The sequence below is a fragment of the Bufo bufo genome, chromosome 3 (genome assembly GCF_905171765.1).
Source record: "Bufo bufo chromosome 3, aBufBuf1.1, whole genome shotgun sequence".
NCBI classification, from domain to species: domain Eukaryota; kingdom Metazoa; phylum Chordata; class Amphibia; order Anura; family Bufonidae; genus Bufo; species Bufo bufo.
Genome location: NC_053391.1, coordinates 62584510 through 62656598, shown reverse-complemented (window position 1 = coordinate 62656598; position 72089 = coordinate 62584510).

Genomic DNA, 72089 nt, shown 5'->3' with positions numbered 1-72089 from the left:
TGTACTCTGCCTGACCTCAGCTTGGTTCTGTCTGTGTGCTTTGCCTGTTCCTTTGGTGCTCTGCCTCCATGTCTACACTGGTACTATTCCAAGAGAATGTAATAGAAAAGTGGGATTGCCTTAAAGGATAACTTTTAATAGTCAATGGTTAAAATAGTAGGCCCAATAGTTTGTTAGGAGGCTACATACATACGTAGTCATACACCACCAAATGAAAGAAGGTGAAGAAAAATGGCAGGTGTGAAATGTAAACATCTGCTTTGAGGGTGAGTTTACGAAACATAGGGATACCAATAAAGAGGGAGACAGATGCTGGGTCTCTTCCCCTAATGTATCCCTAGGTTCTAACTCCAAGTAATCCCCTCTCTGTATGTCCCTTCGTGTCCCTTGCAGGCAATAACAGTGACTGCCCAGCTTCGTCAGAAGTGCAAAGGTATCATTCATCCCAGGACATACACATCATAGGTACTAGACATACACATAGTCCCAACGCGTTTCACTGGCAGTCAGCCAGGTCATCAGGGGACCTATATACAAAACAAGACAAAGTATACGCCTGTACACAACAGAGAAGAATTCAATGCACGGTGCTTCCAAGTTTGTTGGAGCCAGCCCAGAAAGCAACAGTATTGTGAGACAAGAACTGATACTTAGCTTCTCTTTGTGCAGCGATTAAAGGTCCACTCCTCCTGCGTATGGCAGAGATGGCAGAGTGTGCCCGTACTGGCGTTCTTTTAAACCAGTGCGGGCCTTAGATAGATCCACCCCCAAGATCACCTGCTCCGATCACGCGGGCAGTGACGTCAGTGGTCACAAGTGCATCGCACTTGTGACATGATCGGGACATAGACTGAAGGTATATCAGTATAGCCCAATGTCCGTCCCCTGCATGTTAGGGGCGGTGACTCAGAGAACATTAGGGGGTGGGAATATTGGAGATAAAGGGGTGAAGGGGATGGGCTAACTCCGTCACCCCCAATCATCAAATTATAGTGGCATAAATAGCCAAGTACGGTGCGTCACTCCTATAGAGTCATAGAGAGGCACTACCTAGGTATTTAAACAGCAGGTTCACTGGACAGGCTAGATTAGAAAAGGATAGAAAAATACATTGTCAAATGGTATCTGATCGGCAGAACAGGCGTACTGGCAATCAGTTACACTGTACCCACATTGCAGGGAGCTAGACAAGCAAATATGTACCATACGTATGTCGGGCACTCAGCCCCAACAAATGTAAAGTGGGGGTCGACTGCCAGACTTCATATAGGAGCATTCAATGAGGGTCACTCTTGGTACACAAAGGGGGTGCCACAGTTAAAAATAAATAAATCATCCATTGAACTCAAGTTTTTCGATCCTCATAGAGGAGGCAATTGGACTGCTATCATATGTCAACGGGGTGACCTGGTCCCCTCAATGTAGCACGCAAAGGAGAGATGCTCATTGAGGCATGATGGTTGTGAGGTCTTCAATTCAAAGATCCACCAGGTCTCCCTTTGCAGTATTTTCCTGTCCCAGTTGCCTCCTCTTTTCAAGGGAGGAACGAGTTCAATGGCCATAAATGTCATGCCCTCTGTTTTACTATTGTGGCTGGTTTCTACATGTTTAGCTAATGGGGTTTCCCTACCGTTTCTAATGTCACCTAAGTGTTCTCCCACCCATCTTTGAAATTCCCGGGTGGTTTTGCCTATATATTCTAGGCCGCAGTGGCATGTAACCTTGTAGATGACTCCCCTTGATCTACAATTGAGGAAACCCTTGAATGAGTACACTTTGCCTGTTACATTACTGCAAAAATTCCTACCCCTCATGATGAAGGGGCAGGCAACGCAACCACTGCAACAAAAACAGCCAGATAGAGGTTTAAGCCATGTGGCCGCATTGGCGCCAGTTTCGCTAAAGTGACTATGCACAAATCGATCCCGAAGGCTGAGCCCCTTACGATATGTAATTTGCGCATTTGGAGCAACAATTTGTCTAATGTCAGGATCCAAGAGAAGGATGCCCCAATGTTTTGAGATGACATTTCTCACTTCCCCTTCGGCCCCATAATAGGTACCAATCAATCGTATGGTGTTATCCGCAGTTTTAACTTTTTTTGGGTAAAGAAGTTTATTTCGACTTTTCAGTCGAGCTTTTTGATAGGCTTGCTTTAAAACCGAGTCAAGATAACCCTTTTCCTTAAACCTGACTAGTAGGTCTCCTGCTTGTTGTTTGAAATCTTTCACAGTGGAGCAGTTTCTCCTCATCCTTAGATACTGTCCGGTGGGGATACCCCTTTTCTGGGGGAGGGGATGGTGACTACCCCAGTTAAGCAGGGAATTCGTGGATGTGGGTTTCCTAAAAGTTTTAGTCACCAATTCTCCCCGACTCCCTCTCATAATGACAATATCCAAGAATGGGGGAGAGCATCTTTTTGAGTCTCAGAAGTAAATCGCAGGCCAACCTCATTGATATTGAGGATATCCACGAATTGTTGCAGATCCTCAACCTCCCCTTTCCACAGTAGGAAAATATCATCGATGAATCTGACCCATGTGACCACGTTGTCTGTCACATGGGCCAGAGGATCACAAAAGACCATGGTCCTCTCCCACCAGCCCAGGAACAGATTAGCATATGATGGGGCACAAGGGCTCCCCATCGCTGTGCCCCTGAGCTGGTGGTAGAAGACCCCTCCAAAGAGGAAGTAGTTGCAGGTGAGAGTAAACTCAAGAAGTCTCAAAATCAAACAATTGTGAGTGCAAAACTGGCACCCCCTGGTCATCAGGAATGTCTCCACTGCCTTCATCCCAAATTAATGTGGGATGGAGGAGTAGAGAGCCTCCACATCAATGGAGGCCAGCCACGTATCACTTTCAATAAAGATACGCTCTAGGCGACCTAAGAGGTCCCCTGTGTCCCTGATGTAGGAGGGTAATGTTTTAACAAAAGGGGCCAAAATGTGGTCGATATATACCCCCACATTTTGCCCCAAGCTGTAAACCCCAGAGATTATGGGTCTTCCCTTGAGGGGTTTGACCCCCTTATGAATTTTTGGGGGGCCATAGAAGGTCGGTATAGTCGGATGTTTTTTGTAAAGGAAATCCAATTCATCATCTGAGATGAGACCCTCCGATTTCCCTTCACAAAGGATGACTTTAAGCATCTTCTGATATTTTACAGTGGGATCCGTCTGGATTTTTTCATAGGTGTCTTTGTCTCCCAGGAGATCTAAGCAAAATTGTTTATAGTTGGAGGTCTCTAGGATGACTACATTGCCTCCTTTGTCTGAAGGCTTACTCGTGATCTTATTGTCACGTTCCAAGTTCTCCAATGCCTTATATTCATCTCTGTTACAGTTGAATTTTGGTTTATCAAGGGTTACATGTTCCAGTTCCTGGGAGACCTGATTTAAGAAAACATCAATGCAGGAAGGATCACCTTCTGGTGGTCTCCTAGTACTCCTATTTTTGAGTGTAGTGAAGGGCCCTTTCCCTTGCTGCACAGTGCTCTCACTTAAGCTGAATAAGAGTTTAACATCTTGTAAAATATCTGACGGAATCCCCATATCTCTACTCTCCCGCTTATTGGCCAAGGCAAAATGTTTATACCATTTGAGTTTCCTACCAAAGAGGCTGAGATCCTTGATCCAATTAAACAAATTAAAAGATGAAGTGGGTACAAAGGATAAGCCTTTATTAAGTATTGCCATTTCGGCCTGTTCAAGTTTCCTGGATGATAAATTTTATATCTGTCCGTACTGTTTAGTGGCGGGGTCACAGGTGGTGGGGGATCTTGGTTGATTGCGGTTTCTTAGGTGGTAGGGAACTCCCTGTTGTAAAAAACATTGTCCAGTATTTTCATAAGGTCCACGTGACCCCCTCCTCCTTCTCCGCCCCCGACCTCTTCCACGATGGGTTTGGCCACCTTCCTTATCACTATCGGAGATGTCAGTCTCACTAGAGGAAATATCAGAGTCTTGTTTCCTTATTTTTTGTGTTCCCCGGTCAATGGTTGTATATATCCGGTTTTCTCTAAAATCTTGTAAATCTCTGTTGAACTGGCGGTGCTTCCGCTCCTTCAGGTGAAACTGAAATCTCTCGAGTGTGTTTTTTAATTGTATTTCTTTATTTGCAAATTCTGGTTCCTGTTTTAATTTATTAGTTACCTCTATTTGCTCTTTCAGTTTAATATCTAATAAGGCCAGATTTGTTCTCTCTTCCTCCAATAGCAGGCCCATGAAGCGTAAGGAGCTTTTAGTTGCCTCCTCCTCCCATTTAGTCATTAATGTTGAGCTCCGGCAGCTGCTAGCTGGAGTTAGAGTAATCCTTAAGCCCCTGGTGTTTCAAATAGTTCTCAAGGGATTGTATTTCCCACCAGGAGCTAATCTGTTCCTTAAAGGTTTTAGTTAGTTCCTTGAAAGCGGCTTTAAAGGAGGGGGTGTACCTCAGTCGACCCCCACTTTACATTTGTGGGGGCTGAGTGCCCGACATACGTATGGTACATATTTGCTTGTCCAGCTTCCTGCAATGTGGGTACAGTGTAACTGATTGCCAGTACGCCTGTTCTGCCGATCAGATACCATTTGACAATGTATTTTTCTATCCTTTTCTAATCTAGCCTGTCCAGTGAACCTGCTGTTTAAATACCTAGGTAGCGCCTCTCTATGACTCTATAGGAGTGACACACCGTACTTGGCTATTTATGCCACTATAATTTGTTGATTGGGGGTGATGGAGTTAGCCCATCCCCTTCACCCCTTTATCTCCAATATTCCCACCCCCTAATGTTTTCTGAGTCACCGCCCCCTAACATGCAGGGGACGGACATTGGGCTATACCAGTGCTTCTCAAATAGTGGGGCGCGTCCCCCAGGGGGGGCGCCAGGCTCCGTAAAGGGGGGCTCGTTCAGGGCCTGCCTTTGGGTTGTGCGAATTTCTTCTGTATAATGCCGGCAGGCAGGCCGGGCGGCCGGCGTGTCCCTCAGTGATGTCACGTGCCTGCGCCGCCTGCTTTATGAATAAAGCAGGCGGCTCAGACAAGTGACGTCACTGAGGGACGCGCCGGCCGCCCGGCCTGCCTGCCGGCATTATACAGAAGAAATTCGGATATACGGTACTATTAGGAGTGAGGGGGGCATGTTTAATAACTTTAAACGGCGGCGGCGGGCACACGGAATCTGTGGATAGCACAGTTAAGGGGTGGGGGTCTGTGGATGGCACTGTTATGGGCTGGGGGGGGCACTGTGGATGGCACTGTTATGGGGTGGGGGGTCTGTGGATGGCACATATCTAACAGTGCCAGCCACAGATCCCCCTGTAACAGTGCCAGCCACATATCCCCCCATAAGTGTCCGTCATCCACAGATCCCCCCATAAGTGTCTGTCATCCACAGATCCCCCCATAAGTGTCCGTCATCCACAGATCCCCCCATAAGTGTCCGTCATCCACAGATCCCCCCATAAGTGTCCGTCATCCACAGATCCCCCCATAAGTGTCCGCCATCCACAGATCCCCCCATAAGTGTGTGTCCGATCCACAGATCCCCCCATAAGTGTCCGTCATCCACAGATCCCCCCATAAGTGTCCGTCATCCACAGATCCCCCCATAAGTGTCCGTCATCCACAGATCCCCCCATAAGTGTCCGTCATCCACAGATCCCCCATAAGTGTCCGCCATCCACAGATCCCCCCATAAGTGTGTGTCCGATCCACAGATCCCCCCATAAGTGTCCGTCATCCACAGATCCCCCCATAAGTGTCCGTCATCCACAGATCCCCCCATAAGTGTCCGTCATCCACAGATCCCCCCATAAGTGTCCGCCATCCACAGATCCCCCCATAAGTGTGTGTCCGATCCACAGATCCCCCCATAAGTGTCCGTCATCCACAGATCCCCCCATAAGTGTCCGTCATCCACAGATCCCCCCATAAGTGTCCGTCATCCACAGATCCCCCCATAAGTGTCCGTCATCCAAAGATCCCCCATAAGTGTCCGCCATCCACAGATCCCCCCATAAGTGTGTGTCCGATCCACAGATCCCCCCATAAGTGTCCGTCATCCACAGATCCCCCCATAAGTGTCCGTCATCCACAGATCCCCCCATAAGTGTCCGTCATCCACAGATCCCCCCATAAGTGTCCGCCATCCACAGATCCCCCCATAAGTGTGTGTCCGATCCACAGATCCCCCCATAAGTGTCCGTCATCCACAGATCCCCCCATAAGTGTCCGTCATCCACAGATCCCCCCATAAGTGTCCGTCATCCACAGATCCCCCCATAAGTGTCCGTCATCCAAAGATCCCCCATAAGTGTCCGCCATCCACAGATCCCCCCATAAGTGTGTGTCCGATCCACAGATCCCCCCATAAGTGTCCGTCATCCACAGATCCCCCCATAAGTGTCCGTCATCCACAGATCCCCCCATAAGTGTCCGTCATCCACAGATCCCCCCATAAGTGTCCGCCATCCACAGATCCCCCCATAAGTGTGTGTCCGATCCACATTTCTTTCTTTTTTTATTCTCTTATACGTTAATAAGGATACAGTGTTATGCAGAGGTGTACTTATAACAATTTTATAGACAAATGATACTATTTACAGTCGCGCGGGGGGCGCGAAATGTTTTCTTCTTCCTAGGGGGGGCATGACAGAAAATAATTGAGAAGCACTGGGCTATACTGATATACCTTCAGTCTATGTCCCGATCATGTGACTCCTTTCCGTGACGCAATGCACTTGTGACCACTGACGTCACTGTCCGCGTGATCGGAGCAGGTGATCTTGGGGGCGGATCTATCTAAGGCCCGCTCTGGTTTAAAAGAACGCCAGTACGGGCGCACTCTGCCATCTCTGCCATACGCAGGAGGAGTGGACCTTGAATCGCTGCACAAAGAGAAGCTAAGTATCAGTTCTTGTCTCACAATACTGTTGCTTTCTGGGCTGGCTCCAACAAACTTGGAAGCACCGTGGATTGGATTCTTCTCGGTTGTGTACAGGCGTATACTTTGTCTTGTTTTGTATATAGGTCCCCTGATGACCTGGCTGACTGCCAGTGAAACGCGTCGGGACTATGTGTATGTCTAGTACCTATGATGTGTATGTCCTGGGATGAATGATACCTTTGCACTTCTGACGAAGCTGGGCAGTCACTGTTATTGCCTGCAAGGGACACGAAGGGACATACAGAGAGGGGATTACTTGGAGTTAGAACCTAGGGATACATTAGGGGAAGAGACCCAGCATCTGTCTCCCTCTTTATTGGTATCCCTATGTTTCGTAAACTCACCCTCAAAGCAGATGTTTACATTTCACACCTGCCATTTTTCTTCACCTTCTTTCATTTGGTGGTGTATGACTACGTATGTATGTAGCCTCCTAACAAACTATTGGGCCTACTATTTTACCCATTGACTATTAAAAGTTATCTTTTAAGGCAATTCCACTTTTCAATTACACTTTCAATAATTACGGGTGCCATATAGAATATTATTTGTTTGACTGGTCATTATTCCAGTTAAGTGATCATTCCGTTTTAGTATTCCAAGAGGTAGCGGATTGGTAGCTCCCCTTCAGGCGAAGACCGATACCTGTATAGGGGAGAAAGGATGAAAACCATCGACTGACAGGACGACGTCCTCAGGAATAGCCCAAGTAGTTAGCACAATGGTTCCATAACCATTGTCTTTAACAGAGCATTTTAGGAGTCCAGCTAGAGGCTGAAAGAGTCTGGTGCAATTATGAACTAAACTAAATTTCCTTCTACCTATCACTGACAAGCTTCTTTCAGTGTACCTGCAGCCTATCAGGTTTATGATGGGTGAAGATTGAGTTTGGCTCCTGAGTACAGTGGTTCCATCAGTTTAGACAGCTTGTAGCTGGACTTATAAAATGCTAATTTTAATATGAAGCAGGAAAAGTTTCAAACAAGGTTATTCTGCCATTCTAGATTTCCAAAGTAAGAGATCTGAAATGTAATATGTATACAGTTTGTATGGCAAAATCTGGTGACAGATCCTCTTTAAAGAAGGGCTATCCTGGAATGTCTGTGCAGGTGAATCCTTGTATTCCCCATTAAATAAAAACTCTGTAAGTTATTTTTTTACAATGTTGTGCCTCCTGGAAATATGTGGATAAGGGTCCATTCACACATCCGCAATTTAGTTTCCGCATTTTGCGGAACGGAATTGCGGACCTATTCATTTCTATGGGGCAGCACGATGTGCTTCCCGGACACGGAATTGTGGACCTGCACTTCCGGATCCGCCATACCTTTCCCGAAAAAAACAGAACATGTCCTATTCTTGTCCGCAATTGCGGACAAGAATAGGCATATTCTATAAGTGCCGGGAATGTGCGGTCCGCAAAATGCAGAACGCACATTGCCGCTGTCCGTGATTTGTGGATCCGTGGATCCGCAAAACACGTCGCGGACATGTGAATGGACCCTAAATCGGGTATCACCATTCCTCTTCTCCATGAAAAATGTCCCTACACGCTTGGACACTATCCAACTATTGCTGACATTGTGGGCTGTATAGGGACATACCTTATTGACAAAGAGAACACTCAATTATCAATTTACGTGTTCATTTCTAGGAGGAATAATAGAGAAATCACATAATTCAAAGTTTCACAAAATTTGCTTGGGCTCCAATGTTTTGCTACTCAGTGAGTATCTTGGCATAAGTGCAGCGGTAGAGGAGATTTTCCTTTTGAGCAGTGGTTCGCTCCAGTCACACTTCTGGTGGGTTCTGCCTTCAGTTCTGAGTTCTATGAGAGGGAGAAGCCTTATAGGTTCCAATACGGTTATAACCTACTAGGTCCCACCTACTAATCAACCATTTGAATCTGGCCTGTGGCAACATCTGCATGGAGTTTTTATAGTTTACCCATGTCTGCATAGGCTTTGTTCAGGTACTATACAGACAAGAAAATGTGAAATCTCACCCCGCTGTGGGTCGTCCAACAATTAAATTTTTTTTTCAGGGGAGCAGGCAGGCTTATAAAGGAAAGAAATAAAAAAACTGAACTCACCTGCTGAAGTTCCCTCATCTCCAGCGATGTGGGTCCAGTCTTCCAGTCGTCTTTGGACCAGAAGTGTCGATGTCTTGTCCATCTCTCACTTGATAGCTCAGCCAATCACTGACCTCAGCAGTCACTTGCTATGTATGTACACATGATCTTTAAAGCCAGTGATTGGCTGAGTGGTCGCGCTCAATAGTCATGTGTACATGTACAGTACAGACCAAAAGTTTGGACACACCTTCTCATTCAAAGAGTTTTCTTTATTTTCATGACTATGAAGGCATCAAAACTATGAATTAACACATGTGGAATTATATACATAGCAATGAAGTGTGAAACAACTGAAAATATGTCATATTCTAGGTTCTTCAAAGTAGCCACCTTTTGCTTTGATTACTGCTTTGCACACTCTTGGCATTCTCTTGATGAGCTTCAAGAGGTAGTCCCCTGAAATGGTCTTCCAACAATCTTGAAGGAGTTCCCAGAGATGCTTAGCACTTGTTGGCCCTTTTGCCTTCACTCTGCGGTCCAGCTCACCCCAAACCATCTCGATTGGGTTCAGGTCCGGTGACTGTGGAGGCCAGGTCATCTGGCGCAGCACCCCATCACTCTCCTTCATGGTCAAATAGCCCTTACTTTCAAAGTTTTCTCAATTTTTCTGCTGACTGACTGACCTTCATTTCTTAAAGTAATGATGGCCACTCATTTTTCTTTACTTAGCTGCTTTTTTTCTTGCCATAATACAAATTCTAACAGTCTATTCAGTAGGACTATCAGCTGTGTATCCACCTGACTTCTCCTCAACGCAACTGATGGTCCCAACCCCATTTATAAGGCAAGAAATCCCACTTATTAAACCTGACAGGGCACACCTGTGAAGTGAAAACCATTTCAGGGGACTACCTCATGAAGCTCTTCAAGAGAATGCCAAGAGTGTGCAAAGCAGTAATCAAAGCAAAAGGTGGCTACTTTGAAGAACCTAGAATATGACATATTTTCAGTTGTTTCACACTTGTTTGTTATGTATATAATTCCACATGTGTTAATTCATAGTTTTGATGCCTTCATAGTCATGAAAATAAAGAATGAGAAGGTGTGTCCAAACTTTTGGTCTGTACTGTATATGGCAGGTGACACCTGAAGTCCGTGACTGGCTGAGTGGTCACAGGAATGATGGACGTGACATTATCACTTCTGGTCCGATGGGGGCCAGGAAGACGTGGGGATTGGATTGACAACGTTGGAATGGAGAGACCTTCAGCAGGAGAGTTAAGTTTTTCTTTCTTTTATAAGCCTGTCTAGTTCCCCAAAATTTTATATATTTTTTTTTTATAATTCTTTATTTAAAGGGGTTGTCTAACTTCAGCAAATAGCATTTATCATGTAGAGAAAGTTACTATAAGGCAGTTACTAATGTATTGTGATTGTCTATATTGCCTCCTTTGCTGGCTGGAGTCATTTTTCCATCACAGCATATATTGCTCATATCCAAGGGTTACGACCACCCTGTAAATTCAGCAGTGGTGGTCGTGCTTGCACACTATAGGAAAAGTCTTTGGTCTCTCTGGTGGCCGGGACTGCGGGAGTGCGCTGGCACTTTTTCCTATAGTGTGCAAGCCCGTCCACCGCTGCTGGATTACAGGGTGGTCACTGAAAAATTAATCCAGCCAGCAAAGGAGGCAATATAGACAATCACAATACATTAGTAAGTGCCTTGCATTAACTTTCTCTACATGATAAATGTCATTTGCTGAAGTGAGACAACCCATTTGACCAAAGATTTCACAATACATATGAGTAGAACCATATTATGATACAGATTTGCAGAGCTACAATCGTAAAGCACAGGAAATAAAACTGTCAAACAAAAGCAACACAAAAGTATAGTGAGGATGCACACAACTGTAAATGGAATAAGTGACATACAATAATGAAGGTGGAAGTGAAGATAGCCTAGGAGAGCAATATCACATAGATCTAAACCCCTAGGAGATGCTGATGCCATAAATTGGAAAAAGAATAGATATGAAGGTTGGGGGGCGATTAAGAAGGTCTGGAAGTATTTGAGTTAATCCACACTTGTCAGGGTGACCACGTTTTCAGAAATTAGTAGGAGAGTGAGTTTCCCAGCTGAACAGCTCTTTCTTACTGCACATCTGTCTAACCCTGTTGATCCACTCCTGAATGTTGGGCGCGATGTGAAGCCAGTGAAGAGGAATTAAATGCTCCACTTCAGCCAGTTATATGGTGGTCAAGCTAGATAATGGTTAATGGTTAGAAGTAGTGGTGAGAAAATTGAAGTTGACGAAGTGGACTTCAATCCAAATTTTAGGAAAAATTTAATTTTTGCAAAGCCAAATTTTCTTGTGCTTCTTGGTAAAAAAATATATTTTCCCTGAAATGGCGGTAAGAAAAAAAAAACAAAAAACACTTACCTCATCCATTTGAATGTGAAGAGGCGACGGCGGTCATTTTGCTTAAAGATCCTGTGCGAAATCCTGTGCACGGTGACATATGACGTCAGCACACCGGCCGACATAATGACGTCATCACAAGTCATGCCATATTTCTGTGGCCTCTTCGCGCTTGAAAGGATGAGGTAAGTACAATTTAATTATTATATTTTTTTTTTATCAACTCCTAAAAGGCCTTAATATTGATCTCAGATGCCGCGATTTGCGATGCACTCGGCATCTGAGGGTTTCAGTGATGGGGGGTGGCGCAATCACCGTTCCCTGTCATTGTACCTGCTACTTACAAAGAAATGCGCTTCGTTACAAGTAAGCAAGTAAATCGTCACAATGTAAATTTTTATGTAAGATTCAGCAAAGCAGTCAAATTGCATTTTTGAGAACTTTGCTCATCTCTAGATTTAGAGTAAGAACACCCATTCTCAAGGAAGACTCTATGCCTTGCCAGAAGTGTTTAAAGGGGTTATCCAATACTATAAATTGCCCCCCCCCCCCATATGCCGGGCCCCTCACAGGGAATATACTTACCCCGCTCCCTGAGCCGCTCCTGGTCCCCGCACTGCCACTGCGGGTGATGCTAGGGAGGATTGTCCCCATCCCCGCCTGCTATTGGCTGCTCCCCCCGACACCGGATGTTTTCATTGGCGCAAGGGGAGAAGTAGCAGTAGTGGTGCGGGGATCAGGAGCGGCGCAGGGAGCGGGGTAAGTATATTCCCTGTGAGGGGCCCGTCATATGGGGGGGCAGTTTATAGTATTGGATAACCCCTTTAAGGGCAGTAAAGTGCCACCATGTGTGGGACAAAGAGCCTGTTCGAGGACCGCAGCGCCAACAAAGAGTGGAGTCAATAATGCCAAAGTGGTGCAACAGTTCTGGACAACAATTTATAAGCATATTCTTGTAACAAAACACATTAGGAAAAACCATGTGAAAAAGCTAACATAGATTTAGTCTCTGAGTCGTATTCAGCTCCTTCTCCCAGTAAAGGTGGTATGAAGGTTTGCTTCTCAGAGGAGGGGAGACAAGCATTTTATGAAAGGAGGCATCTAGACTCCACCATGGATTATGTTAACGCTATAAGTAACAGACATGAATAATTACTGGAATGTACAATGAGGGTGTTTTTCCAAAATTAGAAAAAAATGTCTGCTTTGTTTCCGTAAGCCTCGCCTATCTTCTCCATAGGCTGTGACTGCTACAGCAGAACTCACTCATGTTGATATAGAGATGTAATGCCTGGTACGGCCTTTGGACAAGAGGGCACTGATTCGATAAAAAAAAAAAATCTATATAGACCCTTTAATTCATTATGTATATTTTGGTGCAAACTGCAGATTGAAGCTGCATTCCTAAGAGAAAAAAAAGAGGGTAGTTTGCCTTTAACACTCCGGCTTTTATCTCACTCGCACAGAAATACAACCCAAGTATGAGGAAACATAATGCGGAGATATTAAAAGATCTCATACATTGTTTAATATCACTGAAGTAAAGCTATCTGCTCGGAGGGTATGGAGGCTTGTAATGAACATTAAGTGGCCATGCAGCAGCGCTCCTTCTGCAATCCATTTAACTGTTGCATTAGGTTCAGACTACGCTTCATTTCATACACAGTTAATCCTTTTATGATTAGACCGGACTGATTGAAATAGAGTCAATAGAGCACGGTTCTTGTCTTTATGAAATGGAATCCTTGTGTGGGCGTTTAAGTAGTAGAGAAAACGTGCGAGGATTAGAGATGAGCGAATTTCTTAAAAGTTCGATTCAGCTGATTCACCAAATTTGACACAAAAAAATGCCCTTTGTGACGAAGTGCCGCCCCCGTCATTGTACCCCTCAGATGCCGCGTTCATACATGATCGCAGAATCTGAGTGTAAAATTAACAATATATATTTTTTTTTATCAAACTTACCGCCTCCATTTGCTCACGACGGGCCGCCCGCCGCCATCTTGCTCGAAGATCTTGGCCGAAATCCTGCGCGGCGCGAGATTACGTCATCACGCCGGCTGGCGTGGTGACGTATGACGTTTGAATTTTTTTGTTTTTTATACTATTTTAGGTTAAATCATTTCGCTGACACGAAGCACGAGGAAATTCAGCTTCTAAGCGAATCTAATTTATCCTGAAATTCGGATCGATTTCCACTTCGTGGGATTCGATGCGCTCATCTCTAGCGAGGATGCTTTTAATAAACATGGATTAGCGATACAGCTCTGCGGAAGACCTTTTCACACAATGTTGCTCTAAGGAAGCTGACATGTTAGTATTGTACTGTAGAGATTCAGCATTTTCTAAAGATCTGTGCAATGAATGTACAGAAAGTCCGACAGCATCCAGGTGTGAGAGCATCCCTCAGGGACCAGACCTGCAGCAAGTGAAGCTGATCGTGTTCAAGACCCTGATCCTGTCCAGAGGAACGAGGATTGCTTCCAGGAACGCTGATGAGAGCTGAGGAGCTAAGCTACATACACTGCGGGACCGCATGCTTGTTGGAGAGGCATTTGTTCTGTTCAGAGTCACCAGCGGATGCAGAGCAGACCCGGGTCGGTAAGATCGTGCATGCACCTCATTACAGTGTTGGCGCCTAGAGACTGAGACCAGACCTGTAGTTAGTTAGATAGGGTCTCTGTTTGTGTCAGGCCACAAGTGTTACTACTGTTCATTGCAAGGACTCCATAACTTAAAGTGACATTTCACATTGGAGAGCTGATAAAATTCTCACAAACTCAAGCCAGGTTGGCGTTTTGCTCAGAAGGAATACTCAGGCACGTGCTACAAGACCAGTTATGGGGGAATACTGTAGATCTGTGCAAGATTGTAAGCTGCTGTGCTGCACCGCAGGATAGCCTGTACCACACACCCATACAGTAGTTCTTGTTCTTTTAGGGTAATGACAGGTAAGGTGTGGCAGTTTAGTTGTGCCTGCCAGTAGGTAAATTACTGCTCTTTCCTCCTACATCCATCGGAGGGCGCCGTGCTGTGCAGCACAAGGGTCTCAGCCTTCGGGCTAGGTGTACGTAAATTTATTGTATATTCCCAGCATTTGTGGTTGTGTGTATTGCCACATTTAAGTAAAATTCCTTGTTTGTGACTTCACTGTATCCTGGGGAGCCCACCCCGGTACACGGTTTACATCTATATGTAAAGTGCTGCCCCCCAAGCCTAAAAGTAAACTGGCAGTTAAACTTGAATACTCTGCTCTCTCTTTCTGCTGTGCTAATCTCTATCTTCAGTCTGGTTACTGGACTTTCTAGCAGTTTGGGTACCATTGAGTGGGGTGCCTTTGGCCATTGAGCCCCTCGTAATACTCAGTCTATAAACTGCCTAGAGCAGTGGTGCTCTGCAAGTTGCTTCCCCTGGGCTTCTGCAGCAGGAGGGGGGAACGCTCCTCTCCCTGTGCCATGTCTGATCCCTTTGGACTCTAAACTCAACTGCTCACAGCTTCCTGCAACCCCTCCCTTGGTAGGAAGCAGGACTAGTCCACTTCTGCCCAAAAGGAGGAAGCATGAAATGGTAAATCCATTCTAACTTATGATCTCTGCCAGGTACACTGCCACCTGCTGGGCAACTGGGCACATTATATGTAATAACAGTTGTTTAACAATATTATTAAGGCACAGCTTCAGAGGACCTGGAAATAAATCCACTGATGACATTATCTGCTAGCTATTAGAGACAGTAGCTAGGTGTAAGAATGGCTTCCTCTCCATTCACCACTATGGGACTTCCGGAAATAGCCGAGTTGAGATTTTCGGAATTCACATAGCCATGCATGGTGGGTGGCCAGACTTGCGCTGTGCACTCTCCTACATTTCTGTTCTGAAGATAGGAGCAGGTCCCAGAGGTAGAATTGGCATCTATTTAACATTGGTGGCATATCCTAGTGATATGCCATCAGTGTCTAAGATGGGAATACTCATTTAATCCTTTAAATAGGTTGGCCAGTATTAGGATTGACCTATCCTAAGGATTGACCATCAATATCTGATTGGACAGGGTCTGAAATCCCCCCCCCCCCCCCCACTGATCAGACATTCCATACCCCCGCTGATCAGTTCTTCTGGAGTAGCCAGAAGCAGTAGCCGAAACTCCACAGTTCCATCCATGGTGTAGTGTCTCAAAAAGAATGTAAGCGATGAAAATCCAGCGCCTCAAAATAAGTCTTAAAGAGGTTGTTAATATTAATGACCTATTCTCAGGATAGGTCATCAATATCTGATCTGTAGGGGTCTGACACCCACGACCCCTGTTGATCAGCTGTTTGAAGAAGAGATGGCGCTCCATGCGAGGGCTGACCTATTCTGAGAATAATCATCAAAATAAATGTCTGGAAAACCTCTTTAACTTTTACTTATGCATATTAAAATCACCTTGGCTTCTCCTAACTTACGCATTTTACGCCCCTGGTATTTTAAATACACTTTGGTTTCACTTTGTTCTCGGAGCTATGATTAAGCACACCAGGTGCACGAAACGCGTAAGTTAGGAGAAGCCAACGTGATTTTAACATGCATAAGTAAAAGTTACGTTTTATTTTGAGGCTCTGGATTCACAGCGCGTGCATAACTAGCTACTGCAGTTGCTGCCATGAAATTGAATGGGAGTAACGCTGCAGTAACCAGCTCCTTTCATGGACTTTTAAAGCATATGCATAAGCTCAGAGATTGTAATTGTCTACGGGTGTAGTTATAGGGCAGGGATGGCCAAACTGTGGCTCTTATAAAACTACAATTCCCACCATGCCCTGCTGTACGCTGATAGCTGTAGGCAGTCTTTGCATGCTGGGAGTTGTAGTTTTGCAACAGAGAGCCGCAGGTTGGCCCTCCCTGCTATAGGGGGTGCAGAGGTAGCAGTCACATGGACTCTGGTTTCTAAGGGGACAAAAGGCTGCCATAGAAAAAGATACCAGTATTAGTAGTTAAATATGGTAGGTAGGTGCCCTATTACAGATCACAGCTGGATCCAAGATGACTCATTGCAGTTGAACCTTTAATAAAAATTTCAGCATAAAAAGGCAGAAAAGGTAGGAGTCTGGTACATGTTGACAACAGAGAAAGAAACTGCTCCAAATTCTGTATCCAGCCGACTGTTATCTCGACAAGCAGCAATGCCCTAAAGTAAGTTCCTAGCTGGAAACACAACCCAAGATTCGGCCCATGAACACAAAGTGTACATGATACAAGGTGCCGAGTGCAACCAAGTGTTGCAGAAAGTAGAGAACGCGGCTCAGTCACACTGCAGTCATCATCAATAAGGAAATTGCTGCATTCCGGAGAGAAGTCACTTTCTAAGCCAGGTCACGCCATTAAAAAAATTGAAGTCATGCTTCTGAGTTACATTATAAAGCCACATGAGAAAATGGATATTTCACCTGAAAACGGAACGTTAAATGTAAAATGTGTGTACTTGACCAAAATTGTCTTCATCTCCTGGATTTTTCCAAAGGTTTATTTAAAGGGGTTATCTATGAATAAAAAAAGATAAAATATCCCGAGTAATGCACAACACCATTATTCTAAAAATATCAATGCAGAAACGCTGCTCTTCAGTGTCATTTCCATTTTCAGTGTCATCATTTTTTGGCTGTTACTCAACTGTAAGGCCCCTTTCAAACGGGCGAGATTTCCGCGCGGGTGCAATGTGTGATGAACGCACTGCACCCGCACTGAATCCGGACCCATTCACTTCTATGGGGCTGTGCTCATGAGCGGTGATTTTCACGCATCACTTGTGCGTTGCGTGAAAATCGCTGCATGCTCTATATTGTGCGTTTTTCACGTAACGCAGGCCCCATAGAAGTGAATGGGGTTGCAAGCAAGTGCGGATGCGATGATGATCCATCATCATGTGATGAGCGCAGTGACGTCACCACAGGTCCTTTTCCTCCTAGGCATCAAAGAAGAAGACAGAAGAGAAGCCGACTGCGCGAACAAGTGGATGAGGTGAGTTAAATAATTTTTTATTTTTTTTTAACCCCTCCAGCCCTATTGTACTATGCATTCTGTATTAAGAATGCTATTATTTTCCCTTATAACCATGTTATAAGGGAAAATAATAAAATCTACACAACACCTAACCCAAACCTAAACTTCTGTGAAGAAGTCTGGGTTCGGGCTTGGGTACCAAACATGCCAATTTTTCTCACGCGCGTGCAAAACGCATTAAAACGTTTTGCACTCACGCGGAAAAATCGGGCAATTTCCCGCGACACCCCCGCTTCCCATCCGGCCATCTCACGCGACGCCCGTGTGAAAGAGGCCTAACTCTTTAGTTTCTTCCCTTTCCGTGGGTGGGCAGCAGCCCCTCAAGCACCTCCATCTCCAAGGAAGGTATTACAGTCATCTCTTTTTAACCCCTTCCTCCCCTGCATAGAAAATAGTCCCTCACGCACAAGCTTATCACAAAATTAAAGTGGAAACCCTAAATCTGTTACTTAAAGGAACGCTGCGGCTACAACGTATACATTGTGATATTTCTAATGATGGCATCAGGGAGTGGAGACCTCTGTATTTGGTGGTCTTGTCATGCTCAGACCCTCAGCCCTTGCACTGCAGATAATAGCAGCATATCAGTTTTGTGCAAAGTGTTCATGAATGGCTGAAATGAGAGAACCCCTTTAGGTATTCTTAAAGGGATTGTATGGCTTAGAAAATCCATTTTTAAATACCCTATTTATGAATTTGAGGTTGAAAGTGGCTACAAAGCGCATCTCTCACTCTGGCAGACCTGGCATGTCCATGCATTACATAAACTGCCCATCAATTTCTGTGGGCACCATGTAATACTTGATTTCCCCTGTGGTGGCGCTGCAGAAGAACTGAATATTTGCTGCAGGGTTCCCTCGCAGATTTTAACTCATCACTGGGGGTTCCAGCTGAGTAGACTCCATCATCATCTTGCTGTTAGGGGACCTTTCTTAGGTACATGACTATACTAAAAGGGGTTGTGCACCTTTGGGATGGTTTGGCCACAGCCTACCCCCTTCCTGAGCAGACCAGCAAAAGGGTAGCATACTTACAGTACTTGCATCCTGCTGCAGGGTCCCAGCTCCTTCACTTCCTGGCCTCGGCTGCTTCTCTTGGCTCTCTCGAAGTAAACATCCTGACACAGCGGGAGCCAACTGGTGGCCGCAGCAGTGACTTGCTCCAATTGTGCAGCGTCCCACTCAGGACATGTGGGAACTGCAAAATAACTTTAAACTGTATTAACTGCATGTCATTCTGCATTACATCACCTGTTGTATCCCTGTTCATAGGCTGGTTAGGTGTGTTTTATACATCCCACCACTAGAGGGGGATAGCACTAAGTCTATATATAAATACTTTAGTCAGGCCTAGTATGAGGAGGAGTAGGGTTAGTTGTTAGGCTAAGACTACACATCACAGAGTAGTGGGTGAAGTCAGAGGTAACAATGTGGTAGTGCCAAGGTATGAGGAGCAGGAGAGCGTTTTCCTCCTGTGGTCCTCTTAGTTCCTTTCATCCTACAACCAGAGGATAGAGTTTCGTCCCTGGAAGAAAACCAAGCAGAGAGACATCGGTGATAACAGCCACTACCTAAGGCTTAATGGGCACCTTTGCACATGGTGGAGGACAATCTAGCTACAGGCAGCCTCACCATAAAGTATAGAAGAATACAGATTAGCTACCTGTTCAAGGGCTTGGAAGATACAGAAATTATAGGACTAAGTATACCCGAAAAGAGTACTACAGAACCACAGCCTGAGTCAGAACCTAGCCAAACCTATTAACAGTGGATCAACAGAATTCCTCTAAATATCAAAAGACTGTATTCTGTCTGGATGTTTATGCCATAACTAAAACCATCTACAGTAAAAGTTGTGAGTTGTATCCTACCACTGTCTACTTCATTCTTCAATACCACCACTACAACTGGTTGTACCACCATAAACGGTACTGGCGTCACGACAAATACCACCAAGGGACCCAGCCGCCACAACCACCCTAAACACCACTGCCATCAAGGGCACCTCAACCTCCATCTAGGCTGGTGCTTCCCTACCACAGAGCGTGCCCCGGAGGATTTCGTGCTGTCTTCCTCATCACTGTGCTGCCGGCCCAGGGAGGCTTTCTGCTAACCGTGAGTAAACCGATGAACTGTATTACTACTCCCCCTCATCGGCCCACCGTGCACCTCACATGTCGCCCCTGCGGTTCTGGCACGCCACAATTGCATCACGTGACCATTTGACAGGACGCAAGGGAAGCAGATCACTGCTGTGACCACCGATCGGCTGCAGTGGTCACATGACCCATGTAAACAAGATGTTGATGCAGGCACACCCAGGAGCTGTAGCTGCGAGTCTGACCACTCTGGGAGGTCTGCAAAATGGTGAACAAATCATTTAAGTATTAGGATATCATTACCTGATTTCATAAGCTTCATCAGTCCATGCCATAGGATTACAGTGATGGGGTCTCAGGGATCTGGGACCCCTACTATTGCCTCAGCAGACCACAGGGTTCATTGAAAGACAGAACCACTGTTATTGGTTCCTATCATATAAAAAAAAACATTGATGAGATAATAGTCATGCCTACTGGAGTACCCCTTTAAATCTAATTATTAAGCAGATCAACTTTTTTAAAGAAGACATGTCTTCTCTTGTGACACCTTTTTTAAGCAAATACTTGTATTGCACATAAAGCAACAATTTCACAGCATAGTTTATTGGCATTGTGAGGCCCCTCTGTTATTCTACCTGGAAATGCATTAAATAAATTGATATCTGGATGTTACCACGGAATTTTCCATTGGATGAGTCAGTACACACTCCAATACCGTCCAATCAGTGCTAATGGCATCAGATCACGTAGTGACTAGCTAATGAAAAGTAAAAGGATCATGTCTGGTCAATTTAATAATATATTTCCTGGTGGAATAACAGAGGAACCGCGCAAGACAGAATTCTAAGAAATGTAGCCACTATAAAGACATTTCAGAAGAGATTTTGGTTTTAGTATTGCTTGTTTTGGTGAATATGTGCTTTGGAAGACTGGGAAGTTGATTTTATTACTAAACTTTCCCAAACTCTTTACTGGCAATGTTGCATTTATATGGTGAAGTTGGGGAGGTAATTTGGCAATGTATGCTGGTATCAGATGCTGCTCTCATTTATTTTAAGCTATGGTATGTGAGTCTTTTGGGGAGGGTAATGTATGCCCCTGACCATGTGATTCAGCATTTTTGTGTTCCACTTTTATTTCCTTTCTTGCATTGACGGTTTACATACCGGAAGAATATTCACCTCCGCAGTGTGCACCATTCGTTTTCTGCAATATCATATGTGGCTGGTGGGGTTTGTTTCAGGGCTGTTTTGTAAACCCAGTCCTGCCCTAATGGCAGACTACACAGTTGCAAGGGAAGGGGCCAGGAATGGGTAGTGGTAGGGACTATAGATGGGGCATGGGGGTCTAATTTAGATTATTGCTATGGGGCCCAATCTCTGTCCTCATAGCCATCTCACTGGATCAGATCATCTGTGCCAAGGTCTCCCTGGAAGCTTGTGGATGGTTGGAGGAGATGCTGTCTCGGTGCCCTGGAGGTTCCACTAATGCGGTTGTTACTCCGCCCGTTCCATCGGATTGCGGAAGTAGGCCTCTCAGGTGCAGCCGCCCACCAACACGTCTCAGCCCCAAGTCCCCCCCACCTGAACTGAAGCCCTCACCGCTAATGGCCATTCACGTCCCCCTGCTGGATCTGATGTGCGGCCTCCCGGCAAGGACAGGGGCCATACTCATGCCCCTGCTGTTATCATGGCCAGCCTTCACAGCACTGAGAATTAAGTTCCCCTGTTCCTGCTGAGGTGTCAGTCGCACCGGTGGATAAGGCCACTTGCAGCTCCAATAGCATGGGGGCTGGAGATGAAGCGAACCACGTTGTGTCTCCCAGGAATACGGCTGGTTCTGGGACTGTATGTTAGGGCTTAAGGGAGGGAAGTTTTTTTTACATGGGACTGAAAGTTGAGGGGGTGATGTTAATTACATAGGAATGCATGTTGGAGGTGGCTGGGGCAGGGTGACGTTATTGACATGGGACTATATGTTGAAGGCGGCAGTGGGAGGGAGTGATATTATTTACATGGGACTGAATGTTGAGGGGTAATGTTATTTACACGGGACTGCATGTTGGAAGTGGCTGGGGAGGGGGTGATTTTATTTACATGGGACTGTATATTGAAGGTGTTCCGGGGGAGGGAGTGATGTTCTTTACATGGGACTGTATGTAGAAGGCGGCTTCAGGAGGAATTGATGTTATTTACATGGGACTGTATATTGGAGGGGGCAGGAGAGATGGTGTGATGTTTTTTACATGGGACTGTATTTTGTAGGGGGGTGTAGATAGAGAGGGATTTTATTTACACGGGACTGTATATTGGAGGGGGCTGGAGAGATGGTGTGATAGTATTTATATGGGACTCTATGGCTGAGGGAGGGAAATAATGTTATTTACATGGGACCGTATGGTGGAGGGGCTGAGGAATTATGATTTCTGAGGACACTAAACTGAGGAATATAACTACAGGGGGCACTGCAGGGGGCATTATAAATACTGTGGGGGCTCTAGGGTGAGCATTATAACAGTAGTAGCGGGTAATATAAATACTGGGGCCGCTTCAGGGTGAGCATTATAACAGTATAGGGCATTATAAATACTGGGGGCACTGTGGGGGGATTTTAAATCCAGGGGACATTAGGCATTCTGATTACTACTGGGGGCTCTATAGGACGGATTTTAGATCAGCATTATTTCTACTAAGAGCACTTTGGGGGCCTTATTACTACTGAGGGGTCTTTAGATAGCTTTATTGCCACTGGGGGAAGAATAGGGGGGTCTTATTTCTACTGGGGGCTCTGTAAGAGCATTATTAATACTGGAGGGCTCTTCTACTAAAGGAGGCACTCTTGGGGACACTGTAGGGGGCAGTATTACCAGGCCCGTCGCTAACAGACAGGCAAAACAAGCAATTTCTTGGGGCCCCGAGCTGGCCCGGGGCCCCAAGCAGAGCCGGTGCTTGTTTTTCTTCCTTTAAGGCTGCAGCCGTCTGAGCGCTCTATAGAGAGCCTCAGGCGGCTGCAGCACTCCTGGTTACCTCCCGAGTTCCTCCTCTGCTGACTGCTGCTCTGTAGCGTGGCCGAGCTCTCCTCCTCTACCTCCTGGCTGTCACTCAGTCTGGCCGGGTACCGCGCGGTACAGGAACAGGGGATTCAGTTTCCTGTTCCCGGCCGGACTGACAGGAAGTGTACACTGAGTGCTCACTTCCTTTTAGTCCGGCCGCGGCCGGGAACAGGAAACTGAATCTCCTGACCTGTACCACGCGGTTCCCGGCCGCACTGAGTGACAGCCAGGACTGGAGGTAGAGAGCGAGGAGCTTGGCCACGCTACAGGGTCCAGGGAAGGAGCTGGAGGACTGAATTAACTTAGGAACTTATCTAAGGTAGGGTAGGGAGTAAAAAAAAAAAAGGGAGGGGGAGAGTAAGTAGGACACAGGGAGGGGGAGGGGAAAGTAAGAACTGGCACTTACATCAATTGAGCGTGATGTTCGCCAATCTTTGGACATGGAGGACATTGTGATTGCCTTTGCAGAAAACAAGGTTCGCAAACAGCAGTTTTAGATCATTTGCACATGTTTGTAAGAACTGAAAAATGTTAATGTGTGTGTTTTAAGTATGTTGGATTTAGGTATTGTGCACTTTTTTAATGTATATTGGATTGTATGGTACAGTGGTGTTTTTTGCAAATGTTCATTTGTTGAAAATGTTCAAATTTCATGCACATTAAATGCAACAGCAGTATTTGCACTGTAAACCTCCTTTTTTATTTATATAAAGTGTGGTTGAACTTAAACTGTATGGCTATACTGTGGTTCCTGTAGGCTTTTGCGTGCGTAAGGTGTGGAGGGGGGGCCTCCATGTCTATTTTGCTTGGGGCCCCCAAATTCCTTCAAACGGCCCTGAGTATTACTAATGAGTGCATTCTAGAAGGGAATTACTATTTGTGGGATTATGTGGAGTACTGTTACTATGGGGGGCAGTCATTGTTCTTTAGGATAGTATTTGGGGGTACAGAAAAATGAGGAAGCTAAGATGTCTGTGTTTAACACTCTACAGAGACGAGGCGCGGCTGAAAGTGTCTGGACCGAATGGAGAAGATGATGACAGAGAAGATCTACATCAGAGGAGACGTCACCTGGGAGGCCCTGAGTGTTGGAGGTATGTGCTGCTGTATAGCAAGTACAGTAAAATGTCTTCAGTGCTATTGTTTGGGGGGAGAGGGGGGGCAGTTGGTCGACTTAGAGAATTGGGCCATATACATTGGGGCTTGAGCCCCGGATCTCTTGAGACCCTAGCAACGCCCCTGGGCATCACATCGTGGCAGGGGTGGCCATATGCAGGTTTGTGAGATGGGCAGCTTTAGCTCTAGAATGCTTCCTCCTACTGAGCTGCAGGTGTATTTGGCTTCCTCCTCTTTTCCAGGAGCCCCAGGGCCTCATGGTGTATTGGTCCGGGGTTCATGGATTAGAAAGAGTCTGTCGGGGCCGGGGCTGTTAGAGGCTAGCTGGCTAAGGCCAGAATGCTGCCGCCCAGATCGGTGAGTCTGGAGTCAGGTGCCCCTTCTCCGTCTTCTTTTTCAGAGCTTTCATCCCGGCAGCAGAGATAGTCGTCATCACTCCAGAAGATCTAGAGATCAGTCCAGAAAATCTAGAGATCACTTCATAAGATCTAGAGATCACTCTAGAAGAGCTAGAGATGGTGGAGAATGGTGGTCATCACGTTCCCGAGGCGCTTCCTCATCATTCTCTTCTCCATCCTCAACGTCGTCGTCAGCATTACCAGCATTGTGTCCTATCGCACAGATCAAGCCGAGCTGTGGTGACAGAAGATCCTTGTGCCTGAAGAGGCTGGATGTGGCTGGCGCTGAACAGCTTTTGGTCACCGCTGCACCTATGTTCCCGCTCCCTGCGTCAATTCAGACGGGATCTGGTCGGCTTTCTCTGCACTTCTATCATCAGGTAGCAAGGACCTAGTTTCAGTGCTACAGATGGTTTTAAGTCTTATTGAGAATCAAGTGGGGTAACAAGGGTCCTTGATTCCACAAGAGACCCTCGCTGCGGTTTCACAGGGTTTGGACATACAGAGTTCAAGCACGATTTTTAGGGATTCGTTTTTTTGCAGTGTGGCCCCACTGGGTACTTATTTAGCTAAGGAGGATCAGATCGTTCAAGGTGTTCATGTTGATATCTGGTCGCTTCTCTCGACGGACAAAGTGACAGCCGATAAGGAGCACTCGTTCGAAAAGGTTTCAGATAAATAAAGAAAGCTAAAAGGTTCAGTAATTGGAACATGCTGGTTGTTCAACGACGGCCATTGTGGATTATATTCTACCTGTAAATTCCGGCAAGAACGCTCCATCTGTGGTGGTGGACACCCTGCCATGTGTTGTTTCCTGCATTCGATGCAGCCTGCCAAACTGGGTGTGACCAGTACAGCAGAGAATGCCAGTGAAAAACAAGGTCCTTCTAGAGTGGTTAGAGGTGTATCCCGATTGCATGACGGATTTGCTATTCCAGATTAATTTTCCTCATTGTTATTGTCATGCGACAATTTAAAATCAGTGTGGGAACATGAGCCTTTGGTAAAATAAAAGCTATTAAAGGAGGTGTCATTGGGACGAATGGCCAGGCCTTTTTGTGAACCCCCTTATCCTAACATGAGGGTGTTACCTTTGGGGTTGCTTCCAAAAAAAAGAGGCGGATAAGTTTTGGGGAATTTATTACCTCTCCTTTCTGTCTGGGGGCGATCAGTAAATGATGGCATCACTAAGGTGGATGCAGTTGTTTTGTATACATTGTTTGATATGGCAGTTCTGTTGGTTCATTTGGCGGGACTCTGAGCCTTGTTAGTTAAATCTAATATTGAGTCGGTGTTTCGACTGTTGCCGGTCAATCCAGAGTGTTTCCATTTGCTTGGTTGCCGTTGGGCTGTTCAATTTCTTGTTATTTCTTTGAAGTTTTTAGTTCTTTTTTGGTATGGATGGTTAGGTCCAAAACTAGACTTGCTTCAATGTTCCATTACTTAGGTGATTTATTGTTTGTTAGGCTGGCATCATCCTCACATTGTCAGTATTTTTTACAGACCTTCCGCAGTTTGATGTCTGCCCTTGGAGTCCCTTTCGCAGCCGAAAAGACTGAGGGTCCGTGTGCGTGCTTGTCATTTCTGGGGATTGAAACTGACACGGTTGTATCGCGGTTGAGGAATCTCGTGAGTCAATTTATCAACGCCAATAAGGTCACATTGCATCAGATACAAGTTTTATTGGTTATTAAATTTTGCATGCAGAGTTTTACCCATGGGTAGAGCCTTATCCTGTCATCTTTCATTTGCGAAAGGCGCGAAGCTGCCACATCACTTTATATGTGTGACCAGAGCTATGAAAGAAGATCTGGTAGTATGGCAATCAATTTCGCATGATTTCCATAGTCAGATTATAATGTGGCGTTGTGTTTACTTACTAATGTTGCAGGCGGGGACAGCTTTGGGGTGATTTTTTTGTCATTCATTGGTGCAGGAGCATTTGGTCAGAGCAATGGGGAGCCTTGGGTTTAACTAAAAATTTGACACTATTAGTGCTTTTCCAGATCATAGTGACAGTGGTACTATGGGGGAAGGATATGGTTAATAGACGGATTTATTTTTGGGTGGATAGCATGTTGGTCGTTCAGGTCATTAATTGGCAGTCATCCTCTTCCATGCCGGTGCTGGCGTTGAAGGATCTTTTAAGGTGTGCATGCATAGATCTAAAACCGTTTAGTTTGGCAGGGGCAAATGGCTTACAATGGGGCTATACAATATTGGCAACAATGAATGTTGTTCATGATAAGCGATATACTCTCAGTATACAGCAGCCATTGTCATTTGACATTATTGTAGCGGTTGCCTGTGCAAGCTAACACAACCACCGTTGTTATTAGGGATCGACCAATTATCGGTTTTACCGATATTATCGACTGTTATTCGGGATTTTCAAAGTTATCGGTATCGGCATCTATTTTGCCGATATGCTGATAACGAATCATGAACAAGGATTGTGCTGCTCTCAGCGCTCTCCGTGTTCCCTCAGCAGCACAGGGGAGAAGGAAGCAGTGTCTCCCTTCCCCCTGTGCCGCTGCCACCAATGAAGGGAGAGAGGAGAAGAGGAGGGGAGGAGCTGTGGCCACTGCGCCACCAATGATGTTAACTCACTCACTCAATTTCAACAGGAGGCAGGAGCTGGCTGCAGAATCATATAGCCGCACCCGACCTGTATGACAAGTAGCTGCGATCTGCGGTAGGTACCGCTCATATAGGTCGGTGCGGCTATATGATTCTGCAGCCAGCACCCGCCTCCTGTATAAGAATTAATGGGCGAGTTATCTTCATTGGTGGTGCAGTGCGCCCCCCCACCCAACCCCAGTATTAAAAACATTGGTGGTGCAGTGCATCCCCCCACTCAAGCCCCTGAGTATTAATCATTGGTGGCAGTGGCCACAGGGTCCCCTCCTCCCCATTGGTGGCAGTGGCAGCTTCTGATCGGAGCCCCAGCAGTGTAAGCCTGGGGCTCCGATCGGTTACCATGGCAGCCAGGACGCTACTAAAGCCCTGGCTGCCATAGTCAGCTCCCTGCTGCTGTGTGCACAAAGCACAGGGCAGCAGGGAGAGTGTGAAGTCCTATTCACCCTAATAGAGCTCTATCAGGGTGAATAGGACAAGGGTTCTAGCCCCTAAGGGGGCTAACACAAAAAAAAAAAAAAACGCAAATACCAAAATATTAAGTATAAATGAAAAAGAAAGATTTACCAAAAAAAAAGCTACACGTTAACAATAAACATGTTAATTTTCAGCAGATTTGTGTAGGAATTTTTTGTTTTTTCAAAAATTAAAATGCACAGAATATCGGTATAGATTATCGGCTATCGGCCTGAAAGTTCACAGATTATCGGTATCGGCTCAAAAAAATCTATATCGGTCGATCCCTAGTTGTTATACATTATATCCATATCCAACTATCAGTACCACTATCATATAGAAAAGATTTGAAAATAAGTGAAAATAACAACACACTAATAGCTTTTTGGTTTTTTAATATCACCAAAGGCTTTTGAAAATACATAACACAGAGGAATATAAGATATGTTATTTAAGAGACACCAATCCTCTCTGTTTATTTTAAATGAATATAATAAAGGTAAATTTTTATAAAAGAAAGAAAACAAATTATGTAGACCTAAAACAGAATTGGTATAGCTACTGGCTATTGATTTATGTTCCTGATCAGAGATAGTCCCTTGTCAGGCTTGGAGCAGGGCATGGAGTTTAGCAGCCATTGAAAAGTGTTGCTGAGTTTTAAATTCAAAAGCTTCTAAGGTTATTTGTGGCCGTTGGAGTGTGGCTGTCCGTCACAGAGAGCTGTAAGGTAATAACAGGGATCTCCTATTACAGGATGGAGTACACTTAAACCCCATTAGTTTAGATATATTTTTGGCTGGTTTGCAGGATGGAGCGGAGAGGGCTTTAGCTTTGTTGAGTGGAGTTGGTTGGAAGCCAGATTAGATGCTTCCTCCATGGTGGTAGTCTGTACCTGAAGACGGAGAAATTGGATGTCCACATGCTCGCTGCTTAGCATTTTGCATTCGGAGGAGCTAAAAGAGTTGCATATTTGTAGTTGATGATGCTTAATGGTCTTAATGTTAAGAGTTATGTTAATAAAGCTGTGGCCAGGGCCACTTGACCCAAAGAAGGTCTGGTTGTGCTTCTTCTATTAGTGGACAGTTTTCAGGAGATGGAGAAGGGAAGGTTACACAGGTCACAAAGAAGTATCCCTGCAGTCTTTATGTTCTGTTTTGGTGCCGTGGATTCACTCAAGTGATTGTATAACTTGGATGGAAAATAAAGCCTTATTTGAACTTTTAAATCTTTCATCGCCGACCCCCGTTCGCACATGTGTCAAAAAGGGCCTATAATTTATTAGGAAATACCATTTAACTCAGATTAACAGAGTATATGGCGTTTTTTGCTTTATCCACCATAACTTAACGTGAGGACCTGATGACTTAATGTTGCATTTGCATCTGCAGCGTAGTCTCAGTATTGTACGTCTACCCGTGGAGAAGGGAGCGATGATGTCAGGACATTTTATAAATCATGAATCTTGGTTTTGTCTAGATCTAAATGTGCAGAGTATCTGACAAGAATTGTGTGCATTTACCGGAACTCTATTGTGTTTTTTAGTCTCTTACTACAATAAATCACATTATAGGCAGGGAAATGAAAGCTGAGCCACACTGAGTGGACCATGGGAAACAGTGTAACAGCTGGCGGCTCTGTACTGTCACTGATTAATAAACCTTTCAGAGTGTCACCGGATTCTGATGATGGACATCTTCACCCATTGTCAGACTGGTAGATCTTTAATTGTAATATGGACATTTATCCTTAAAGGGTTTCTGTCACCCCATTAAACCGTTTTTTTTTTTTTTTCTTTTCTAATATTCCCTATAGTGCGATCTCATGATACATAAGCAAATTAATCATTTTGGTTCAGTAGAATTTGCTAAAAATCGATTTTTAAAATATGCTAATTACCTTGCTACCAGCAAGTAGGGCGGCTACTTGCTGGTAGCAGCCGCATCCTCCGATGGTAATGACGCCCCCTCGGCATGCTGATTGACAGGGCCAGGGAAGGGAATCGTTCTCTGCTGGCGCTGTTAGAATTTGAAATCTCGCGCCTGCGCCGTACCTGTCTTCAATCGGCGCAGGCGCACTGAGAGGCGGCCGCTCGCTCGACCGCTCCATCCTCCATGCGCCTGCGTCGATGACGTCATCAAGTACACCCGGAAGAGAATTATTATTAATAATCGTTGGTGGTATAGTGTTAATAACTGTCATTTTTATAAAATTATTTATTCCCATTTCGTTGGTGGTTTTTGTGGCAGCATGCTTATTATGTACATACTTACCTGATTCGAGCATCCAGCGACGTCACCAGACTCTCCGCCTCCTTCCAGCGATGCCGGCGTCTTCTCTTCCGGGTGTACTTGATGAAGTCATCGACGCAGGCGCACTGAGGATGGAGCGGTCGAGCGAGCGGCCGCCTCTCAGTGCGCCTGTGCCGATTGAAGACAGGTACAGCGCAGGCGCGAGATTTCAAATTCTAACAGCGCCAGCAGAGAACGATTCCCTTCCCTGGCCCTGTCAATCAGCATGCCGAGGGGGCGTCATTACCATCGGAGGATGCGGCTGCTACCAGCAAGTAGCCGCCCTACTTGCTGGTAGCAAGGTAATTAGCATATTTTAAAAATCGATTTTTAGCAAATTCTACTGAACCAAAATGATTAATTTGCTTATGTATCATGAGATCGCACTATAGGGATTATTAGTAAAGAAAAAAAAAAAAAACGGTTTAATGGGGTGACAGAAACCCTTTAAAGGGGTTGTCATCTCCTGCTCCTCTTAAAATTTTTTTTTAAAAACACTCATCAGTTCACGGTCCCTCTGGGTCTGCACCCTTGCCCCTTTTCTGGGCGCATGCAGACCCTCTGACCTATTTACTGACAACCTCAATAGTCCTAACTAGAGTCCTAACTTTGTTTTTAATTTTCCGTACAGCATTAAAATGCACTGACTCCGTGGGGAGTCAGGTTAGGGGGAGTTCACATCACTGTTATTCTGATCCGTCAGAAGAACAAAAAAATAACAAAAAAAACGGAACCTGTGCATCAGTGTGCATCTGTTTGAGACATTTCCATCTGAGATCCATTTTTTTTTAGACGGAAAGAAAGTCCTGCATGCATGACTTTTTTTCCATCTGAGATGGAAATGGCTAAAACGGATGACAACTAATGCAACAGGATCCGTTTTTTTTAACAGTTTGTTTTTCTATTTTTTTTCTCTCTCTTCTTCTGATGGATCAGTCCGATGAGTCCGCATCTGATCCGCAAAAAACGAAGACTGGAAGGCAGAACAAAACTGTGGCAGTGTGCATGAGCCCTTACACGGACATACTGGACTCTCCAGTGACAGCAGCTTTCTATGCACGCTACTCTCCGCTCTAGCTAATTGATAAAGGATCCCTCTATTAAAGGGGAGGATGTTTTTCCTTCACTTTATGATCTGTGAGCTTTGGGACCAACACTGATCCTGGGAATGAGGGGGGTATAGCACTGTATACTACACACAGTTTTTCCCTGTAGCTCTGCACCCCAGCCACCTGCTCAATCTGACAGTATACAATCATTGCTACAAGGTAACACCCATCTGGATCTTCATTTCAAACTGCTAGAAATTCATTCATTACTTCTTGCAGGAATAACAAAGGACTAGCATGGTATAAAGTCATAAGAATAGGCGCTCTAGAATTGTTATTACACGGGGAATGCAAGTAGCTACTGAACCAGACATGTCAGGAGAGGGGATGGGTCATCTTTAAAGGGGTTGTTCCATGAAAAATATTCTACAGTTTTCAAACCAGCACCTGGATCCGAATACTTTTGCAGATAATTAAAAATGTTGTATAGCCACTGAGTTTTTCAATAAAATGTATCTGTATAGCTCCACCTGGTGGTTGTTTTTTCTTATGTCTTTGTCCTGCTTACTGAGACGGTCGCACATGCTCAGTTTCATCCTTTAACTGTCTCCTGAGCTGTGATAGGTAGAGCATGGACACGCCCCCCTGAGCTGCAGCAGAAAAGACCCTCCCCTTGAGCTCCAAGCTTAACATAAATCTAGCAGAGCAATGAATGGGGAGATCTCTGGATCTATGTGAGGTACAGGGCTGGTTGTAGCTTTGTTAGAAAGATATTGTAATGTATTACAGTATATGCTGCCTGATTTTCATTTTTTACATTAATCAGTAGGAATATTCTACTAAGGTACTGTACTTTGTGCAGTGTACTCAAGTTGTGTGTAGTAGGTGTTTCTGGTTGATGTAGTGCAATGTACACTAACCTGGTACGGCTGACTCTCTGCAAGGGCAGGTATAGGTAGAAATAGTTCGTGACGCCAGTGCCAAGTAAACGGTGGCACGCTGTTTGCGGAAAGCAGAAATAAATTGAGGAAACGTGGAATTAAAACAGAACTTCAACTTTAGTAGTTTGCAGGCAGAGACAATATTGGAAACGCAGTTCCTCAGCATACAGTCGATTTTGCAATTCGGTCGATGCAGGCAATTCAGTACAGCAGGGTAATTACAGAGTGTTGAACACAGGACTTGCAGCAAAGGAGCTTGCACTCTAACTCTGTCTGATCCTGGAATGTAGCAATTCTTCACCAAGGCCCATTAACCTAAGTCTGGCTTTATATCCTTGATTATGGCTTAAATAAGTACCTCCTCTGTTTCTCTTAGTACCTCTGGCTCCTCTGATCTTTGCCTCAGTCTCTCCTAGCTTCTGAATGGTTCCACAGGCCCTTAGGCTAAGATGTTCCTGCTTCTGCATATGGGTATTCAGGAGGGAATCTTCTCCTGAACAGCAGGCTTCAGGCCTGGACTTGTCTCAGACATTGTCTAATCTCCAACTGTAGCTTACTGAAACTAGACTCCGTCTCCCTTGCACTTCTCTGACCGGGCTTTATATAACCTAGGGCTCCCTAGCTCCCTCTATGGACTAGAAGTAGGAATGACGCCCCAGCAGGCCTGTAAGTGCAAGTTTCAGTGACAGGAAAATACACACATTTACATTACATTTTATAAAACTGACATATAACAACTTCCCATAATTAGGAGGGACGACAGCACACCAAGTGACCTTTGGTAGTAACGGGTATTACTCCATCATGGGTCTCCCAACTGGAATCTCTACCTGAAATAGAAAATAGAGACATGCAGGCATACATACATGTAATTCATCTGCATTTACATTAGGTCCAATTGGCAAAGGTGCAGGGTAGTGACAAGGGGCGTCGTTCTCTTCTCTCAGGATAGTGAATGGAACGGGGGCGCTGACCTGGCACAGCGTAACATTAGAACCAGGATAGTCCATGACAATGAATAAGTCCATGATAAAACAGTAGAAAACGGTATAAAAGTTCTTGGAGGCTCAAATAACAAAAATGAGTCCGTACCCAGGTTATTTCCTATTAAATCACAGAGGCTCTCATGCGGTGGAGTCCATCTCTGGGCACATTTCCTTAGTATGAAGTTGCACAATAAAATGACAGCATAATAACGGAACTACCCAGGGGTTTCCTGTGGGTGTAGCACAGGCAAGGGCTCACGTGGGGGAGTCCATTCTTGCGCACAAATGTCCAACAAGGTATTGCCCGTGGCAACTGTTTGGGAGGAGACACCACCAGAATAATCAAAGTCTCCTAAACGGACTGGCGGACGTCCCCTGGTCATCCGGGTAGACCTTCTCAACACAGGGGTCTCCTCTTCCCTTAGCAACGAGGTAGAAGGGAGAGGAGCAACAGGAGGGTCTCCATCCGTGAGACCTCGGTCAGGAACAACTGGAACAACAGGAACAACTGGAACAACAGGAACAACAATATCCACTACAGGGGGAACTGGATCCAGGGCATCTTGAACCGGCTCTTCTGGAGGTAAAACTACAGTAGGTGCCGGAGCAGGCACCAGCAAGTTCAACCACGGTGTCAGAAGCCAATGCATGGGATCAGCGTCATACCTGAGATTACTGACAGCCTGCATAGGATCCTCGGGCGGTATTGCTGACTCTGACACAGGATATTCAGATCCGGAACTCTCGGCACTAGGTTCTGGTGTCAGGCAGAGCTTCAACCGGTTTCGGTGTACAATTTGGGATCCCTTGTCTTCCCGGGTGATCTCATAAGTGTGAGTTCCAACATTTGGGATTGCAGTGACAACATAGGGACTTCGCTCCCACTTACTGTCCAATTTGCTGGTACGACGGTTATTCTTTAACCATACCACGGCCCCTATGGTCAAGGGTTCTGCATGGGCTGCCTGATCATAGTCTCTCTGCTGTCGGTCTCTAGCAAGGTCCATACGCTCCTGAACAATGGCTTTGGCTGCATCTAATCGCCTTTGGTGCTCAGCAACCCAGTCGGTGTTAGGTAATGGGTTAATGCAATCAGGCACATGTATGTCCAATGAATGATCAGCAGGCAATGTCCCTTGGCGCCCAAACATCAAGTAAAAAGGGGTATACCCGGTGGAACAATGAATGGTATGATTGTACGTGAACATGAGCTGTGGCAACAGATTAGGCCAATCTCCTCTGTTCTCAGGAGGCACGGCCCTCAGCATCGCTATCAAGGTCTGATTCATTTTTTCACATAATCCGTTACCTTGAGGATGGTAGGCCGTCGTCCGGATCTTCTTACAGTTGTGTAAGCGGCACAGTTCATGGAACAGATGGGACTCAAAAGCAGGTCCTTGATCGGTGAGGATCTTTTCCGGACATCCATAGGGCAGGAGGAAGTGCTTCCAGAACATTTCGGCTGTAGTCTTGGCTGTCTGGTCTCTCACAGGCACTGCTACAACAAACTTTGTGAAATGGTCAATAATAGTCATGGCATAAGCATACCCTGAGCGACTAGGCTCCAGTTTTACATGGTCGATGGCGACAAGTTCAAGAGGACGGGTACTTACAATGGGTCTTAGTGGTGCCCTCTGATCATGGTGCTCACTTCGTTTCAAGGCACAGGCTACACACTCCCGACACCACTTCTCCATGTCTTCTCTCATGCCCACCCAGTAAAACCGCTGGCGGATAGTAGCCTCAGTCTTTTGGACCCCAAAGTGACCGGATTGATTGTGGTACATCTCCAACACCATACCTGCATCTCGTCGGGGTATGAGAATCTGGTGTACTCTTTCGTTGGACACTGGGTCTAGGCTTCTCCGTAGCAATAGGCCCTTTTGTATGAAGAGTTGATGGCGCTGTCTCCACAGTTTGATGAGCTCAGGATCTGCACTCTTACGCCGGATCCTCTCAGGGGCTCTGCCACTAGTAATGAAGTCCAACAACTCACCCAGCACTCTACTTTCAGACTGTAGTTTCACCCACCTTTCTTCTTTAGGTTCAGGCCTACTGGAGGGTGAAGGAACTGCAGCTCTGTTATTGGTAGCTCGAGCCTGATCCTGTTGAGCAAATTTGTTATAGAAAGCCGGCATCTCTACATCTTCCCAAGCATCTCGCACATCATCAGGAGCTGTCTCTGTGGGAAGCCTGGATAAAGCATCAGCGTTATCATTAGTACGTCCAGCACGATACTTTACAGAGAAATTATAGTTGGCAAGGCGAGAGGCCCATCTCTGCTCCAAGGCCCCCAATCTAGCTGTATTGAGATGTGCCAGAGGGTTATTGTCAGTGAATGCAATGAACGGGGTGGCGGCTAGATAATCCTTGAATTTTTCTGTCACCGCCCACACTAATGCCAGGAACTCTAGTTTGAAGGAACTATAATTCTGGTCATTTTTCTCAGCTCCTTTCAGGGAGCGGCTTGCATATGCTATCACTCTCTCTTTTCCCTCTTGGATTTGGGCTAACACAGCTCCCAGGCCTCGCTTGCTAGCATCAGTATAGAGATGGAAGGGCTTGCTATAATCTGGATAACCTAACACTGGAGGCTCGGTCAGTTTCTTTTTTAGCAATTGGAACGCTATCTCTCTTTTCTCATTCCACTCAATGGGCACAGGAGTTCTAGGGCTTTTCTTGGGTTGCCCCCTCAAGAGTTCCTGGATAGGATCAGCTATTTGAGCAAAATGGGGGATAAAACGTCTATAGTAGCCGGCAAACCCAAGAAAACTCCTCACCTCTTTGACGGTAGTAGGAACCGGCCAATTACGGACAGCTGCTAATTTATCAGGGTCAGGTTGCACTCCCTCTCCGCTTACTACATGCCCCAGGTATCTTACTGCAGGCTTGAGCAGGTGACACTTGGATGGCTTTACCTTCAAGCCATATTTGATAAGGATTTCAAATACTTCTGCCAAATGTTTCAGATGGTCTTCATATGTTTTTGAATACACAATGACGTCATCTAGATACAGCAGCACTGTTTCGAAGTTTTTGTGACCCAAACACCGTTCCATTAGTCTCTGGAAAGTTCCTGGGGCATTACATAGCCCGAACGGCATACAATTGAATTCGAACAGACCCATGGGAGTAGTGAAGGCAGTCTTTTCCCTATCTGCAGGGGCCATGGGTACTTGCCAGTAGCCACTGGTCAAGTCCAATGTGGAGAAATAGGCAGAGGAGCCCAGAGCAGTTAGTGACTCCTCAATGCGGGGCAGTGGGTATGCATCTTTGTGGGTTATTTGATTAATTTTCCTATAATCCACACAGAAACGGATACTACCGTCCTTCTTCTTTACAAGAACCAGGGGTGCAGCCCACGGACTACGGCTGTCCCGGATCACATTAGAGTCTTTCATTTCTTGGATCATTTCCTTTACAGTCTGATATGAAGTAGGTGGTAAGGGTCTGTATCTCTCCTTGATAGGAGGATGAGAGCCAGTAGGTATGGTGTGTTGTATGACACTAACCTCTCCATAGTCAGTAGCATGCTTACTGAAGGCCTGGTGGTGCTCCTTGACAAGCTGTAGAATCCCTTCTTGTTGATGTTGGGGGGTAGTCTCGTCCCCTACATGGAGCTCTTCCCACCAGGGCACTTGTGGCTGGGTCACCAGCGAACATCTGCTGTCTGCAGCTGGCGGCTTTTCTGTCACTGGAAGACGAATGATGTCTTGGAAGGACACCTGGGACAGCTGGGCAACAGGGCAATGCTTAGTAAGCGCAACAGGATGATTACTCAGATTAATCAGACGGACAGGTACTTTACCTTGGGAGACGTTCACCAGGCACTTGGCAGCTCTCACATAAGGATAATCCTCCATCTGGAGTGGTTCCACCAGGGCTGGATAATCTCGGCCTTCGACTCCCAGGACAGCACGACACCACAAAAGAGTTTGAGAATTAGGAGGCAAAGTCACAGGCTTAATATCACGGATCCTGGCAGTACAAATTTCTCCTTTCCCATTAGCAAACCTCTGCTGGGCACTTAACACAGTAATAGTCTTTTGAATCACCCTCCTGGATGCAGAGGAAGCAGTGGGCAAAGTCTGATGTAATACAGCAAGTATTTCTGAATAACAGTTTTTGAAAACATTGGTGCCTAGAATGACAGGATGTCCTCCTCTGTCACCGGCCTGCACTACGATCACTCCCTGTTGAGGCAGGGTTACTTCTCCCACCTGCAGGGTGGGTTCCCAGTATCCATGAACCTTTACTGGTTTGCCATTGCTGGCGATAATTTCCACCCAGGATTCAGGCGGTTGGGTCAACTGGTTGGTGTCCCAGAACTTTTCAAATGCATGCAGCTGAATAGTAGTGACCTGAGACCCAGTATCTAATAGGGCTTCAAAGGGGATCCCGTTGATCTCTATATTGATTTTAGGATGGGATCCTACATACCGTGGCATCCAATTTGGATCCTCTGGACCTAGTGTTCTACCTCCCGAGGGGTGGTCCTCAGCCTCAGGGGTTGCCCGTTTAACTGCCAGCACATGGATTCTGTGTGTCCCAGCTTTTTGCAGTATGTACACACGGGCTTCTTGCGACCTCTATTACGCCTCCCAGGATCCCTGGGGTGAGTCTCTTGGTATGGAGGTGAGAACGGCCTAGGAGATGACAGGAACTCTTCTTCTGTCATTATGGGTTTTTCCCATTCCTCTATTTTTCTGCACACTTTCTCTAGACTTTTAGTGAGGTGATTTACTTGCTCTGTCAGCATGGCAATAGTATCAGTAGCTGACACTTGAACAGCTTGGCCGGCCTCAGCTCGGTTAGTGACAAGCGGTTTTGGCTTGCAGGCTGATGACTCAGATAGGGCGCTCAACTCAGGAGATACTGTGGACCCCAGAATTTTTATAGCCAGTTCTTTAAAGTCCAGAAAGGCACTGTTAGGGTGCTGGGCGGACAGCATCTTTAACTGGGTCCTTATTTGTTCACTAGACACCCGTTGATAAATTGTTCCCTCAGGGTCTGGTCCCGGTTATCAGCCTCTTTGGGATCTATCTGGATTACAGCCCCTAAAGCCTCCTGAAGTGATAGGGCATAGTCACGGAGGGACTCACCGGGCTTCTGTCTCTTGCTAAAGAAGTGCATCTTTATCTCTGAGGCAGTCCTAGTTTCAAAAGTGGCTCTGAGGCGGGTGAAGATCTGTTCTAGAGTACTCCGCTCAGTAGCAGGCCATGATAACACTTCCCTGCGGGCAGCCCCCTCCAGTTGCGCTAGCATGATTTCCATTTGCTGGTCGGCATTTATAGGGTATAATCGGAATAGTGCCAGCAACTTTTCTTCAAAGTCCCGTAGGGTATGGGTCTCTCCCCTGTAGCGGGGGAACCATGGGGCCCCGAAATAGTAAGGCATGGTAAAGGGCATCATGCTGGGGGCTGTAGGATGATTAGGAGCCGCAAGCTCTCCCGGGGCCGGCTGCTCAGGCACTCCTGGCTCTGACATGGTAGTCTATTGAGAGGTGACCGCTGGCGACTAAAGGGGCCGGAACAATCCCCTTCCCTCCGGTTACAAGTGCTTACCGGTATCGCTGGTCTTGCGCAGGCCAAGTCTCGCGAGGTTCCGGACGTCCTGAGACCGCGGTGACGCAGGAGAAGCAGGGCCGCGGCGGTGCGATGATGAAGAGGGGCGGGACTCTGTGTCTTTGCAGGGATCCGCCCACGAATGTCCTCAGCAGCGCGGGAAACTTTACTCCAGGCAGCCGGTGGCCATCTTTAGCAAAACGCTGTCCATTCACTGACAGCAAGCAGGATTGTAAAAAGTCCACAAAACCACACTCCAATGCGGCGATTTTCTTCCTCTGGGTAGCGCAACACTGCACAGCGCTTTTTAGAGGTTTTTGGTACACTTTGGGTACGATTTTCAGTCCACAAAGTCCACTTGAATAAAACAGGAAAATTGTCACTTTGGTCACAGGGCAACGGTATAAGGCACAAAGTTCACGCTTCTTGCACTAGAAAGCGTGCGTATCCTGTTCGTGGAACGCCAAAAGAGAAGTGCAGTGTACTCAAGTTGTGTGTAGTAGGTGTTTCTGGTTGATATAGTGCAATGTACACTAACCTGGTACGGCTGACTCTCTGCAAGGGCAGGTATAGGTAGAAATAGTTCGTGACGCCAGTGCCAAGTAAACGGTGGCACGCCGTTTGCGGAAAGCAGAAATAAATTGAGGAAACGTGGAATTAAAACAGAACTTCAACTTTAGTAGTTTGCAGGCAGAGACAATATTGGAAACGCAGTTCCTCAGCATACAGTCGATTTTGCAATTCGGTCGATGCAGGCAATTCAGTACAGCAGGGTAATTACAGAGTGTTGAACACAGGACTTGCAGCAAAGGAGCTTGCACTCTAACTCTGTCTGATCCTGGAATGTAGCAATTCTTCACCAAGGCCCATTAACCTAAGTCTGGCTTTATATCCTTGATTATGGCTTAAATAAGTACCTCCTCTGTTTCTCTTAGTACCTCTGGCTCCTCTGATCTTTGCCTCAGTCTCTCCTAGCTTCTGAATGGTTCCACAGGCCCTTAGGCTAAGATGTTCCTGCTTCTGCATATGGGTATTCAGGAGGGAATCTTCTCCTGAACAGCAGGCTTCAGGCCTGGACTTGTCTCAGACATTGTCTAATCTCCAACTGTAGCTTACTGAAACTAGACTCCGTCTCCCTTGCACTTCTCTGACCGGGCTTTATATAACCTAGGGCTCCCTAGCTCCCTCTATGGACTAGAAGTAGGAATGACGCCCCAGCAGGCCTGTAAGTGCAAGTTTCAGTGACAGGAAAATACACACATTTACATTACATTTTATAAAACTGACATATAACAACTTCCCATAATTAGGAGGGACGACAGCACACCAAGTGACCTTTGGTAGTAACGGGTATTACAACTCCCGTATACTACATACCCCACTGCTTTAAGCTGAGTACGACCTCGTACTCCATCATGGGTCTCCCAACTGGAATCTCTACCTGAAATAGAAAATAGAGACATGCAGGCATACATACATGTAATTCATCTGCATTTACATTAGGTCCAATTGGCAAAGGTGCAGGGTAGTGACAAGGGGCGTCGTTCTCTTCTCTCAGGATAGTGAATGGAACGGGGGCGCTGACCTGGCACAGCGTAACATTAGAACCAGGATAGTCCATGACAATGAATAAGTCCATGATAAAACAGTAGAAAACGGTATAAAAGTTCTTGGAGGCTCAAATAACAAAAATGAGTCCGTACCCAGGTTATTTCCTATTAAATCACAGAGGCTCTCATGCGGTGGAGTCCATCTCTGGGCACATTTCCTTAGTATGAAGTTGCACAATAAAATGACAGCATAATAACGGAACTACCCAGGGGTTTCCTGTGGGTGTAGCACAGGCAAGGGCTCACGTGGGGGAGTCCATTCTTGCGCACAAATGTCCAACAAGGTATTGCCCGTGGCAACTGTTTGGGAGGAGACACCACCAGAATAATCAAAGTCTCCTAAACGGACTGGCGGACGTCCCCTGGTCATCCGGGTAGACCTTCTCAACACAGGGGTCTCCTCTTCCCTTAGCAACGAGGTAGAAGGGAGAGGAGCAACAGGAGGGTCTCCATCCGTGAGACCTCGGTCAGGAACAACTGGAACAACAGGAACAACTGGAACAACAGGAACAACAATATCCACTACAGGGGGAACTGGATCCAGGGCATCTTGAACCGGCTCTTCTGGAGGTAAAACTACAGTAGGTGCCGGAGCAGGCACCAGCAAGTTCAACCACGGTGTCAGAAGCCAATGCATGGGATCAGCGTCATACCTGAGATTACTGACAGCCTGCATAGGATCCTCGGGCGGTATTGCTGACTCTGACACAGGATATTCAGATCCGGAACTCTCGGCACTAGGTTCTGGTGTCAGGCAGAGCTTCAACCGGTTTCGGTGTACAATTTGGGATCCCTTGTCTTCCCGGGTGATCTCATAAGTGTGAGTTCCAACATTTGGGATTGCAGTGACAACATAGGGACTTCGCTCCCACTTACTGTCCAATTTGCTGGTACGACGGTTATTCTTTAACCATACCACGGCCCCTATGGTCAAGGGTTCTGCATGGGCTGCCTGATCATAGTCTCTCTGCTGTCGGTCTCTAGCAAGGTCCATACGCTCCTGAACAATGGCTTTGGCTGCATCTAATCGCCTTTGGTGCTCAGCAACCCAGTCGGTGTTAGGTAATGGGTTAATGCAATCAGGCACATGTATGTCCAATGAATGATCAGCAGGCAATGTCCCTTGGCGCCCAAACATCAAGTAAAAAGGGGTATACCCGGTGGAACAATGTATGGTATGATTGTATGTGAACATGAGCTGTGGCAACAGACTGGGCCAATCTCCTCTGTTCTCAGGAGGCACGGCCCTCAGCATCGCTATCAAGGTCTGATTCATTTTTTCACATAATCCGTTACCTTGAGGATGGTAGGCCGTCGTCCGGATCTTCTTACAGTTGTGTAAGCGGCACAGTTCATGGAACAGATGGGACTCAAAAGCAGGTCCTTGATCGGTGAGGATCTTTTCCGGACATCCATAGGGCAGGAGGAAGTGCTTCCAGAACATTTCGGCTGTAGTCTTGGCTGTCTGGTCTCTCACAGGCACTGCTACAACAAACTTTGTGAAATGGTCAATAATAGTCATGGCATAAGCATACCCTGAGCGACTAGGCTCCAGTTTTACATGGTCGATGGCGACAAGTTCAAGAGGACGGGTACTTACAATGGGTCTTAGTGGTGCCCTCTGATCATGGTGCTCACTTCGTTTCAAGGCACAGGCTACACACTCCCGACACCACTTCTCCATGTCTTCTCTCATGCCCACCCAGTAAAACCGCTGGCGGATAGTAGCCTCAGTCTTTTGGACCCCAAAGTGACCGGATTGATTGTGGTACATCTCCAACACCATACCTGCATCTCGTCGGGGTATGAGAATCTGGTGTACTCTTTCGTTGGACACTGGGTCTAGGCTTCTCCGTAGCAATAGGCCCTTTTGTATGAAGAGTTGATGGCGCTGTCTCCACAGTTTGATGAGCTCAGGATCTGCACTCTTACGCCGGATCCTCTCAGGGGCTCTGCCACTAGTAATGAAGTCCAACAACTCACCCAGCACTCTACTTTCAGACTGTAGTTTCACCCACCTTTCTTCTTTAGGTTCAGGCCTACTGGAGGGTGAAGGAACTGCAGCTCTGTTATTGGTAGCTCGAGCCTGATCCTGTTGAGCAAATTTGTTATAGAAAGCCGGCATCTCTACATCTTCCCAAGCATCTCGCACATCATCAGGAGCTGTCTCTGTGGGAAGCCTGGATAAAGCATCAGCGTTATCATTAGTACGTCCAGCACGATACTTTACAGAGAAATTATAGTTGGCAAGGCGAGAGGCCCATCTCTGCTCCAAGGCCCCCAATCTAGCTGTATTGAGATGTGCCAGAGGGTTATTGTCAGTGAATGCAATGAACGGGGTGGCGGCTAGATAATCCTTGAATTTTTCTGTCACCGCCCACACTAATGCCAGGAACTCTAGTTTGAAGGAACTATAATTCTGGTCATTTTTCTCAGCTCCTTTCAGGGAGCGGCTTGCATATGCTATCACTCTCTCTTTTCCCTCTTGGATTTGGGCTAACACAGCTCCCAGGCCTCGCTTGCTAGCATCAGTATAGAGATGGAAGGGCTTGCTATAATCTGGATAACCTAACACTGGAGGCTCGGTCAGTTTCTTTTTTAGCAATTGGAACGCTATCTCTCTTTTCTCATTCCACTCAATGGGCACAGGAGTTCTAGGGCTTTTCTTGGGTTGCCCCCTCAAGAGTTCCTGGATAGGATCAGCTATTTGAGCAAAATGGGGGATAAAACGTCTATAGTAGCCGGCAAACCCAAGAAAACTCCTCACCTCTTTGACGGTAGTAGGAACCGGCCAATTACGGACAGCTGCTAATTTATCAGGGTCAGGTTGCACTCCCTCTCCGCTTACTACATGCCCCAGGTATCTTACTGCAGGCTTGAGCAGGTGACACTTGGATGGCTTTACCTTCAAGCCATATTTGATAAGGATTTCAAATACTTCTGCCAAATGTTTCAGATGGTCTTCATATGTTTTTGAATACACAATGACGTCATCTAGATACAGCAGCACTGTTTCGAAGTTTTTGTGACCCAAACACCGTTCCATTAGTCTCTGGAAAGTTCCTGGGGCATTACATAGCCCGAACGGCATACAATTGAATTCGAACAGACCCATGGGAGTAGTGAAGGCAGTCTTTTCCCTATCTGCAGGGGCCATGGGTACTTGCCAGTAGCCACTGGTCAAGTCCAATGTGGAGAAATAGGCAGAGGAGCCCAGAGCAGTTAGTGACTCCTCAATGCGGGGCAGTGGGTATGCATCTTTGTGGGTTATTTGATTAATTTTCCTATAATCCACACAGAAACGGATACTACCGTCCTTCTTCTTTACAAGAACCAGGGGTGCAGCCCACGGACTACGGCTGTCCCGGATCACATTAGAGTCTTTCATTTCTTGGATCATTTCCTTTACAGTCTGATATGAAGTAGGTGGTAAGGGTCTGTATCTCTCCTTGATAGGAGGATGAGAGCCAGTAGGTATGGTGTGTTGTATGACACTAACCTCTCCATAGTCAGTAGCATGCTTACTGAAGGCCTGGTGGTGCTCCTTGACAAGCTGTAGAATCCCTTCTTGTTGATGTTGGGGGGTAGTCTCGTCCCCTACATGGAGCTCTTCCCACCAGGGCACTTGTGGCTGGGTCACCAGCGAACATCTGCTGTCTGCAGCTGGCGGCTTTTCTGTCACTGGAAGACGAATGATGTCTTGGAAGGACACCTGGGACAGCTGGGCAACAGGGCAATGCTTAGTAAGCGCAACAGGATGATTACTCAGATTAATCAGACGGACAGGTACTTTACCTTGGGAGACGTTCACCAGGCACTTGGCAGCTCTCACATAAGGATAATCCTCCATCTGGAGTGGTTCCACCAGGGCTGGATAATCTCGGCCTTCGACTCCCAGGACAGCACGACACCACAAAAGAGTTTGAGAATTAGGAGGCAAAGTCACAGGCTTAATATCACGGATCCTGGCAGTACAAATTTCTCCTTTCCCATTAGCAAACCTCTGCTGGGCACTTAACACAGTAATAGTCTTTTGAATCACCCTCCTGGATGCAGAGGAAGCAGTGGGCAAAGTCTGATGTAATACAGCAAGTATTTCTGAATAACAGTTTTTGAAAACATTGGTGCCTAGAATGACAGGATGTCCTCCTCTGTCACCGGCCTGCACTACGATCACTCCCTGTTGAGGCAGGGTTACTTCTCCCACCTGCAGGGTGGGTTCCCAGTATCCATGAACCTTTACTGGTTTGCCATTGCTGGCGATAATTTCCACCCAGGATTCAGGCGGTTGGGTCAACTGGTTGGTGTCCCAGAACTTTTCAAATGCAGGCAGCTGAATAGTAGTGACCTGAGACCCAGTATCTAATAGGGCTTCAAAGGGGATCCCGTTGATCTCTATATTGATTTTAGGATGGGATCCTACATACCGTGGCATCCAATTTGGATCCTCTGGACCTAGTGTTCTACCTCCCGAGGGGTGGTCCTCAGCCTCAGGGGTTGCCCGTTTAACTGCCAGCACATGGATTCTGTGTGTCCCAGCTTTTTGCAGTATGTACACACGGGCTTCTTGCGACCTCTATTACGCCTCCCAGGATCCCTGGGGTGAGTCTCTTGGTATGGAGGTGAGAACGGCCTAGGAGATGACAGGAACTCTTCTTCTGTCATTATGGGTTTTTCCCATTCCTCTATTTTTCTGCACACTTTCTCTAGACTTTTAGTGAGGTGATTTACTTGCTCTGTCAGCATGGCAATAGTATCAGTAGCTGACACTTGAACAGCTTGGCCGGCCTCAGCTCGGTTAGTGACAAGCGGTTTTGGCTTGCAGGCTGATGACTCAGATAGGGCGCTCAACTCAGGAGATACTGTGGACCCCAGAATTTTTATAGCCAGTTCTTTAAAGTCCAGAAAGGCACTGTTAGGGTGCTGGGCGGACAGCATCTTTAACTGGGTCCTTATTTGTTCACTAGACACCCCGTTGATAAATTGTTCCCTCAGGGTCTGGTCCCGGTTATCAGCCTCTTTGGGATCTATCTGGATTACAGCCCCTAAAGCCTCCTGAAGTGATAGGGCATAGTCACGGAGGGACTCACCGGGCTTCTGTCTCTTGCTAAAGAAGTGCATCTTTATCTCTGAGGCAGTCCTAGTTTCAAAAGTGGCTCTGAGGCGGGTGAAGATCTGTTCTAGAGTACTCCGCTCAGTAGCAGGCCATGATAACACTTCCCTGCGGGCAGCCCCCTCCAGTTGCGCTAGCATGATTTCCATTTGCTGGTCGGCATTTATAGGGTATAATCGGAATAGTGCCAGCAACTTTTCTTCAAAGTCCCGTAGGGTATGGGTCTCTCCCCTGTAGCGGGGGAACCATGGGGCCCCGAAATAGTAAGGCATGGTAAAGGGCATCATGCTGGGGGCTGTAGGATGATTAGGAGCCGCAAGCTCTCCCGGGGCCGGCTGCTCAGGCACTCCTGGCTCTGACATGGTAGTCTATTGAGAGGTGACCGCTGGCGACTAAAGGGGCCGGAACAATCCCCTTCCCTCCGGTTACAAGTGCTTACCGGTATCGCTGGTCTTGCGCAGGCCAAGTCTCGCGAGGTTCCGGACGTCCTGAGACCGCGGTGACGCAGGAGAAGCAGGGCCGCGGCGGTGCGATGATGAAGAGGGGCGGGACTCTGTGTCTTTGCAGGGATCCGCCCACGAATGTCCTCAGCAGCGCGGGAAACTTTACTCCAGGCAGCCGGTGGCCATCTTTAGCAAAACGCTGTCCATTCACTGACAGCAAGCAGGATTGTAAAAAGTCCACAAAACCACACTCCAATGCGGCGATTTTCTTCCTCTGGGTAGCGCAACACTGCACAGCGCTTTTTAGAGGTTTTTGGTACACTTTGGGTACGATTTTCAGTCCACAAAGTCCACTTGAATAAAACAGGAAAATTGTCACTTTGGTCACAGGGCAACGGTATAAGGCACAAAGTTCACGCTTCTTGCACTAGAAAGCGTGCGTATCCTGTTCGTGGAACACCAAAAGAGAAGTGCAGTGTACTCAAGTTGTGTGTAGTAGGTGTTTCTGGTTGATGTAGTGCAATGTACACTAACCTGGTACGGCTGACTCTCTGCAAGGGCAGGTATAGGTAGAAATAGTTCGTGACGCCAGTGCCAAGTAAACGGTGGCACGCCGTTTGCGGAAAGCAGAAATAAATTGAGGAAACGTGGAATTAAAACAGAACTTCAACTTTAGTAGTTTGCAGGCAGAGACAATATTGGAAACGCAGTTCCTCAGCATACAGTCGATTTTGCAATTCGGTCGATGCAGGCAATTCAGTACAGCAGGGTAATTACAGAGTGTTGAACACAGGACTTGCAGCAAAGGAGCTTGCACTCTAACTCTGTCTGATCCTGGAATGTAGCAATTCTTCACCAAGGCCCATTAACCTAAGTCTGGCTTTATATCCTTGATTATGGCTTAAATAAGTACCTCCTCTGTTTCTCTTAGTACCTCTGGCTCCTCTGATCTTTGCCTCAGTCTCTCCTAGCTTCTGAATGGTTCCACAGGCCCTTAGGCTAAGATGTTCCTGCTTCTGCATATGGGTATTCAGGAGGGAATCTTCTCCTGAACAGCAGGCTTCAGGCCTGGACTTGTCTCAGACATTGTCTAATCTCCAACTGTAGCTTACTGAAACTAGACTCCATCTCCCTTGCACTTCTCTGACCGGGCTTTATATAACCTAGGGCTCCCTAGCTCCCTCTATGGACTAGAAGTAGGAATGACGCCCCAGCAGGCCTGTAAGTGCAAGTTTCAGTGACAGGAAAATACACACATTACATTACATTTTATAAAACTGACATATAACAACTTCCCATAATTAGGAGGGACGACAGCACACCAAGTGACCTTTGGTAGTAACGGGTATTACAACTCCCGTATACTACATTTGCCTTAGTTAGATATGAAATCAGAGCTCCAGTACTGCATGGTAACAAGTGTAGTGAAGTGATGCTGAGGGTAGTAGTTCTCTCTATTCAGCCCACAAGTGTGGTTTGCATTTTATTAAACAATGCAGATAACATTAGGGTAATTGTATATTTTCCAGCTTAATAGTAATAGTAAAATTGCACTGAAGATTCCTGGGAAATGACTTGGTGTTCAGCAATCTAATTAATTTTTCTCTAACCCTCGCGCTCTCTGCAGTGCTGCTGAGGGTTTACAGTAACGGCCACACTCATATTTTTAATATGCTTGCAGATTTGTATGAGTCAGCACAATACTGTAATATCTTTAGGCTCATCAACCTCTTTCTGCCAGTTACATATTTTCTGAATAAGTTGGCAAATGAACCAGGTGATTTATCAAACAGATTTAGTTGGCAGTGCATTACAAATTCTCTAATAAAACATTTCCTCAGCTGTACAACTCATTTCTGGATTTGGCTCAGTTCGTTCTGCTGCAAAAATGTAGCTCAGTCTTGCAGGACTCTGAGATTCTAAGCTAAGATGATATATATATATATATATATATATATACACACACAGTCAAGTCACATTATTATGACCAGCAGCTAATATCCAGAGTAACCGCCATGTGCAGAATGGACAGCAGCTGGACGGGCTGGGAGTGACTCAGTAAGCTCCTGGTAGGTTGTCACCGGTATCTGGAGCCATGCTGACTGCAGTGCATCCCACAGCTGCTGGAGGGTGCGGGGGAGGATCCATAGATCAAACATGATGATTGAGGTGGTCCCAAAGATGCTCATTTGGGTTCAAGTCTGGGGAAATAGGCCACCATAGTGGTATTTGGAAGTCTTGGTCACGCTCTTCCAACCAATGTTGGACATTTCCAGCTGTGTGACATGTTGTATTATCTTGCTGGAAGATACCATCGCCTTCCAAAGGCAATCCACATGAATGAATGTACTTGATCTGCAAGGATAGATTTATGCTCAAATCGATAGATAGATTTATGCTCAACTAGTTTAGTTAACGCATCTAGTTAAGCATGTGTGTTACCTCTACTAGATCTGTAAGTCTGTGTTTACTGAAGTGCAGAATGGGAGTTGTAGTACATCCAACGATATCAAGGCACAATTACAAAGCGAGTCTCAATGCAGTCTGTTCCCAATAGATCTATATAGGCAAATGGCAACGGTGATGGTAATAGGAGTAGTAGTACCTGAGTTCCTTCTAAACACTTTGCAACCTTTCCAAGATGATCGCAGGCGTGCAAAACTCTAAAAATGTGGTAAGCGTTCCAGACTACAAACCATCCGCGTGCAAAAAGTCTCACAATCAGATGTGCAATTTCCAAACTGATGGATGCAGATCATCAAATTGTCAGCCAAACTGCTATATACTGTAGGTGTGAAAGGTGCCATTAACTGTTATTCCTTCTACAAGCAGCAAAGTCTATAATCATAAGCAACAAATGGGAAAATCAATGAGTCAGGAAGGGGTTAACGAAACACCTTCTACATACAGTATAGTATACATACAAAGCATACAATTGTAAAATAACACATCAGGTACCAGAGACATTACTTTGACAGCCTGGGTTCTGTTGTAAAAGTTATTCCTGGACCCCCATGATATGGCTGAAGATGGCATGCTGTATAGAATGTATTTCCATGGTACAATATATACATATGTATAGAGATAGAGCCTTGCCTAGCAGGATGATATTTCCCAGATAGAAGTCATTTTACCATCTCAGCAGCTTGTTATGCTCCTGCTTGATCTGTGTTCCGGACATAGGGCTGAATTCATTATACACTGCCTGTCCCAAAAAAAAGTCACCACCTGGATTTAACTAAGCAAATAGCTATGAGCCTCCTATTGGATAATTACTGCATGGGCGATTATCTTTCAGCTGGCAATAAGTTATTTATCCCCAACTGGTGCAATGAGTTGCTTCTCATTTCTTAAACAACCATGTCGAAAGACACATCTCGTGGTCGTGGAAAAGATGTTAGTCTGTTTGAGAAGGGTCAAATCATTGGCATGCATCAAGCAGAGAAAACATCTAAGGAGATGGCAGAAACTACAAAAATTGGGTTAAGAACTGTCCAACGCATTATTAAAAACTGGCAGGATAGTGGGGACCCATCGTATTCGAGGAAGAAATTAGGCAAACCAGAAAAAAAGGCTTCAATTTGCTAAGATGCATAAAGATTGGACTCTGGAGCAATGGAAGAAGGTCATGTGGTCTGATGAGTCCAGATTTACCCTGTTCCAGAGTGATGGGCGCATCAGGGTAAGAAGAGAGGCAGATGAAGTGATGCACCCATCATGCCTAGTGCCTACTGTACAAGCCTGTGGGGGCAGTGCTATGATCTGGGGTTGCTGCAGTTGGTCAGGTCTAGGTTCAGCAACAGTATGTGCTCCAAGAATGAGGTCAGCTGACTACCTGAACATACTGAATTAACAGGTTATTCCATCAATGGATTGTTCTTCCCTGATGGCACAGGCATATTCCAAGATGACAATGCCAGGATTCATCGGGCTCAAATTGTGAAAGAGTGGTTCAGGGAGCATGAGACATCATTTTCACACATGGATTGGCCACCACAGAGTCCAGACCTTAACCCCATTGAGAATCTTTGGGATGTGCTGGAGAAGGCTTGGCGCAGCAGTCAGACTCTACCATCATCAATGCAAGATGTTGGTGAAAAATTTATGCAACACTGGATGGAAGTAAATCTTATCGAAACAATGCCACAGCGAATGCGTGCCGTAATCAAAGATATAGGCTTTTTTTTGGTGGTGATTTTTTTTGGACAGGCAGTGTATATCATGCATGTGCTAGGAACTGGAACTAAAGGAAGTAGAGATGAGCAAAGTTTTGAAAAATTGGATTCGGCAGGTTCGTCGCAGTTCGAAAAGAAATTTGATTAGTTGAGAATCAATTAATCACAAATCACTATAAATCAGGTATACCCAGGCCACTCTGCCTAAAAGTAACAGTGGTCTGTAACACTGGCGCACTGTAACTCTACAGTTAACAAAACAGATTAACTATGAATATTGGTGGACTGAACACTTATGTGCATGGCGATAAATTAGACCTGCCGGTAACAGTGACATGTAATAATGACGCACAGTAAGGGCTGATGCACATGAACGTATTTTCTTTCCGTGTCCGTCCCGGTTTTTTTGCAGACCGTATGCAGAAACATTCATTTCAATAGGTCAGCAGAAAATTGAAGTTACTCTGTGTGCATTCCATTTCCGCATGTCCGTATTTCGGTTCTGCAAAATAAATAGAGCATTCTATTATTGTTCGCATTACTCACAAGGATAGTACTGTTCAATTAGGGGCCAGATGTTCTGTTCTGCAAAATACGGAATGCACGCGGATGTCATCTGTATTTTTTGCGGATAATTTTTTGCGGACTGCGTGTGCATGAGCCCTAACTCTACAGCTAACAGAACAGATTAACTATGAATATTGCTGCACTGCACACTTATGTGCATGACAATACATTAGACCTGCCTATAATACTGACTGCCCAGTGATTCTACAGCTAACAGAATGGATTAGCTATGAATCTAGGTACACTGCACAGTTATGTACACAGCGATAAATTGTAGCAGAGTCTATAGTTCAGCAGTCTCCTTGCACTGTCCCTGTAGTCTCCCTGCACTCTCCCTCTCCAATATTGTCCTACACGCTCTGTTAACAGTTTGCAGCAACACTGTCCCTAATGCATGAGTGTCTTGTCACGTCTCTCCCTATGTTCAGCTCACAGGAAAATGGTGGCACCTGTAAGAGATCAGGATTTTTTTTTAGGGCTCTACCTACCTGTGACATCACAGGGGGATGACTACCTGCAGATTGGCTGGCTGCACGACATTAAGGGTGATCTCGCCTTCCCGGGCTTGTCTCCTCTACACTTACTTTGATTTGGGCTCTTTTTTGGCATAACAGGTGCTGCTAAATTATCTCAAAGTACTACTGTGTGCATCAGATTGAGCAAAACTTTTACATATTGTGCCACTCTTGACATAGGTTGAAAAAGTGGGCACGAAGAAAGCTAGAAAATGGTAGACTTTTGGCACAATTCTCCTCCGGCTCAAAGCAGGTGTAGATTTCAGAGGTTTTTTTTAAGGGAAAGAAGTTGAATGTTATGCAATGGCCAAGTCAATCACCGGACCTGAATCCGATTGAGCATGCATTTCACTTGCTGAAGACAAAACTGAAGGGAAAATGCCCCAAGAACAAGCAGGAACTGAAGACAGTTGCAGTAGAGGCCTGGCAGAGCATCACCAGGGATGAAACCCAGCGTCTGGTGATGTCTATGCGTTCCAGATTCAGGCTGTAATTGACTGCAAAGGATTTGCAACCAAGTATTAAAAAGTGAAAGTTTGATTTATGATTATTATTCTGTCCCATTACTTTTGGTCCCTTAACAAGTGGGAGGCACATATGGAAACTGTTGTAATTCCTACACCGTTCACCTGATTTGGATGTAGATACCCTCAAATTAAATACCTGTCTGCAGGTAAAGCACATCTAGTTTGTTTCATTTCAAATCCATTGTGGTGGTGTATAGAGCCAAAAATGTTAGAATTGTGTCAATGTCCCAATATTTATGGACCTGACTGTACCACAGAAGTAAGAGAAGCGGCTGCTACAGGGCTCAAACTCAGGAAGGGGCCCAGGAGAAGGACAAATGCATTCATTTTCAGGTCCCATTGAGTGGTAAATATGGTGCTCCTAGTCCTAAAACTGATATCACTCGCCGCTCCTTGGTCTTCTTCACCATAGATCTGAACTGCACTACAGTGCCTTGGAAAAGTATTCACCCCCTTGACTTTTTTTGTGTTTTGTTACATTACAGCCTTAAGTTCAATGTTTTGTTAATCAGAATTTTATGTGATGGATCAGAACACAATAGGCTAAGTTGGTGAAGTGAAATTAGAAAAATATATAAATAAAACTACTATTTAGAAATAGAAAACAGAAAATTGGCATGTGCGTATGTATTCACCCCCTTTGTTAGGAAGCCCATAAGCTCTGGTGCAACCAATTACCTTTAGAAGTCACATAATTAGTGAAATGATGTCCACCTGTGTGCAATCTAAGTGTCACATGATCTGTCATTACATATACACATCTTTTTTTGAAAGGCCTAGAGGCTGCAACACCTAAGCAAACACTGCAATGAAGACCAAGTCAGGGTTAGGTTATAAAAAAATATCCAAATCTTTGATGATCCCCAGGAGCACCATCAAATCTATCATAACCAAATGGAAAGAACATGCACAGAGACCTAAGGTAACCCTGGAGGAGCTGCAGAGTTCCACAGCAGAGACTGGAGTATCTGTACATAGGACGACAATAAGCCGTACGCTCCATGGAGTTGGGCTTTATGGTAGAGTGGCCAGAAGAAAGCCATTACTTTTAGCTAAAAACAAAAAGGCACGTTGTGAGTTTGCGAAAAGGCATGTGGGAGACTCCCAAAATGTATGGAGGAAGGTGCCCTAATCTGATGAGACTTAAACTGAACTTTTCGGCCATCAAAGAAAACGCTATGTCTGGCGGAAACCCAACACATCACATTACCCAAAGAACACCATCCCCACAGTGAGACATGGTGGTGGCAGCATCATGCTGGGGGGATGGGACTGGGAAACTGGTCAGAGTTGAGGGAAAGATGGATGGTGCTAAATACAGGGATATTCTTGAGCAAAACCTGTCCCACTCTGTGCGTGATTTGAGGCTAGGACGGAGGTTCACCTTCCAGCAGGACAATGACCCCAAACACACGGCTAAAGCAACACTTGAGTGGTTTAAGGGGAAACATGTAAATGTGTTGGAATGGCCTAGTCAAAGCCCAGATCTCAATCCAAAAGAAAATCTGTGGTCAGACTTAGAGATTGCTGTTCACAAGCGCAAACCATCCAACCTGAAGGAGCTGGGGCAGTTTTGCAAGGAGGAATGGGCAAAAATCCCAGTGGTAAGATGTGGCAACTGCTCATAGAGACTTATCCAAAGTGACTTGGAGCTGTGATTGTCACAAAAGGTGGCTCTATAAAGTATTGACTTTAGGGGAATGAATAGTTATGCACATTGACTTTTTCTGTTATTTTGTCCTATTTGTTGTTTGCTTCACAATAAGGCTACATGCACACAACCATATGTGTTTTGCGGTCCGCAAATTGCACCCGTATGTTCGTATGTCATCCATTTTTCCCCCCGGATCTATTGTAACAATGCCTATCCTTGTCCGCAAAACAGACAAGAATAGGACATGTTCTATTTTTTTTGCGGGGCTACGGAACGGACATACTGATGCGGACAGCACACACATTTTTTGCGGACCCATTGAAATGAATGGGTCTGCATCCTATCCGCAAAAAAAAAAACGGAACGGACACGGAAACAGAATACATTTGTGTGCATGTAGCCTAAAAAAAACAAACATCTTTGTTGTAGGCATGTTCTGTAAATTAATTGATGCAAATCCTAAAACAATCCATGTTAATTCCAGGTTGTGAGGCACCAAAACACAAAAAAAGTCAAGGGGGGGTGAATACTTTTGCAAGACACTGCAAGTCCTGACAGCGCACAGCTTCAGGATGGGACATAGCGTGCGTAGGAGCGCACTTGACCTGACGCACAGTGTAGTGTGTGCCTAGAGCAGAGGCCCCAGCAGGAGAGGTGAGTATTTTTATTTTTTTTGGTCCAGTCTGAGGTCTGCAAAAAAAAAGGTACAAAGGAGAGGGCCCTTTCAAAAATTTAATGTGGGGCCCAGTCAATTCTAGTTACGCCACTAATGTCTATGGTCCCCCTAGCTCCACAAAGATATTAGTGCTGGGGGTGCTTATCCATGCATGCCTCCATCTCATCTACTCTCTACTGACACCACTGGATCTCCAGGCGAAGGTGTAATTTCAGGAGTTCCACCTCCTTGTAGGAATCATTTGTTAATAGTTACGTAAAATGGAGAAATTTCCCCCCCCCCCATTTTCCATGTATCTAAGTTATCCCTTTGTGTATATTTTCTTGAAAGCTCCATTTTTTCCCCCGAATGTTCTACTAAAGATGACAGGACTTGCTGACACCATAAGTAATTCCTGCTTGTCACGAGATGCATCCGGTAATGTCGGCACACAGTGAAACCTGTTATTTTCAGGTAATGCCTCCCCTTAGTGTGACACTCTTCACATAGATTCTTTTGACAACAGGTATAGATACATCTATCTCACTTTGGTGGAGCAATCTACGCTGCATGTGATTATTGAATCCCGCGTGTTCTACGCACCACGCACTAGCCGTATAGCTATATCCTGAATTCACAATGCACATCAATCACATTGGCAACCTTCAGAAACCGCTATTGTCACCTCACACAAACAAGGAACCCAGGACGGCTCTGCAGGCAATTTATTTTAATCTCAGAAGATAAATATCTTTCTAATCATCTATGGGTGAAATATATTTGTCTTGGTTTGATGCCTGAGACGTACGATAACGTATCTGCCTTCTAAAGCCTTATCGGTGCGACATGCCTGGGAATGCATTAACGTTTAATTACATATTTGCATATGTAGGTGAAAGCTGTGATCAAACATTTGAGATTCATACATGGCCCTTGACCTAGAGTGGGTGCTGCGCTGTACAGTATGCTACATATGTATGTGGAAAGCATGAGGCATAGTAGCTTATTGAGCAAATATCTACTGGTAAAAACTCAAAAAAAGCTGATTTACAGGTGAAACTCGAAAAATTAGAATATTGTGCAAAGTTCTTTTATTTCAGTAATGCAACTTAAAAGGTGAAACTAACATATGAGACTCATTACATGCAAAGCCAGATATTTCAAGCCTTCATTTGTTATAATTTGGATGATTATGGCTTACAGTTTTATGAAACCCCAAAGTCTCAATCTCAGGTCCCCTTTGCTCAGGGGGTATGGATTAATTAGCTGACTAGAGTGTGACACTTTGAATACTGAACCTTTTCACAAAATTCTAATTTTAAGCTGCATTAATGCAATTCCTTTTCATTTGCATTACTGAAATAAATGGACTTTTGCACGATATTCTAATTTTTCGAGTTTCACCTGTACGTAACTTTTTTTTGCAGTGGTTCTTTTTTTTGCTGCAGTTTTCTTAGTCATAAAAAAAAGCTGCAATATATCTCAAAAAATGCCCCAGTTTTGCCACAATTATGAGCGCATTTACATGAGACTCTGTTTAAATTTTTTTGCTGCATTTTCTTTCTTTATTTTTTGCAATTTTTTTCTGCAAAACCATGATATTTACGTTAAGAAACAGACATTTTGCTTGTGTGATGGAAACCATGCACCAAAAAAAAAACTGGAAGAGGAAACTAGGAAAAAAAAGGTCTAATAATGTCTCCTGGACTTTACCGTATTCAATTTGTGGTCCGCAAATCTGCAAAGTACAGATTCGGTCCTTGTGCATCCGGCAATTTTTGCAGGATCCACTGTAAAAAAAGCCCATTCTTGTCCACAAAATGGACATCCGTCTGCAATGTTTTTTTTTTTTTTTTTGCAGACCTATAGAAATGAATGTGTCCGTGTGTGATCCACAAAAAATGCAGACTGGGCACCGACTAAAAATATGGTCGTGTGCATGTGGGCTAAGGCTGAGTTCACACATAGGGGCAGATTTATCAAAACTGGTGCAAAGGCAAACTGGCTTAGTCGCCAATAGCAGCCAATCAGATTGATCCTTTTATTTTCCAAAGGAGTTCTGAAAAATGAAAGGTGGAATCTGATTGGATGCTATGGGCAAGTAAGTCAGTTTTCCTTTGCATCAGTTTTGATAAAATGACCCTCAACAATCTGTACATTCTGTACTTCTTTCCCTCTCAGAAGATGGTGGTAGTTGGTAGCATGCAAGGATAAAGGTTCCATACAGAAGGTCCCACTTCTGCACAGGCACATGCAGATGCTTCCACTCACCTAGACAGTTTGAACGACAATGGACATTAACCCATTTTGTAGAAAATTAACCCTTTAGCTGTAGTCCTCTGGGGTACTGCACATGTTTTTTTTTATGTGTGCAATGTTTGGGTCACAATGAATTAAATACACTAATATACATAATTGCCAACAGTTCCAAAATTCCCTGGACTGTTCAGAATTTTCAGAGACAAACCCCAACAAATTTGTCATCTCCCGGTCCAAAAATTTGTGGGCTAATGTAAGCCCCATCCAAAAGTGGAACTTCTGGGGCAGATCAGGATGTGCCTGAGGGCAGGCCTTAAATTCCCCTAATTTTATAACAAAAATGTTGGTAAGTGACCACTAGGACCACCTCTGTCATCCACAGATAGTGCAGTGGTCAGCAGTCCCATACAGTTGAACAAAAAAGTGGTCACACTTCCCCACACTCGTCGACCCCTCTTCTCATGATCGGTGGAGGTCCTGTGGATAGGTGATATTAATGATAGGGTCTGGAGCTGAAACTCGAACTGATGCCCTCTTATTTACAGTCATCACTTTCTCATCAGTGAGGGTCCAACTACCAGGACCCAAGAAATCCTGTTATAGAAGGCACTACAGTACGGTCTATTATGTTTGTACTCTCTAATGCCTCGTTCACATTTCCATGTCAGTGTCACGTATGTGAAAAAAGCATACATGTTTCATCCGTGAAGATGTCCTTGACGGATCCGTGGTTGGTCTGTGTGTCTGTTTTTACCATCCGTGTGTCATCCGTAATTCACGGAAGCTGCTCAGCGGAAATTAAATTTCCAAAGAATCCCTATTATTTTTAGGTGAAAAACGGACGCAACGCGGTTGCCATGCTTGGTCCGTAAAAAAAATACTGAAATGTGAACAGACACATTTAAATCAATGGGTACGTGTGCTGTCCGTGAAAAATGTGGACAGCACATGTCAGTGGAAAATGGAATAGTGAATGACCCCTAAGGGTGGCTTGACATGGTGCAGATTTACGTTCAGAAAATCCAAATGAAATCTGCACCAAAACCGCACATAAAAATGCACATAAATCAGCACTATTCATGGTGTATTTGATGCATTTTTTATATGGTTTTCGGTGCGGATTTTCCGCAGATCTTACCCTTCCACTGAAAAGGGTGAAATCCTCACAAGAAAAATGCAACAATTGACATGCTGCAGATTTCAAAATCCGCCCGACATGTATTACGTTGTTTTTTTTGCGGACAAAATCAGAGTGGGAATACTGTGCACAATCCGCACCATGTGCAGGCACCCTAAGGTGGTCCAGCAGCAGGATTTACATGTGGATCAGTACTAATTGCCAGGTGCGGCCCACCCAGTGAATACAATTAGAGGTGACCGGTACGTGGGTCTAGTTTGTGGACCACATCAAGTATGGGCAGTCTAATAGGGGTATCGAAAGGGACTGTTACCTTTTTAGGTAAAGTGAAAACTGGTGATGGAAACACACATAACTAAAAGATGAATGACGCACACACCTACACGTCTAAAGCAGAACAATTCCTGTACACTATGCTCACTACAAAGAAAAACAAGAAAGAGTTAACAAGGCTAGTCCTGAAGTCAGTGGGATGGAAAGAAACCTGCGCTGCTTGCACACTTTGTCACCGCACTCTTGCAGAAAGAGACGTTAAGCCTTCGTCTTACTTGGAAATGCTGACCTTCATTTTTCATGTCACTGATTTGCATGGCTTTTTTTCTGAGCGCCTTCAGCTGGAAACCTTTTTACAGTCTAGGAAATGACATTATGCGTGCCATCTGCCTGACAGTTGTAACATAGTTCATTTGGTACACAATGGTCTAATCCGTCTCCACCGGCCGTATCTTCACTCAGGCTCTCATTTCAGGAATCTCTATGGGTGATTATTTTAATAGAAAAATAACAAAAGGTCACTGGGCGGAGGGAAGAAGATATTAGTGTATATCTGAAGGTGGACACAATGGTCAGAACACAGTCATTTATCGAATCAGGACAGTGCCAGGCTTTATGATATCTCCCAGGGGAGAAACTCTGGACCATGAATTAACAATCCTATAACAGATATTCTAAAACTGTCCTTACTGGTCTTACAGTGTATGTTCTCATCAACAATCGGACCAGCCATGATGGAGAAGAGAAGACCATTGCTGTCTATCAGTCACCTATACGCATGCACATAACACATGTATTGACTGTTTGTTAATACTGTCAACCATGTGTTTACCCATAGCTATGTATGTCAGTGTCACTCTGGCATTATTTGCTATTGGCTGTCATTATATTTAAGCAGGGCTTTTTTTCTCAGAGAAAAGGTGGTGGAACTCACCCCCCTCCCCTGGCCACACCCCTACCCACCCCTAGGACCGCCCCCTAAAACTGCCCCTTTAGAGAACAGGGATGCAAGTAAAATTTGGGGGGGCTATAAAAGTCCAGCCCAGCAAAGAAACCCCCCAGATGGGGATGGCACTGTAAATGGGGGATCTGTGGATTGCACTGTTAATGGGGGATCTGTGGATGGCACTGTTATCGGGTGGAGGATCTGTGGATGGCATCCACAGATCCCCCATCCTATAACAGTGCCATCCACAGACCCCCCCATCCTATAACAATTCCATCCACAGACCCCCCCTACCCCATAACAGTGCCATCCACAGACCCCCCCTTAACAGTGCCATCCACAGACCCCCCCACCCTATAACAGTGCCATCCACAGACCCCCCTCACCCCATAACAGTGCCATCCACAGACCCCCCCTTAACAGTGCCATCCACAGACCCCCCCTTAACAGTGCCATCCACAGACCCCCCCACCCCATAACAGTGCCATCCACAGACCCCCCTCACCCCATAACAGTGCCATCCACAGACCCCCCCACCCCATAACAGTGCCATCCACAGACCCCCCCACCCCATAACAGTGCCACCCACAGACCCCCCCACCCCATAACAGTGCCATCCACAGACCCCCCACCCCATAACAGTGCCATCCACAGACCCCCCCCTTAACAGTGCCATCCACAGACCCCCCCCTACCCCATAACAGTGCCATCCACAGACCCCCCCTTAACAGTGCCATCCACAGACCCCCCCACCCCATAACAGTGCCATCCACAGACCCCCCCGCCTTAACAGTGCCATCCACAGACCCCCCACCCCATAACAGTGCCATCCACAGACCCCCCCACCCCATAACAGTGCCATCCACAGACCCGCCCACCCCATAACAGTGCCATCCACAGACCCCCCCCCCTTAACAGTGTCATCCACAGACCCCCCATTGCCGCTCCAGTAAAGTTATAAAATGTGTAATTCAATTAATAATGATTCATGCTGCTCAATATATCCTACTCACAGGGCTACTGTTATATCGTAATGCAGGCCGGCCGGGCAGACGAGCGGCAGAGTGACTGACTGACGTCACGTGCCTGCCCGGCCTACTTTATGAATGAAGCAGGCGGCGCAGGCACGTGACGTCAGTCAGTCACGCTGCCGCTCGTCTGCCCGGCCGGCCTGCATTACAATATAACAGTAGCCCTGTGAGTAGGATATATTGAATGTTATACTACAGAGGGGGCAGCATGAATCATTATTAATTGAATTACACATTTTATAACTGTACTGGAGTGGCGGGGCCGGAGCACAGTGAACGCATCGGGCCCCCACCTCCTCCTCCCAGTCCCTCCCCGCTGATACATCGCAGCCTGCCATGCTGGAGCATGGCAGACTGCGATGTCAAAAGGTGGCAGAACGCCGTTCTGGTGCGTTCCGCCAGAAAAAAGCCCTGTATTTAAGAGCTTAAAAGTTCCTCCCTCCACTTTTTTAAGCTCTTTAAATCAATGACAGCAATAGAAAATAATGTCAGGGTGTAAGACATTACCTCTTAGGGGTAAGAGAGAGAGAAAAAATTTAAAAAGAAAAGAGAGGAAGACAATATAGAAAAAAGATAAGTCCTATGACTCAGAGTGTCATGATATACCAATCGTCAGGGCAATTGGAGCACTTTTCATTCGGGTATTATTGATTTGGAAACTAATTTTAAAAAAATGAAAAATTTGATGAATCGGGCATTAAACAAATTTCAAGAAGTTTGGGGTGGCCACTACATGGGGTGGCCACTGCGATTATTGCACACAGTTGATACGCTGAGTGCACATGAAATCCTGTGCCCTTGGATAAAGAAGTATAAATTGACAAATGTATTGTCAGGTTATTTTTAAGTACTGATTGGTTCTGCCCCCTTTAATTCTGTTTAATACTCTGTGTAATAGTTTACAAGTTTTTCTTGTAGTGAAGTGCATTAGAGATAGTACTCATCCCCCATTGTGCTGATAAGAACACATTCCTCAGTGATCTCAGAGACATGCGTGATGCACACTGGAGGAGGGGCTGATGAGAATAAGTGTGGTCTGCACTAACAAATTCATTGGGATTCGACCAGGCACTTCATCCTAGGTAGAATGTAAGTATTGTTTGTCCTATCTCTTGTACACCCTTGGGTGTCGGCCATGTGTTATAACGTGGTAGACAGCCATGTGTTATAGCATGTCCGACCGGAGCCCTACCCCATATTTAGGCTACTGATGATTATTAACTTTTTACTGTTCTGTATGTGATTTCTCTATTTTATCTTATATTTAATCACTTAGTAAATATTTATTCACTAAGCCTGCATAAGCTTATTCATACTCAAATCTGTTGAATTCACGTTACGTTACAACAAAACAACAAACAATGGCTCTGAAAGAATTACATTGGTATAATGGAAGCGTTAATAAATGGTATTTTAAAGTAGTTAAAAGCAAAAGAGAAGAAAAAAAATTCCCTATAAAATATAACCAAATTAAGAATCCGTACTCAATTGCTGTGGCTCCCGTCTTAATACTACTTGTTATCTGAACGGGCCCCCGCAGAAATTGAGCTATTGCCCGGATGGTATAAGTTTCTTACTAATTCAATATAACCTGCTATCTTTATACATTTTATAGGGAAATAACTATTTTTATCTTTAACCACATAAAAACTGCGTTTAGTAACACTTCCCTTAACCCACTGGAAATCTTTCAGAGCCATTATGTGTTGTTTTGTGAAAAGATATGACATTGGTTTGTGTAAAATAAATCAGTTTGTTCAAGAAATCTCTTTTTTTCCCCATAAACCCCCTGCAACATCATATACACATTTTTTATTAAATTATGGAGTTAATTTTTTTTTTAAATAGCACGTAAATATGTGGAAAAATTGTGACATGTGAATAAACCCAGCTATCCTTTAATCTAAAGTTAGCCATACACTAGACGAGTGTATAAAAATGAGCTGAGGAAGAATATGGAGGTCACTGTTTAATCAGGACCACTGTCCACCAGGGCCTGCTGGAAGGCAGTTTGCATTTGACTGCTAAGAATCCAGGTTATGGTTTCAGAGTCAGGAGGCAGAAAACAGGTGCAAGCTCACAGCGAGCAGACCTATCAAATGCAAAGGAGTAGCGGGAGAGAAAAACAAATCAAAGTTTAAGCCACAAAATTCAGTGGGAGCCAAATCAGTAGACAATGGGTTAATCCAGAGATAAGTCAAAATCAATTCACTAGTAGAGTCAATGGAAGTCAAATCAGTAGACAAAGGGTAATACAGAGACAAGCCAAAGTCAGTTCCCAAGGAATTCTAAGCAGTTGGAGTTTAACGTAGCACAATGCAAAAATGAGGAGCCCGAATACACAGAAATGCTAGTCTTAAAGGGAATCTCTCACCAGAGACCTTCCTTTCCAACTGTTTGCATAGACACTGTAATGGGGAGCCGGCGACACGCTCTCTCCCTGTAGCGCCACTGGCATCCCATTCGTGAGAAGGAGTGAGGACGCAGCCGGCGTCCTCGTCTCCATGGCAACAAGGGGGTGGAGAGGCCCCGATCTCGCACGCCTCTTCACCGTGGTCAGCGTCGGCCAGAGTCGGCGCTCAAGTGTATTGATGTGCTGGACATGGGTAACGTGACACATCAATTAGCCCTTTTTAAACAAGTAACCTGATGGCCACAGGTTGCCTGTGATTGGACTTGTTACCTCACTAGCATTCTCTGAATGTGTGACTACTTTTGTTTGACCTCGGCTTGTATTTGACTTGATCTTGTGTTACCCCTTGTACTGACGCAACCTCTTGGCTCCTGACCTCGGCTTGTATTGACTTCCATCTTGAATTACCCCTTTGTGCCCTTGTTACCTCCTGGGTCTAGACCTTGGCTTCCATTGGTTTCAGTTGTGGTTGGGAAGCTTGTTGCTTTTGTGTTTTTTGTCCTTGTCTTTTGTTTTCTCCCCTTGTTTCCTTCCTTTAGGCCCCTGCACGTATGTAAGCTAGGGACTGCTGCCCAGTTGTACCCCGTTGGTTAGAATGGACCGTGCAAGTAGGTAGGGATAGGGGAGTGGGTGGAGTTTAGGGCTGCACTTATCCCTACCTTTTTGTGACAGATTCACAGGACTTTCCTAAAACCATGGACCCAATGCGAGTCCTTACGGACCAAGTACATAACCTCGCCCAAATGGTGCAGGAAATGGCAGAGAGGCTATAGCAGCAGGAGTTACTTCAGACTCTATTTATTGCGGCCTCCTCCTTTCAGAATCTTGAACCTCATGTTAAGTCATTTTTTAGGGGATCATAAGCAGTTTCTGACAATTAAGGAGAGCTGTCATCTTTATTTTTGTTTTATGCCCACACTCTTCGGGTTCCGAACAACAAAGAGTAGCATTATTATCTCTTTGTTGCAGGGAGACCCACAAGAATGGGCTTACTCTCTCCCCATGGATTCTACTTGCATAGCTACGGTTGAAGCATTTTTTCAGACTTTAAGTGTACTCTATGATGAACCCGATAGGTCGACTGTGGCAGAGTCTCAATTAAAGTCTCTTAGCCAGGGAGACAGACTTGTGGAGAAATACTGCACCAAATTCCGGAAATGGTGCGTTTACTCTGGCTGGAATGATCCAGCGCTAAAGTGTCAGTACAGGGTAAGGCTTTCTGAGGATATGTTGGTCTGTTACCGCTCCTCCGACACCTTAGAGTAGATGATGACTTTAGCTGTTAGACTGGACCGATGAATCAGGGAAAGACAAAGAGAACAACTGACATTGCCACAGGTGGTAGCTAAACCTGAATCCTCACCCTTGAGAGTCAAAGAGGAGGATCATCTAGAAGAACCCATGCAGCTCGGAATGACCATGAGGGATCAAATACATCAGAGGGGTGCCTGCTTTTATTGCGGAGAATTGAATCACTGGTTACGGCAATGTCCTAAAATTTCTCCCTCCAGGATATCTCCGCGTCCTGATGCTCAGAAGAATAAGGTACTCCCCAAGGTGGTTAAAGAGAAAGTATTGTTACCTGTGGTTATTTCTTTTGGCACCTGTAAGGGTTCTGGGAAGGCATTTATTGATTCTAGGTCCGCCTCTAATTTTATTGACCACAATTTTGCTCTTTCCTTTGGAGTGCCCATTTTGTCTCTGGCTAACCCCATTCATATTATTGCTATTGACTCTACCCCTTTGGTGGGCGGAACAGTAGAATATTGTACCCCTGAGGTGACCTTGACTGTGGGGGCCCTTCATATGGAGTGATGTTCTTTTTTTATTTTAAAGGATTTACCGGTGGAGATAGTTCTTGGCATGCCTTAGCTCCAGGTTTATAACCCAGTCATCAACTGGTCCATGGGTGAATTAGAGAAATGGGGGTTAGAATGTGATTCATGCTGTCTACCTATTATTCAGGCTGGAGTCACTATGGAGTCGAAAACTCTTCCCACGTATATTAATGACTTTGCTGATGTTTTTTCCATGTCCGATGCTGATTTCCTTCCCCCTCATAGACCATATGATTGTGCCATCAATCTTGTTCCGGGATCTAAGCACCCTAGAGATCGTATTTACAATTTGTCCGGTCCGGAACAGATGTCTATGAGGGATTACTTGAAGGATAGCTTACAAAAAGTACATATTAGACCCTCGGTATCTCCTATGGGGGTGGGGGTTGATTATAGAGAATTAAATAAGATTACCGTTAAGAACCAGTGTTCTTTGCCTTTAATCCCAGACCTGTTTAACCAAGTTCTTGGAACTCACTGGTTCACTAAACTTGATCTCAGGGTGGCCTATAATCTTATTCGAATTAAGGAGGGAGATGAGTGGAAAACGGCCTTTAATACCCCTGAGGGTCATTATGAATATTTGGTGATGCCGTTTGGGTTAAGAAATGCCCCAGCGGTTTTCCAAAATTTTATCAATAACATTTTTAGACAATTTATTGGAAAATTCATGATTGTGTATTTAGATGATATTCTGATTTATTCCCCGGACTGGGATTCTCAGGTTACTCACATTAGACAGGTACTGGAGGTTCTTCGGGAGAACCAATTATTCGCAAAAAAGTGAGAAGTATATATTTGGAGTGCAGAAGATTTCATTTCTGGGATATATTCTCACACCCCAATACTTTAAGATGGATCCAGGGAAGGTGCAGGCTATTTTGGAATGGGTGAGACCCTTCTCTCTTAAAGCGTTACAACGCTTTTTGGGTTTTTCTAATTATTACCGGAAGTTTATTAAAAAAAAATCTATTATTGCAAAGCCTCTCACTGACCTAACCAAGAAGGGGGCGGATCTAGTGAATTGGTTGCCTGAGGCCATAGAGGCTTTTGAAACACTCGAGGTGTTTTGTTAATGCCCCAGTATTGGTTCAACCAGACCAAGAAAGGCCTTTTGTGGTTGAGGTTGATGCCTCCGAGGATGGGGTAGTGGCAGTACTCTGCCAGGGGTCATTAACTCTCACTAACGTGAGGCCTTGCGCTTTTTTTTCTCAAAAGTTTTCTTCTACTGAGAGAAATTATGATATTGCTAATCGAGAGTTACTTGCGATTAAATGGGCCTTTGAGGAATGGCGTCATTTTTTGGAGGGGGCTCAACATTGTGTTACAGTATTTACTGATCATAAGAATTTAATGTTTTTAGAATCTGCTAAACGTTTGAATCCCAGACAGGCTAGGTGGCCATTGTTCTTTACATGCTTTAACTTTTGCATTACTTTCAGGCCAGGAAGTAAAAATGTCAAAGCTGATGCCCTATCCCAGTTTTTTTGCCTTTCAGTCTCCTGATACTCCACCAGAACCTATTTTGATGGCAGGTATCATTGTGGCTGCAGTCTCTTCCGATTTGACGACTGAGATTACTGCAGGACAACACTTGGCTTCGGTACAATTCCCTAAAGATAAGTTGTTTGTCCCTGGTCATTTGCGTCTCCGACTGTTAGGTGAGTGCCACAATTCTGTTTTTAGTGGGCATCCTGGAATTAATGCCACCAAGGAACTACTTTCCAGGTTTTACTGGTGGCCCACCTTATCTAGAGATGTCCAGTCATATGTATCCTCTTGTGAGGTTTGTGCCAGGTCCAAGACTCCTAGGTCCCGTCCGGTGGGTGAGTTGTGACCGCTGCCTATCCCTAGTAGTCCTATATTTCCATGGATTTTATTACTGACCTACCGGTTTCGGAGGGTAAGTCGGTTGTGTGGCTAATCGTTGACAGGTTTAGCAAAATGGTTCATTTCATCCCTCTGTCAAAATGCTAAAACTTTAGCTTCCCTTTTCATGGACCATGTTATATGTCTACATTGAATTCCGGAAAATGTGGTTTCAGATAGAGGTGTTCAATTCGTCTCAAAATTTTGGAGGGCCTTTTGTCATAAATGTAGTATTTCTCTGTCTTTTTCTTTGGCCTCTCATCCTGAAACCAACGGTCAAACTGAACGTCTAAACCAGTCTCTGGAACAGTATTTGAGGTGTTACGTCTCCGACAACCAACATCTTTGGGTGAAACATTTGTCCCTGAATTTGCTATTAATAATCAAGTGAACTCGTCTACTGGTATGTCTCCCTTCTTTTGTAATCTTGGATTTCATCCGCAATTTAGCTCATTCTCGCTGTCTTCCTCTCAGATTCCTGAAGCTGATGTAGTAGTTAAAGAACTGTGCACAGTTTGGGCCCAGGAGGTTCAAAAGGTTAATGCTGACAAAAGGCGCTCTAGAGGGGTGGATATTGGGTTGGAAGACAAGGTGTGGTTATCGACCAAGAATTTGCATCTTAAGATACCTTCGGGTAAATTTGCACCTCTATTAATGGCCCTTATGAGATTATTGACATCATTAACCCTGTGTCTTTTAAGTTACTGTTACCTGACTCCTTTTGCATTTATAATGTTTTTCACAAAGCTTTACTCAAAAAGTATGTGTTGCCCATGTCTCCTGCACAGGAATCTCCGCAGCCAGTAGAGGTTGCCGGTCAACTAGAATACGAGGTTTCTAGATTCCTTGATGTGAGCAAAGTTCGTAATTCTTTGCAATATCTAGTTCACTGGAAGGGTTTTTGTCCGGAAGAGAGGTCTTGGGTGCCAGCGAGTAAAATGCATGCTACGGGATTGGTGAGCAGATTCCATTTAGCCCACCCATAAAAACCTACTCCAGTGATTATGGGTCCGGTGGCCCCTCGTAGAAGGGGGGGTACTGTAACGGGGAGCCTGCGACACGCTCTCTCCCTGCAGCGCCGCCGGCATCCCATTTGTGAGGAGGAGCGAGGACATGGCCGGCGTCCTCGTCTCTATGGTAACAAGGGGGTGGAGGGGACCCTGCCACGCAAGTCTCTTCAGCGTGGCTGGCGTCCTTTGTCCCCTAAACAACGAGCAGGGGGGGAACTGAGCGCTGATGTCAATGAGTTGGCGCTCAGGTGTATTGATGTGCTGGACATGGGTCACGTGACCCATCAATTAGACCTATTTAAACAAGTAACCTGCTGGCCACAGGTTGCCTGTGATTGGTCTTGTTACCTCACTAGCGTTCTCTGCATTTGTGACTACTTTTGTTTGACCTTGGCTTGTATTTGACTTTGATCTTGTGTTACCCCTTGTACTGACGCAACCTCTTGGCTCCTGACCTCGGCTTGTATTGACTTCGATCTTGAATTACCCCTTTGTGCCCTTGTTACCTCCTGGGTCTGACCTAGGCTTCCATTGGTTTCAGTTGTGGTTTTACCCAGCCTGGGAAGCATGTTGCTTTTGTGTTTTCTGTCCTTGTCTTTTGTTTTCTTCCCTTGTTGTTTCCTTCCTTTAGGCCCCTGCACGTACATAAGCTAGGGATTGCTGCCTAGTTATACCCTGTCGGTTAGGACGGACCATGCAAGTAGGTAGGGATAGGGGAGTGGGTGGAGTTTAGGGCTGCACTTATCCCTACCTGACACTGAGTCAGGAACATGATTGGCTCAGAGTCCAGGCTAATTTATAGGTCTACTAGCTTGGGCTGGCATGGCAACTCTCCTAGAACAGCCATGTGTAATTCAACCAAGATGGCTTGGTTCATGTGTTCTTACTAAGGAAAGCCGATGCCAGACATCTTAGACTGAGTTCACACTTCAGTTATATGGTCAGTTATTTCCATCAGTTATTGTGAGCCAAAACCAGCAATGAAGTCTACTTAGAAATAAGGTATCTGTGCTTTTGACTCGCACCTGGTTTTGGCTGATAATAACTGATGGAAATAACTGACCAAATAACTGAAGTGAGAACTTATCTGCATTCAAAAAAAAAAGATTGGCATTGTTGAATCTAACTTTGGGGGAAATTTGGGGCACCACCATGCACATTAGATGGCGGTCAGCGGGTTCAACCAACATTCAAATAATAATTATGGCCACCTTTAGGCAAAGGTTCAGTCAGATGTCTCCCCACACAAAGTGCATTTATCTCTTTGGTCTCACAGTCATATTAAATTCTTGTAGAGCCTCTGTATGGTCCTATAATAGAGCGACCATAGACTTCTACTGTACTATATTCATGAGGCCTACATGTTTTATGTTAGTCAAATGCAGTTGTATATGTGTATGGCATATGTTTTCATTGATGCCCTATTGTGGAAGTCACAGAAGGAGTCTCAGAAACAAGCTCTGATACGGCTATGTGAATTGAAAACTAAAAAAGTTATGTCTCTGGGAAGGCTCGGAGTGAAAAACAAAAATGCAAAAACAGAAAATTGTCCTGGGCTGAAAGGGTTACGTGTATGTACAGTAGTGTCAGGGCGCTACATCACCAGGTTTGGTCTCAACAGCCAAACCTACATTGAGGAGTTGGGGTGTGATACAAAATGGGTGTGTCATGTATCAAAAACTGGCATGTGCAGCACGGTTTCACCCAGGGGAATAGTCCTTGTGCGTAGGAAGTGAGTGGTATACTATGGCCGAATGTTTGTGTCCCGATTGTCCTACATTCAGGCTGTCGTTTTCTGGGGGTCACTCTCAGTTTCAGAGAGGAACAAAATGAAGTCCAGACCTTGTGAAGTTTAACTTTTCATTACTTGAAATAGACTTGCAGTAACAGAACGGTACTTGATATTTCTCTTTCTTGGTTCCAGCAGTAGGAACGGTTCTGACAGTTGGCCTTGATTGTTTATTCCATAATGCTATTTTTAGCTTCAAGTTTTGATTAGTGTCTCAAACAGAGTGGGGTGTCTTGGACCCATTGTCCCCTTCTAAGATGCAAAGTCCTATTAATATCAGCAGTGGGCTGCTCTACAAGCTCCTGCAGCAGGAGGGGAAAATGCTTCCCTCACTGTGCCGTGTCTGGTCTCATTCAACTCCTCTAGCTTCCTGAAAACCCTCCTTTGGTGGGAAATGGGAAAACCCATTTCTGCCCAAAGGGGGCAGAATGAAAATGGTTAGTTCCATTCTTTTTAAAGGAATCTGCCAGAACATATGCCACCTGCTGGAAAAACCAGGGACATAACATATAGGGCTGCAACGATTAATCAACGTTATCGATAATATTCAACGAATCCCGTTATCGAATAATTGCCCGATTCGTTGCTATGTGGGCGGGAGCGGGCGGTCAGGCGCTATGCCTGCGGGTCCTTGAACTTTAGATCACTGCATCTTTATTACCTTACAATGAAGCTCCAGTAACAGGCAGAGCGGGCGGCGGCGTAACGTCACTTACTCACGTGACGCGCATGCTCCGCCTGCTTCATTCATAAAGTAGGCTGAGCAGGCGCGTCACGTGAGTAAGCGACGTTACGCCGCCGCCCGCTCTGCCTGTTACTGGAGCTTCATTGTAAGGTAAAAGAAGATGCAGTGATTTAAAGTAAAAGTTACTGCCGGTTAAGGAATACTGCTGTGAGCAGCGGGGCCAGGGCTGTTATGGGGAGAGGGATCTGTGTATGGCACTGTTATGGATGGGATCTGTGTATGGCACTGTTATGGGAGGGGGATCTGTGGATGACACTGCTATGGGGGAGATCAGTGGATGACACATATAGCATAAGATGCTATATAGCGCCATCCACAGATCCCCCATAACAGTGCCATCCACAGATCCCCAATAACAGTGCCATCCACAGAACCCCTCCATAACAGTGCCATCCACAGAACCCCTCTATAACAGTGCCATCCACAGATCCCCCCATATTAGTGCCATCCACAGATCCAACCATAATAGTGCCATCCACAGATCCCCCATAACAGTGTCATCCACCGATCCCCCATAACAGTGTCATCCACAGATCCCCCCCATAACAGCACCATCCACAGATCCCCCATAACAGTGCCATCCACAGATCCCCAATAACAGTGCCATCCACAGATCCCCAATAACAGTGCCATCACAGATCCCCTCCATAAGTGCCAACCACAGATGCCCTCCATAACATTTCCATCCACAGAACCCCTCCATAACAGTGCCATCCACAGATCCCCTCCATAAGTGTCATCCACAGAACCCCTCCATAACAGTGCCATCCACAGAACCCCTCCATAACAGTGCAATCCACAGAACCCCTCCATAACAGTGCCATCCACAGAACCCCTCCATAACAGTGCCACCCACAGATCCCCCATAACAGTGCCATCCACAGATCCCCCATAATAGTGCCATCCACAGATCCCCCATAACAGCGCCATCCACAGATCCCCCATAACAGTGCCATCCACAGATCCCCAATAACAGTGCCATCCACAGATCCCCAATAACAGTGCCATCACAGATCCCCTCCATAAGTGCCAACCACAGATGCCCTCCATAACATTTCCATCCACAGAACCCCTCCATAACAGTGCCATCCACAGATCCCCTCCATAAGTGTCATCCACAGAACCCCTCCATAACAGTGCCATCCACAGAACCCCTCCATAACAGTGCAATCCACAGAACCCCTCCATAACAGTGCCATCCACAGATCCCCCATAACAGTGCCATCCACAGATCCCCCATAATAGTGCCATCCACAGATCCCCCATAACAGTGCCATCCACAGATCCCCCATAACAGTGCCATCCACAGATCCCCCATAACAGTGCCATCCACAGATCCCCCATAACAGTGCCATCCACAGATCCCCCATAATAGTGCCATCCACAGATCCCCCATAACAGTGCCATCCACAGATCCCCCATAACAGTGCCATCCACAGATCCCCTCCATAAGTGTCATCCACAGAACCCCTCCATAACAGTGCCATCCACAGAACCCCTACATAACAGTGCAATCCACAGAACCCCTCCATAACAGTGCCATCCACAGAACCCCTCCATAACAGTGCCACCCACAGATCCCCCATAACAGTGCCATCCACAGATCCCCCATAATAGTGCCATCCACAGATCCCCCATAACAGTGCCATCCACAGATCCCCCATAACAGTGCCATCCACAGATCCCCCATAACAGTGCCATCCACAGATCCCCCATAACAGTGCCATTCACAATTTGTTTTAATATGGCCTTTGAACATAATTTTTCAAGTAAAATCAAATAAACCCCTTTTTTGTCATTTTGGTGTTTTTTCCCGATTAATCGATGAAATTATCGACAACTAATCGATTATTAAAATAATCGTTAGCTGCAGCCCTAATAACATATAAAACTGTTGCACAATATTAAGGGACAAAATGAGAGACCTTGCAATAAATATACTGATGGGATACATTGCTAGACATAGGAATCCATAGCCAGGTGACAAAATGGTAGTGTCCCACAAAATGGTAGTGTCCCACATCTTCTGCAAAAAGGGACATATCAATACCTAAAAACACTCCTAACTCCTGGATCCTGCCTTTCAAAAGTTGACAGGTGTGCTTTAAAGGGGTTATTCCAAGTCTAAAACATGCCACCCCAATGCCCAGGCCCCTCGTATAGATTACACTTAACCCGCTTCCCAGAAGGGAAAATGCAGCAGCGGCCGTGCAGGGATCAGGAGCAACGCGGGTGCTGGGGAGAGGGGTAAGTATAATCTATATGAGGGGCCTGGGCATTGGGGGGCATGTTTTAGCTTTTAGATAACCCCTTTAACTTCACTATTCTACCACCATGCAGGTAGAAACTTGCATAAATCACGGTATCTTTATCTGACATGGATTACACATATAGTTTTCCTATTCTGAGAAAATTTAACTATGTTTGCTTAGAAATAATGTATTTCTAGTTAAAGTAAAAGCGGCGAGATGAGCTGCAGATACACAGGTCAGAGGAGAGTCTGTTGAATTTGCGCTAGAATAATTTCAACTGAAAGTAATGCAAATATTGAGCTAAGATCCATATAATCAGCACTCGTAACAGAAGTAATAAAACAATGCTTCCTGCAATCATTGCAAATAATTATTCAACTTTCCAGAGTCAGCAAAATGAAAAGATCTATGAATACAAAATTGCTGCCTCTTCAGTCCCAGCCTTACAGAATCACTTCATTAATAAAACAGTTACATTAATCCAGTAATTGAAAATTAAATTGCAACTATTGCATTAAGCCTTTTACCAACGGAATGTTCGGTACTGTTTATAGAAGGGTTAATGCACATATGTAAATGTTAAAAAATATATTTGCATTGATTCAGAATTGTACAACATTACTGCATCTAAAGGTGCCATGCACACAGCGGGACCCTCTGTACTGGTAAGGGGAATATTTTTTTTGGTAACAGTATCCAGGGCCGATTCCAGCTCATCTGCTGTCTGAGGCAAAAATTTTAATGGCGCCTCCTCCCATTAAAAAATTGTATGAAAGTCAAGTAGACACCGAACTCCGAGACCATCCTGCCAGATCTGGAGCGGTACAAGTACAGATAATGTTATTGATATCACCTGCAGTCCTATGTAACACTAAGGGTAACACAGTGATAAATCTCTGAGTACAGATACTATAGTAGATGTTACCCGCAGACCTATGTGACTGCACAGATAACACAGTGATGGCTATCTGAGTACTGAAAATGTAGTAGTGTTACCTGCAGTCCTATGTAAAACCACAGATAACACTAGTGCTGATAATGTGGCAGTGTTACTTGCAGTCCTATGTAAAACCACAGATAACACTAGTGCTGATCATGTGGTAGTGTTACCTGCAGTCCTATGTAAAACCACAGATAACACTAGTGCAGATCATGTGTTAGTGTTACCTATGTCCTTAGTGTGCCTCCCTGTGCCTCTCTCATGGGACACCCAT